The sequence below is a fragment of the Pagrus major genome, chromosome 1 (assembly GCF_040436345.1).
Source record: "Pagrus major chromosome 1, Pma_NU_1.0".
NCBI lineage: Eukaryota > Metazoa > Chordata > Actinopteri > Spariformes > Sparidae > Pagrus > Pagrus major.
In genome coordinates, this window is record NC_133215.1 from 31367256 (window position 1) to 31439051 (window position 71796).

Genomic DNA, 71796 nt, shown 5'->3' on the forward strand with positions numbered 1-71796 from the left:
TTCAGTTTTCTCCTGTTTTTGACTAGGTTAGGGAGTTAGGTTCAGTAATTGTCTTTTTGTTTCTTTCCTTTGTTATAGGGCTTAGATAGATTCGGACCCGGAGTTTAGATCTGTGTTTTGTTTGTTGTTTTAGGCCTGAGCTCACCCTGAAGCCACGCTTCATCACTTGTATATAGAGCACCTATTCACTGTACATAAATTGCACTTATACCCTTGTTGTAAATAAATTGTTGTGTCACATAACTCGCCTTGTTTGGGTGTCGGCTATTTATGTTAGGCTCGGCTCCCTAGGTCGAGCGTAACAACATGAAATCTAGAGCTGTCTTGTTCAAAGTCAGCCCCCTAACTATAATATGAAAAAGGTGCTAGGTTATTTATGTAAACATGTTGTTGGGTTGCATGGTAAACACACATGCTGGGTTAAGTGGGTTGTAAGGGGATTATGTTATTTGAACCCAGCTGTTGGTTCATTTATTTTCCTGTTTACCCTTTGTGTCATACTTTCTGAAACTTTCTCTTCTCTTTGTCAGAGGTTCGCATAACACACTGTGTTCAGGCTAACTCATTTGTGCATGTGCATGTGGTGCCTGTGTCAGGGTTAGGGTTAGGGGGCGTTAGTGCCTTTTATTCTGTGACATTTATTAACCAGCTAACTAGCTAGCTCTTTTCTTTTTTTACTAGACTCTAGCCAGCTAACTTTAACAATGGCTATCCAGTAAGCTCTTATATGTAGCCATGTCTACCCAAGCATCATCTATTGGGCATCTGAGCATGCTGTTGTGTGATAAAATTGATGTAGGGGTGATGTAATCCCAGGCGGAAATTGTTGGTGTCTTTCTTTCTTATTTTTGGTCAGACTGGACCACACCAGAGAGAGGCAGCGGGCAGGCTGGCAGCAACACCTCAAGCAACCCTGAGAAAGAACAGTGAGGCGACGATGTTGTGGTCAAACAGTGTTAAATGCAATTCAGTGCTTGCACATTATTTCAGACAGTTTTGACTTCCTAATTTAAGGTGCTAATACCAGCAAATAGGCATCTGCTAGCTTTTAGTCAGCCTAACGTTAGGTAACTGAATAGAAAGCTAATTTAGCTAGCATTAATAATCAATTGACAACTCCGTGTTTCTTATATGAGATTTCATATTACTTTCGGTTTGCATTAGCTGCTCACAGGAATGTAGCAGGTAACAACAAGGATTACTGCTAATGCTAACTGCTAAATACTAACTGCTTGTGTGAAACATGAAAAGCTTTTTCTTTTTCTTTCCACTACAGACAGTTCTCGGCCTAAGAGTGCCATGAATTATTAAGGTAAGTATTTTTCTTGGTTTGATCCCCACATAATACAGTGGGCTACATTTTCAAATACAGGCTATAATAATAATAATAATAAACTTTATTTATAAAGCACCTTTCAAAACCAGAGTTATAAGGTACCTCACAGGCAGACATTGAAATACACTGGTAAAGGCAGGTAAAAGACAAGTATATTAAGTTTAAATTAAAATAACTGTAATAAAAACAAAAGTAAAATAAATAGACTAAAAAGCACACCCTTTGTGTCTTGCAAATATCCTACAAATACTAAAACTTCCTGCACAGTGTAATAGAGTGCTGTAAGGGATGACATATTATTGAAGGCTAACCTGGAAGTTAGCATTGCCATAGTTCCCTTGACAAAAAGCCTATGGGATTTTTGAATATCACCGAAAATAAGCTCTGTGGCAAATACAAGTTAGTGATTACTTACACGTATTGTTCAGAAAGATAATCTTCATCTGAACACCCCTTTTTTGACTTTTGAAGTGCGGAGGAAAAAGCTAATGTTAGGCTACAAACAAACTACTATGTATTTCAGTTTTACACATAAACCACAAAATTACACAGTATTTTTATTATACATTAAATCAGACATACACCTGTGTTGTCTTTGTCGATGCTTTATTAGCAAGAAAGAAGCAGAAGAAAAGGAGGATTAACACCATTAACACATATTTGGATTAAACTTGATAAATTGAGGATACATGTGATTATATTTGAAAAACAAAAGGCAAACTATAAAATTCAAAGTTCAAAAGATGCTATTAGCCACATTCAAGATCATCATCAAATCAAATCCTTATCGGGACCTTATCTCATATCACCAGCTGACCTTAGCCTGACTGACTGACTGGTTCAGCACACTGCTCACCAGTTTCCCCAAGGAGGACACCATTTCTGGTATAGAAGGCCTCAGCCAAAGAGGAACTCATAGGGGTGGGTATGTACTCTTGACATCGGTCACCACCGAGACTTGGTGCGCACTCTACTTTGTAGGAGAAAAACAAGGTGCCATGATTTAACATGCAGCTGTCCACCACATTTCCTTGGCGCAGATCAACTGAACACTCACCAAGCAGATCACTGTCCCAGTAAGAATCCTCATCATAAACACTGAACTTAAGTTTGTTTATCATGTTAAGTTTGATGGGACCAAATTCAAATGTCTCTGACCATCTAGGATTGTCATCGTTACTTATGATGGCAGTGCGCTTACTCTGACCATCGTATGTCACCTCAACTGAACCATCAGTCTGAGTCCACACATCACCATACAAGTCATTTGCATAAAGCCCGAAGACCTTCAGTGTTGCCAGACCTTTCCCAGCAGGACAGCAGTTAGATGCAATATTCTGATTGCTGTTGCAAACACAAGCACAAGGGTCCCTTGTTTTGGATCTGTGCCCAATCTGACAGGTCTCGGAGCATTTTCTCAACACAGCATTTTTCTTGATGTACTGCTCTACCTCCTTCTTCAGTCCAGCCTGAGCAGGATGACCACCTGGCAGAATGGTGTGCAGGGGCTTAAGGTTGTATTGGACCACATCAGGAGTGGTTTTCAGAGAGTTGAGCCAGTTGTTATAGATGGAGGGGTCTGATTGCCCATCAAAGAGAATATCAGCACCGTTAATATTTCCACCAATGACCTCTGTGTTACGCTCATTAAATGCACTGCTGAAACTTTGGCCTGAGCCTAACTTCTTCTTCTCTTTCTGACAGTGTTCATACATGGCCTTAATACTCGCAGAACTTGCAAAGCTAGCTGAGGCCTCAACTGACAAACAGTCATTGATCTCTGTCTCGGACAGTCCATTCATGGTTGCCTGACAGGTCTTGACGGAAGTGATTGCTTTTATTTCTCCTCCTAGAGACACTTGTGTGATGAAATGTGTACCATATGTGTCGATCAGACTGCGATATGATTGTGCGGTATTACATGAATATGAAGGAAGGGAGTCCACAGCTGATTGAAGCTCATGACTCAGTGGAGGTTTTGTTGCCAGTCTGTAGCTGTGAAGCACATGAAGTATACAAATTAGTTACAGTCTATCACAGTCCCATTTCATTCAAATGTCACTGTTAGTGCTCTCTTTGTCTTAAGCAAATTTGCTGTCATTTTTTGCATACTGTCAAGAACACTGTAAAATAAAGCATTTCTCAGTGAATTGACCAAATACATTCAGAGTTATTTATGAAAAGACAACAGATATCTGTCCACATACTCACCGGTAGAAGTTACAGTAGACAGAATGGCGAAAGAAGTTGTAGTGGTCTCCTTTTGACTTCTGCATGCCAAAGATAGCGTCTCTGGAGTGGGAACCTCCAAAACCAACCCCAAGAGTGACAGAGGGGTCGACAGGGATTTCAAGGCCAAGTTTCCAATTATTGGACACGGATGATGTGGAATCATTGACAAGAGATTCGACCGACTCATAGCGAACACTGGAGACCTTTAAACTGCACTTGGGGAAGCTTCTCCAGTCCACCACAGCAACTGGGACCTTCTGCTTCTCTCCACCCATGTAGGTGTTTTCATACAGCCTGCAGGTGCCATCGGGAAGTTTCCATGTTTCAGTGTCGATGACATAGGCACCTTTCCGCTGCATTGTGACGATGTCGAAGCCTTCTCCACCCAGATTGTAACCAGGAACAAAGCCAGCCTTTTCACACTGGTCTGGTGTACCAATGACACTTACACTGGAGGGCAGACACGGAGGACTCCATACCCAACACAGGAGCATGAAAAGCCACAGTCTTGCCATCTGTATGAAAGGGTTAAACAATGAGAGGATATAAAAGGGCGTTGACAGAATCACGTAAACAATGCAAATTTTGAATATAAAATATCAATATAAATTGGATTGCACTAAGCTAATTAAAAATTGAATGTGAATGATAAGTCAAAAGGAACTATTAGTTTCAGATAGATAACTCAGGGGTCTTACCGTGACTGCTGACAGCAAGCTCTGCTCAGTAGCTTGCAGTATCTGACCCATGTTATAGTGTTGCTTTGGAGGTGGAGTCTAATTGCCTCTTTGATTCTCACACATTTTACATTTAACCAGTAGGCCACTGTGTTAAACTTGCTGTAAAATTAAGTGACGTTTGTACTTCCTTCACACCCACTTACAATGAGAGATCAGACTTAAATGGCCACAAGGGAAAACTGGCATTTTGCGTTAACAGCAAGTGAATGAAAAAAAAAACAAATTAAGCATATAACAAGAGAAGTCAAGTTTTAAAAAGTTACAATGATCACATCTGCATTTCAAATGTAAAAATGTAAAATATTTCACTTTATTGTGAATAAGATAAGATAATCCTTTGTAACTTGGCCAGAGGGAAAATTCAGGTCCATACAGCAGCCCATGGAGAGAACAAGTAAAGAGATAGATACACTTTATAATAGAGATAGAGATAGAGATAGAGTTGTGGTCAAAAGTTTACATACTTGTAATCCTTACAAATATATCATGGCAGTCTTGATTTCCAATTATTTCTACAGCTCTCACGTTTTCTTTGATGGAATGACTGGAACACAAACTACTTTATCACAAAAACATTAATGAAGTTTGGTTCTGAAAATATGACCGAATCTGCCGGTTCAAAATATACATATAGCAACTTGAACGATCAATTGGTGATTATAGAAAGTTGTGTCAATCAAATCAGTCAAGTCCACAGTTGTGTGTTATGCATCAACATGGGCTGAGAGGCTTAAAGCTCAATTTGCTGCTGATCACATGGACAAAGAAAAAACCTTCTGGAGGAAAACTCTGTGGTCAGATGAAACAAAGATTCAGTTTTTTGGCCACAATGAGCAGCGATATGTTTGGAGGAGAGAAGGTGAGGCCTTTAACCCCAAGAACACCATACCTACTATCAAGCATGGTGCTGGTAGTATTATGCTGTGGGGCTGTTTTGCTGCCAGTGGATCTGGTCACTAAAGAAAGTAAATGGAATAATGAAGGAGGATTATCTCCAAATTCTTCAGGAAAACCTAAAATCATCAGCAGAAGATTGGGTCTTGGGTGCAGTTGGGTGTTCCAACAGGACAATGATCCCAAACTCACATCAAAAGTAGTAAAGGAATGGATCAATCAGGCTAGAATTGAGGTCCTGGAATGGCCTTCCCGAGTCCTGACTTGAACCCCATCGAGAACATGTGGACTGTGCTGAAGAATCAAGTCTGTGCCAGGAAGCCAACAGATTTAGTTGAACTTCACTGATTCTGTAGTTAATTGGACACAGGTGAGCAGGGAAAACAGCCACAAAAACAGACAAAGAGGGGAGGACAATGCATGGAGCAAATACAAATGAGGCTAATCAGGCATAGGTGAAACTAATCAGGACAATCCCATGGGAGGGAAAACAAGACAAAGGGTAGGAAGTAACACAAAGTGACACATTAGGATGAACCTCACAAAATAAAACAGGAAACTAACTAACCCAAAAACCCAAACAATAACACACATAACACCATAACACACATAGGTCGGACCACTGTGTTACACTTTATGTATATCACTACACATTACAGATACAGCTGATACTGACAACAGAAAATAATGAGTTTGCTAATTTCACAATCTTCTTCACAATGTCAATCAATTGCTACTTTTCTACTCGCAAGTGAATGTTGTTGGTAGCACGCCATCGCAGTGATTCAGTGAGTCTGTAATGACCAGAACTTTTTTTTGCAGAACATTATGATGTCACAGTGAAGTTGACCTTTGACCTTTTGGATGTTAAATGAAGTCACTTAATCATTTTTTCCTATTAGACATTCGTGTATAATACATGAATTGTTGAGTTAGGGTCAAAAATGTGTTTTGTGACAGTGACCTTTGACCACCAAACTCTAAGTGGCTCCTCATTCATCCATCCCCTACACATCCATTCATCTTCAACTGTCCTCTCATCATCCCTCCATCAGGTATGTGTATACCTATCCAATGTGTCGTCTCATCTCCAGGTACCATCAGGCGTTACAGTAGATCTGGATGCACAATACTTATCTAGCCCATATGGCAGCCTAACAACTTCTCTCTACAACTAAATGCTTCCTTCAATTATTCAAAACTTTAATCGCTGAGATGTGATTTAACAAGTTAAGAAGGAAATTCACTAACCAGCAAATGGAACTTACAGATCACTTTTCACCTTGATTACACACAGGTGACCTCATTTCAAAATTGACTTCTTAAAACAGTTGTCTGCACTAGTGACAATATGTGTGTATGATTAGACTGGTTTTGTCTTTTACTGTTTTTCTAAAAAAATATAAAAAATAAATCTAACCTCACCCACTGTGATTCAGTGCAAAGTAACAAAACATGAAAAAGGACTTTAAGTTCTTAAACATGCAGTAGAAACAGGGATTATAAAGAACAAAACAGTCATCTCCAGAGATGTACACAAGACTTCCTGTGTCACACAGTAGAACTGTGCTCTCTGCAAGTCTGCAGATGCATTCCACTTTAAAACACTACTTACCAATCTGTAAATATGCTATAATCTGTATACACTGTATAATGTGTGCAACAATTAACAAGGCCTACAAAAAGCATCACAAGAAGGAAAATGTGGTATGCGTAAACTGAATATCTGTGTTAGCTGCAACCCTTCAGCAGAAGAAGACGTGAGAAGCGTACACGCTCTTTATTTTTTACTTTATATGGTGCCCCACCACAGCAACAGTAGTGCCCTGTTTCCTAACCACAAGAACCAAAATGTCACATATTTGGCCTTCGCTCAGTCTACGTTCACAGTTCTCACTGTGTCTTATGTGGTCAAGCTCATTTACTAGAATGAGGAACTTCATTTTGCAGTGCATTTATTGTAGTCTATATTAGGAATTTAAAACATTTTTCAGTCACACCATTTCAACCCACTTCATGTTTGTAATAAGGTTCCTTTGATCAAGAATCCATACTGTTTATTCGTATTTACAGTATATAATGTAAAGACTTTGCACTTGTATATACTTTTAAGGCCACTCTGCATGTGCCTCATTTTGATCTGTGTCATTGTTATGTGGAACTTTAGCTTAAAGTAAGAAGAAAAGTTGCACAATATGTTGAATAAGTGTATTTAATTAAATAACTCATTGCTTAGTGAACTATAAAGAACTATAATGCTAAAGCACCACTGCCTTTGATGGTTTATCTAGCATGTATACTTGCTGGGGTTAGGGTTGCTGTTAGAAAATCATGTTGTACCTTCGAGATAAAGTGCAGGTTTTGTTATAACACAGGTGATCTCCATTCCAGTTAATATGTGACTTCAAAAAGACTTGTTACACCAGTGATGATTTACATGCAGTACTGGGTGAATATGTAATTATCTCACATTTTATGTTTGCTTTTTTTATTATAACGGAGTGTCAAATAATTAGAGATCAAAAATATAGGAGTAACTGTAAATACGCTGGTTGAACAAATGGCACACTGAAACACAGTTCTTACAGTATTTCAAGATATGTATACAAGACTTCCGCTCTAACATGATGGAAGCGTGCTCCCTGTCAGCGCTGCAAGTTTGCAGATGCATCCCACCTTAAAACACAACAAAACAGTCTCTATAAGTATGAATCACATGATGTGTGAAATAATCAAGCAAATGTCACACGTTTGGTCTTTGCTCATCTGACATGTTTCACACTTTGTCTCATGCAGTCGACCTCTTTCACTGGAATGAGGAAGTTTAATTTTCCTGTAAATGCTTAATTAATACATCCTTATTATATTTAGACATTTATTTTGTGTGATTAAGCACCAGTCTGAAATTATTCAAACAATTGTAATTATTTTCTAGTGGCATGTGAATATGAGTAGAGTATAGAGTACTTTTTCATAGAAAACCCTTTAATCTAAAAGTTCCATATTTTTTATGTTGTTGTTATGAACTTTGAATGAAAAATAACATAATATAATACAGAGAATAATTAGTCATCTAAAGTACAGTAACTGTGTTAATTGAATACCCCTACAGTGCCACAGTACTGCTTTAAGTTGAATTTAGAGGGAAACTATTGCAATTTTTGACATAACAATAAAATCTATCTCTCATTCCTTTAATGTTTGAATGAATCTTATTGTGAGTCACTTTGGACAATGTTGTCTGCCAAATAAATGTACTGTTATGAAAGGAAAGTTACATTTGTGAGGGAAACCTCAACCTTAATTACATTCAGGCAGCACTATAATGCCATAGTTGTTTGTGTCTGTGAATGTATACTGTATACTGTTTGACAGTAGGACTAGAGAAGCCATCATAGGCCGACATTGCTTTTATGTTCCATTGAGCTGAAATTACACTGACAGCTCCACTGGCAGTTTTGTGTAAATGTCATCTGAAGTACTTTATTGCAGTCAGTGCTGAACATGACTACTTGTTACAGATGCAGCAGTGAAGTCCCGCCTCTTCACCTGCACAAAAGGCACCAGGCAACAAAGCCAGCGAGCTAACTGTTAACTATATAGTGAACCCTGTCGTGAACATGCTGAGTTTGTGCAATATGCAGAAAAACATCAATTCACCATGATGTAAAATGGTGATATGTAATGTAAAAAAAGATTCACCACCAAGTACTATCGCACATTGAACTAAGGCAGACTGAGGGATACCGAATCCCTTGCTCAATGTTGAAAAAAAGAGCATCCACTTTTTCCTCTAAATTTTGTCTTTTTAAACACTTATAGTCCTGCTTTAGATTTTGAAATGGCCATTTTCAGACTAAGGTTAAGCATACATTTAATAAGAAATTTAACCTGCAGGTTACTATTTCATGATTGTCACAACACCATCAAGTATGAACAACATTTTTTATTTAATTTTAGGAAATATTCTTGAAAGGATGTAACTGTAACAGGCAGAAATGTTACGTATAATAAACACATGTTTAACATACATGTAACAGACACACTAAGTATGTGCATTTGTCTAATAATGATGAAGAATGTTGTCAGTATTGTACTCTGCAAGTAAAGAGGTACTTGTAGTTTGTACAGACAAGGTTTCATTCCTCTGCATCTGTGTTTATAATATGAAGACGTTCACCCTCTGCTGCTGCTTCTTCTGTACAACAGGCAGCCTTCTATCTCAACTCAAATGTTCTAGGACCTCCAAAAAGTTGCAATTCATATTGTGACCACAGAGGGGAAGTAGTTCCATTGAAAAATGATTGCAATTGTGAGCCTGTCTTACTCACTTAATACATAAACACTTCCAAAAAAATTGTTTTGATTATTTGTATGATTAAATTATGATATATGTCAGACACCCTCTGTGTTTCTCTATGAACACATCATTATTAATATTTAGTGTTGATAAAATAATTTGGGAAAAATAATTCTAAGTGACAGGGTGGCTGTCAACAAAGGAGATCAGCCATTACTAGGAAACTGTTTCCACAATGTAGTTTTAAGTTTTATGTATTTTTATTTTTTGCACAGTTGAGTACATCTGTAATAAAAGGAATACATGAATAGGAATGCATCATATTTTAATATGAGATGATTTAAATAAAGTGCACAACTGAGCCTGTATCATGGTAAATTGATTGGTTTTATCTTAACTTTCATTAATACATACACACATCACAGCCATGATTGTGTAGTAGCAGGTTGCCTTGTTTACCAGCTATCGTCTGTCTTGGTGCAGTTTGTCTTCTTCCCTTCTGTCAAAACAGATCTTTGTGAACTTGAGCTGTGTGACACAAGGGAATTGATGTATCCACCATCTATTTATAACACAGAGAGCAGGTGTGCCGATACACAGAGGCAAAGTGATTGGCTGGGATCCTCAGAGGACTCAGTACTTGTTTAAATACACACGCATTCGCACACAGGAAACATAGTTGCATGTGTTATATGCAATCATGCTCACAAACATACAGGCATGCATTGATCCAACATAGGAAACCTTTTCAGAGTGTAGGCGCATGCATGCACGCCCATATGTATACAGGACAAAGGGGTTCCCATGCATGTATACATTCAGACAGTAAAAGATTTACAGCTCGCTGCTGGCTCCCACACAGATATCCAAACAACACTCGTTTTCATCCAGGCAACTCAAAGACATTTCCAAGTGTTGTCAAATGATGAGGTAGACATGTTCTTCACAATATCAGCTTCTTCTCCCCTGAGGGTTGAGCAGATCCACACCCACAACCAGATCCTCTGCAACACCTCACTCAAATGATCCACAGCACTCAATAAATCAACAGACCTTGTCCCAACACTCCACAGTCAGCTTCAAACCTGTTAACAACTATCTGTGACCATATTTTATGCCGCCAACAGTGAGGTCAAAGTGATTGAGAAGATGCAGGTAGGTGGTGGTAAAGTAACGCCTGTTGAGTCAGAAGAACCTGTAACCACTATATTTCAATACCCCAGAAAAAGGAAGAGCATTTCATGAGAATTGAGGGTGGGAGGAAGATAGCTTTGTTTGCATATAGTTTTATTGTGGTCCTTTGCACCTACCTCCAGTGAGACTGAAAGCACTGCAGCAACCTCAAAAAGGAAGTAGGCGAGGCCTCTCTTGACAGCAACGGTGCTGCAAAGTATATTCCAAGAGATAGTAAGTTTTACTGAGCATGTAAACAGGATGGAGCACTGGTGAACAGAACAGAAAGAAGGCATGTCTTTTTGATTAAACCTGATGGTTCAAGAGAAGGTTTGTTTGAGGTGACTATTTCCATGGACTGCACTGGACTATTCGTCATCGTATTGTTGGATATACTTGTTGACAAAGCTTTTAAATCACTGGATTTTAAAAAGAAAAACAAATCTAGAGGAACTGAGACTGAAATATTGTTTGACGCACCCAAGTATATCTTGTCTTCAAGGATACTAGATCGCTCACATTGCGAAGATGCCTGTGATTGTCCTAGAGGCCAGAGACTTCACCAGTCCCCTCTTTTTGGTAAGGACATGGGAAGTCTTATCCAGCTGTACCACCTTCAGTCTTGTTGCCTCGCTGGGACATTCGGAGTTAAACCTTGAACACCTCAACACCACGTTCAGGATCTTCTGCATGTTCACCTGGTGCTTCTTCTTCACCCTGACACTCCTTATCCACATTCTAAGTGTCATCCAGTTTCACAGCCTCATCCCAATATCCTGGAAGAACCTGACTATGACCGTGGCAGTCTTAGGCGCACTGATGTGTTTAAGTGCCTCTGTGGTTTTCCCTTGGATCATCATGAATCATCGAAGTCCGTCGACGCACTCTGTGGCGGCTGCTGTGGCCTCCTGTCTCACCTTCCTTGCCTACATCTCGGAGTCCTACGTTCTTTGCAGCCAAGCTCACGAGCAAAGAGGCTACATGGGTAGCATGCCTGGTCTCCTCAAGATTCTCCAACTCTGGGGAGGCTGTCAGATGGTACCCCTGTTTGTGGAGGCGGTCTGTATACCATCTAATGGAGTACACAAGTGGCAGCTGTGGGTCTCTAGCGTGTCATACGGTGTGTGTGTCCTCATGTCTCTCGTCACAATGGTGGTAATATTGGGTGACTTTGCTGGTCAATGTCTTCTACCGTTTGACAGATTTTTGGCTGCCTTCAGTCTGATCGGGGTGTTGCTCTACATGGTGGCCACAGTGATTTGTTTTACCAAGATACTGCAGCTGAGAGAACTCGGACAATCAGACAACAACAAAAGTGAAGAACTGGTCATCATGGAAACAGTGGTTGCCAGTATTACACTGTTAGCTTATACCGTGGACCTTGCCTTCTCCATCAAACTGTTGTGTGACAGGAATCACACATGAAATAACACAATAAATGTATTGTCTGTGAAGTTTATCATGTATTGCCCTGAAAAAAAGAAAATCATGTCTGGTGTCAAACTGAAAACATATTTTTGCTGTTAAGCATTGCTGTGTAATCAAACTCTCTATCTAGACCTATAGATTGCTGACTTATAGCTATAGCTAACTTGTTATATTAAACTTAAAACGTGATCATCATGATTGCGCCGTATCATTCTGGTGAGTTCTATAAATGGGATTGGTTTAACTGACATGTGAACGAGTAATGTGACATTTATGATGATACACATAAAATACAACCACTAAACCTGGGTTTTGTGACAGGTACACTGACTCATAAGCATCCTTTATGGACATACTAACATGGTGTTTGTTCTTTTAGCTGAACAGTAACCAGGACTGACTGAGACATTTATGTACTAAAATATGAACTGTTAACTTTCATATACTATCATTTAGAATATGGGGCTAAGAAAATGAGTGGAAACTGATGCCAAATAGTGCAGATTAATAATAAAAATGTTTCTGTCTTATCACTGATAAATCTTGAACATTTCAAGTCTAATGTTTTCTTCCGATCACTTCACCTCAGCCTATTCACGATTTTCATACATTGACCACAATATAATGAGAACAGTTGCAATTCAATAACACTAGGTGGCAACACTCTATTAGCATGTACGCCTATTTTAAATCACAGGATTTGACTTTAAGTGCAGAAAATATAAATGTTTCCTACAGCATAAATGCATATGGATCAACATTGTTTTATTTCGAAGGTTTTTGATCAGACAAATCATATAAAACTTTACTGTTATATAGTTAAGTAAGACTAAATAGCCGTAGTTTCTATTCACACAAAGAAGCTACGCAGCACATTACATTGATCCGCCTATAGAAGAAACACGTAAAAAGACAACATGGTAAAAACCGGAAAAATAACTTGTAATTAATGTTGAATGATTGGTATTTTAGGGCAAGCTTTAGATTTAACCAAGGCTCATAAACTCGTGGAGGTCCTGAAGATTTGGTAATATTATCAAACTCTTTTATATTGTTCTTATTTCCTGCATTGATAAGCCAGAAAGCAGTGGGCAACACTGTAACAGCCGAACTTATTTACATTTTACAGTGTTTACCTTCTCACATCTGCCTCATCTGCTCTCCAGGCGTGTAAAGAGGCTCTGTCGAGAAATCGATCAACAATCCTCGACCACGCCGCAAACCAGTTACCCCGCTGCTCGGTATCGATTACTCCGGCCTTGATAGACTGACTACGTTTTTTCTTTAAGGAACTGAGTCCAGTTAGTCAGTTGTCAACAGGCTGAGCGAGAAATCGAGCCGTCGATTCAACTTGGTACGTGGAGCTGATAACACAAACGTTACCGTACCTTATAGTGTCGAGAAAAGCCTTTTGACTCGTTGTGGGAGATTAATTTTGTTCCATGTATCGAGACAGAAATGAAGTCCCGAGGACACGGTAAGCTATTCCTGACATGCCTTTTTTTCTCAAAACATTGTGCGAGTTTGGTGAAATGACCTCGTCAGCAGGGACTTTAAAACAAATTCAGTGTGTAGCTAAATAGTTTAGTTTTCTTTTATATCAGTTTTCTATACAGTTTCATACAAATTCATATGTAAAATAATAATGGCAGAGAAAGTGTCAGTTGACGCTGTTGTTAGCTTGTTATCTTACCACATCACAAGACGGGCTGGTTTCACTAGTCGTTGCTAGGTTTTTGCTAATGAAGCTTGAAATAAAGTCCCTGTTTAGACCACGTTAGCACATGTAGGCTATTATTATCCTTCCAGCAACATCCATGTGGTAAATGCTACTTCAAACGCTTGTTATTCTTTGCCATATGTTAAGTCACAGTCTACAAACATTGTACCCAAAGGCCACCAATGTAACTAATTTATCTTCAAGAAGCAAATATATATATATATATGTGGATTTGTGTTTTTACACCTGTAATGATTTTGCATTTCTCTTGCTGGTGATGTATTTCTCAGCAGCCTCCTGAGCATCTTGGACATGTGAAACCTGACTCTCCAGTAGGCAGATGCAAGTCCCAGGCTGGATTGAATGGCACTGAAGATACTAGGTAAGCACTTTGCCAGTAAATTTGAACTCATTATTGATCCATTTCCTGAGCTACAAATGACCTCAGCGAGGGCAAAGTCTAGATAGACAGAGAGAGAAGGGAGAGCTGAGGAACAAATATAGCTCAGGAGAATAAATATCAAAGGCCGAAATATAGAAAAATCTGTGTGCACAAATGCTTTCAGGGATCCAAGCAATGTTTATAGCAAATGATGTTCTTAACCTGAGGGAAAACAGACATGTGGGAGATCACAAAATATTTGGTTTGTCTTTGCAAAGAGCAGGATTGCCATCTTTGTCAATCACCTGCAGTGATGCTGGTGAGCTCTTCCTGACATGCCAAAACAAGAGAGAGACTTGTTTTGTATTCAAACAGTTTCCAGATGAAGGCCAAGGCTTCCCTCTGAAATGTGGGACTACAGTTACACATCACGGCCTACAAGTAAAAGCCCTGAAGTATGGATGGTTAAAGTCAATAGCAGCAAGGTGTTCTACAGGTTTCTTTGCACACATTGACCTCAAGGTATGTTTAAAATGTTAAGTAACTTGCTATGCAAGGTTTCTGAGCCTAATGACCTCTTCCCATTTAACTGGTTTACAGTGGCCTTGCTAGTTTTTCCTCTCACAGTTTTAATTTTTTGGCATGAAACTGTTGCTCTTATATAAAAAAGAGAATGCATCATGGAGGAACACTGGTTAGAGTTCAGTGTCTGCTAAGGGAATTTCAACATATCATATTAGTGTTACAGGGGATAAGGCTCTAGCTGCTGCACCAGAGACTGTGTATATTGTTTTGGACCAATAAACATGCTTTGATATCTTGGGGCCAATGTCATGTAATGATGATATATTGGTCATAAACTCTGCAGACAGGATCTACACCCCTTTACCTCCAGTCCTACACACCAGGCCATGCTTTTTGATGATATTGACTTTCTAAAGTTCCCTTTGTCCCTCTCCTTATCCACGTAATGTTTTATCACAGGATCATTTGCAGGTCTCAGGTATATTGCTATTGCCTGACCCTTGCACTTCTGCAGTATATTTCCTTTCCTAATGTATTTGTTCAGGCAAATGATAGTCCAGAAAACCATTGCTGAGTTGTTTAGTCAATAACAACAGTAAATGGTGATTCGACTTTCAGGTTTGCATAAAGCACGAGTTACCACATCTTGTGTAATGTGAATAGACTACTGTCCATATTGAAAATTTTCACACACAATACCATCATTACTTTTTTAACTATTCTAAACCTCATTCTGTGTGGTTGAGATGTATGACATGCTGGTGATGCTGTGAACATTAAGGAGAAGAGACTTTAACACAGTGGATATCCTACAACACTTGGTGTTTCTCTTTTGGATAGAGGTATTTAGGGCTGCCGTGAATTGTAGATATTAAGGCTGACATCATAAAAGTCCAACAACATTTTAATCTAATTTGTAAGCTGACGTTTACAGTCACTACATGTGCTGTAATGTAATGATTGTTTTATCTTTTATCTATTTATGTTAAAATAACTGCTTCCATGTAAGATGTGACTAAACACCAGCAAAATCAGACCGGAAAGTTTTTGTTTTTTGAACAAAAAAAGTTTATACATGAAATTGGAACACATCATTGCATTGAACATCAGTTTGGTTATTTTATGTGATTTAAAAAAATATATGTTTGCCATATTTTCCAGACATGATATTGATTTTAACCACTTGGTCTTGCCCTACATACACCCAAACTAATATTCTGGATTTGTGGTGTTCAGAAACATAGTGATGCTGTCAAAGGGGTCGTATTAAACCCACAAGGATAATATTTCATATATTATGTGAAAATACATTCATATGACAGCTGACATGGAAATGACAAAAATTCAGATGTCTAATAGGGCCAGGCAATATATCACTATTAATTGATATTGTATTGTGAGGCTGCATTACAGTAAAGTGATGTCATTTTCTAAACTTACCAGACTGTTCTACTTGTTCTAATAATTAACCCACTTAGTTATTATATCCACATTACTGATGATTATTTATCCAAAAAAATGTCATTGTGTTAATATATTGTCAAAGTACCAACAGCCATCTTTGCAATATTGGCACAATATTGATATCAAGGTGTTTGGTAGAGGGAAAGTTGCCTTTGAGGAGATTTTAAAAAATCAAGATACATCATGCATTGCGATAAAGTCTGAAAATGATTTATTATTATTTTAAGGCCATGTTGCCCAGCTCTAATGTCGAATGTGAAGATAAAAGAAAAAACAGTTAATGGTTGGTTGAAAACAACTTGCATGATACGAAATTGACATGAACACAACAGGAGGGGCTAAAAGTTAAGTTAAAAGATAAGTCTGCAGTTATCATTTTTTCACTATCAACAAATTCCATGACAAGAAAAAACCTAAGAACTACTAACCTACTTTTAACAATTGTCTGTATACACAAAGCCTCATATAGCACATGCCTTCAAACTATTTAAAGCGTTACATGTAATTGGGTTACATATTCTTTATGATCAACACCAAATAATAGTGAGTGCTTTTTTGATCGGTGGAAAGGTGTCGCTCCAGATTGAGCTGACGTCATTACACATGAGTCGTCCATCCAGTTTACACTGATTTACAAGAGTTTTTTTATACTGATGATAATTAGCTGCTAAATTTTTTGACAAAGAGTGTGTCACGCTCTTATCAGTATGTCTCAGCATAGGGTTGGTTTTGGTGGCATTGCCCAAAATATTCATCCAAATGCTACTTTTTAAATTATTTTTTTAATTCATAGTTTTCACACAAAAATTTATTTATATAATAATAATAATAATAATAATAATAATAATAATACATTTTATTTCATAGGCCCCTTTCTGTCACTCAAGGACACCTTACAGTAAATAAGAGACAATGCACAATACACAATAGAATAAAATAAGTTAAAAATAAAAATAAAAAAATAAATTTAAAAAACCCCACTTATTGGTTGGATAAATGCATTGTTTTGTGTTGATAATAAAGCACAAATTTATAGGACTTGTTGATGATCAAAAAATTAAATAATCCTTTACCTGACACCTGGTAAACATGGTATCAGTACACTGTGTGTGCTTAGCTGTCATGTTAGAAAGGGTAGGAAGGGTGTGAGTTTCTTAGAAAAAGCGAAAACAAAAACAGGATTTTAACACCTGTGACAAACAGACGGAGGCTCAGAGAGCAACAGGCGTGGTGACCTTTCACCGGTGTTATTTTCCTCAAATGTGTGTGTCATATTAATCTTTCACACTGAGACAGGGAACATGTGCTGCTTATCATATTATGCGTAGGATTTGGCCTACACCCCTGTTGACTGTACACCTGTTCATAGCTTTGACTCACTTTGTGGCCTTCCAAGTTCTCACCAGGTCGAACCTATTTATATAAAATTGAAGTTTTCTCATTTTTGATCAAGGCTCAGTCAAATCATTGACCGACTGAAATGTAGATAGTGTAATATATTTGTTTTCAAGTTTAAAAAAAAGCTTCTTGCTATCTGTTTAGCCCTGATAGGGACAGCTGATACTGAATTAACATGACAATTGAACCAACTTGTTCTGACAGTATGAAATTGAAGTGAAATTGATCTCTTCCCCTCATAACTGCCCAATAAAATACAGTTCAGTGACACTTTACAATAGAGTATATTTTCAGTGAACCATCTGAGACCATTTGTCTACGTAAACTGGCAAAAGACAGGTTTTTTGTTTCAATTTAAAGTTCTGAAGTAAATGTCGATTGCACAATGTAAAGGCTATAAAATAATGACAACATCGGTGTTTATATTTGTTCCCTATAAATCCTGCTTTCACAATTCTATTTTGTCTGGTCACCGGGCAGGAAATCTCCCACAAAAACTACGACTGACTGGTGATGCAGCGCCATTTCTACTTGCGTCAAGTCTCCATTATACACTTAAAGAATGAATAAACTCATGTTTTGTCCTTTGTTGTTGGTAGTTGATATTCTGAGGAAAAAAGAAAGCGTTCTGGTTTTCTTTGCGATGGCAACAGTAATACCACTTACAATTTTAAATGATATTTTCCCACTGTTTTACCTGTGATCGAGACCTACAAGAAACGTGGTTGCCTGTCATATGCTAACCTTATCTGGCTTTTGACTCTTGAACATGTCACAGTTTTCTGGCTCCTGACTTGAGGCTTGTTTGGACTAAAATTAATTCAATACAGCCTTTTGATTTAATTATATGGGGGGGTTGGTGACCTGCTTCAGGGTTACTTCCGCACTGCTTATTCAACCATCTTGTCACGCTTACTAAGATAAGTTTCCTAGTCTACATTTGGACAGATTTGTTTGATTAAGAAAATTCATCCTTCACATTTTTTATTGAATAGATGGTGTATGTCTTTGTCCATAAAAGCTGTCCCTGCTTGACACAGTTAGCAATCCTGACAACAATGCAAAGGCGATAAGCTTTGCCTATTGTCACATGAGTGTGTGCTTGTTGAGGCAACTTTTTATCAGAGCAATGTCCACGGCTTTGTTGGACATGTGATCTTACGAGAATTCCTTGTAGGGGTGTGTCTGTGGATTTCTATAGACAGTTATGTTGTCTGTCAATAAGATATTGGTTGTGCACAGGCCAGTGCAGCATATTAAAAGCCACGATATGTATGTTTGTTTTAATTACTGGGAAGGCTTTTATCATGTTTCTTAGCATTTCTTTTCCTGAGCTCATTTATGCAGGTGCCAGCAAGCCTCACTGTTGATGCAGACAGGTGCTTCTGCTCCCCCACCTCTCCACCCACTAAAATAATGACCATTACCGAGACATCAGGAGAATGTGTCAGCCAGCAGTGTTTACAGGCCTCTTTCAGGTGCTGTCTCCATTGCGCGCTGACATTACCATTCATCTGGCTCCCGTCATAATAATCCCTACCAGAGGAAAGAGACAGAAGCGAGGTGGAAGGTGGAAGATGTATAAATATAGCCTGTCTAAAAATATAACTTTAGAGTTTCTCACTTGAAACTGAGACATTATTCATAAAGCTGCACTATGTTCACAAGCAGCATTTTGTGTGAGAGCGAAAATGCTGGGAAAAAAAGACGTCTAAGCATCAGTGGATTCATTTGCAGTGCTAATTTGAGCCCTGAGGAAAAGTGCAGCTCTCGTTTCATAAGATAAAAGCTTCTCCTTTAAGATTTCAAACAGTCATTCATGATCTTCCAGGTATAACACGGACCATTTCAGTCTCCAGTGTCCTGCTCTCACACTTGATAACAATTGGCTGAGAACTGCTTTCCTCCAATTCTTTTCATGTAGTCCAACACAGATAACAATAAATGTACGATTACTGCATTAAATTCTCTCAAGTTTCTGGTTGGTGTATTGTTGGCCAGGAGTGCACAATTTTTGCTAAATGAGAATCCAGATTATTTGGAGAGATACATCTGATACATTCTGTCAAGAGGGACAAATTCTATTAAACAACATTCTACTTTTTATTTGGAGCACTACAATCTTTTATTCTCATCTCATCAAACCCTGCTGTTGTGAAACTGTTGGGTGGCGTGAAAATATAATTACTCCAGACAGCTAAGGCAGCCAGCTAAAGGTGTGGTGAATGTCTTGAGAGACAGAAAAAATCAACAAACCCAATCCTCCAGAGAAAAGGTTCATTCTGAGACAATCACATAAACTGTGGTGGTTTGTGTCATCGTCTTATTTTCATTTGCTATTTGTGGAAATAAATGAATTAAGTATGTCGACATTTGGCTTGTCTTGGGGAAACAAAACAGTCTTTTTGGAAACAATGCAGAAAGTTGGTCCCGGCCCTATCCTGGGTTCCACCAGATGTGGCCAGCTGTGCAGATGACAGCCCCAAGGTCTGGATGCAGACTGTGGTTTGACTTACTGCACCATTCACATGTTCTTGTGTTGACTTGAAGGTTTTAGTTTCACTGGGACTTGTTTTTGGAGGAATCTTTTAGTCTCTATTTGTATGCTTTTTTAACAGTTCAGACTTGTGCTAAGTGCTGGTAAGATGCAGTGTAGCTGCTGACATTATTTTTCTCAGATATATAAACCATAACTAAACCAAGCACCCAGCTGGGGCCTTATAAAAAGAGCCATGGTTTGTCTTGATAGCCATCTGCAAAACATAATTACATGCTTGACCTCTTGCAGGCAATAAAAACACTGTCTTGTTTTTAATGGCTGACTTGTTTTTAAGAACTGTACATGTGACTAGCTGCTCCAAGGTTATTGAATAGTAATGAAAGTGTAGCGGAAATAGCAATGGAGGAACTTTGTAAAAGTAGATGTGTGTCCTGTGGGAGCCAGCATTTGGGCTGACTGAGTCACTATCTGTAACTAGAGCAGAGGCAGATCTCTAATCTCTGTCACAGTTTTGTCACCACTGCAGCCGAGGAGTTCATTTAAAAGTAATGAGGGCTTGTTGACAGGGTTAAGCAGTTAAGTGAGGAGTGCATTATTTAACATGAACAACATCTGGGCCAGTGAACTGACATGGTTTGAGATGGGCTGAACCTTAAAGAGTATTAACTGCATTCTGAAATGTTTATGGTCTGGGTAGTTGTGGTTGCGTAAAGCTAGGCTCACTGTGCTATGAAAGCCGACTGTTACGGTCCTTTTTCCTCTCTGTTTTGTAATACAGGATTCTTTTTTACTTCCTCACTCTGTCACATGCTCCCCACAAGCCACTGTGTTCTCACAATTGTGATCCAACAGCTGAGCCATTGCAGACAATAAATGAGCAATTCAACAATCCTGATGGCCATTTGAGAACAAGGGTTAACTCATCCAAATCTGTCATAGCCTTGTCTTCTGATTGTTTGAATATTAGCAAATAGAAAAAAACACTTTTATTCAACAAGTTGCTTGAATTCAATACTTGTTTGTTTTTTTTGTTTTTTTTTGTTTTATAATTTTCTTATATTTTAAAAGATAGAAAAGATAGTTGTCCTTTAAATAATCTATTAAACCCCACATGGATGTGTTTCAACACTTGGTTTGCATTTTGATTTTGTCAGGGTAGAATCTTATTATACACCTGATTATTTTGATAATCACTTTTCAAAGCAACAAAACAAACATTCTCTAGTCTAGCTGCTTAAATGTGATGATTTGCTGTTTTTCTTTGAGGAGTATTAGAAAAAGCTTTTATTCATAGTACTATATGATGGCCATACGGATATCTTTGGACTGAATGGTTAGTTGCTGGCAGCTGACTTGCTCTAACACAGCACTGTCATAGGACAGGCACCTTTTAGTTCTAAAAAATCATGTGTTGGGAATTTAGGATGGCAATATTTTTTTAAATCATACACTGCACCTTGCTCAATTCAAGGGGGGCAGTAGCAGTACAAAAGGGGCAGTGAGGTTTGATTGCATTGATTATTTTTGAGGCCAGTGCAATATAGAGTACTTCAGGTTTGTGTTCTAGCTGTGGCCTTGCAGGATAACAGTGTGCTCTATTTGGCAGAGGAGAGTTTGTACCCATAATGATCTCACCGCCTGACAATTCAATCCCCACCTGTCTCACCAGTTTGTCAGCATTCTTGAGAACAGTTTCAGTTCTGTTGGGCTTCTATTGTTTATTTGTCTCCAGAACGTGGAATCTGAAAGGACACTGAAAAGCATTTAGCAGTTTACCATGGCCTCTTAGTCACTCAGACATGCCCATACACAAATACTCACACACACATCTTTGTTTCAGCTAATGCTATTAGACTCATTACGCGCCACCATACGGCTCTGCTTACTCATCTATAAGGTATTAGAGCTGCAACGATTAGTTGATTAATCACTTGTCAACGATGACATTTATCGGCAACTATTTTGGCAAATGACTAATCTACCAAATATCTTTGGGTTGTGGACAAAACAAGACGTCATCTAGGGCTTTTTTCTGATATTTTATGGTCCAAACAACTAATTGAAAAAAGAGAGTGAGACAATAATCAGATGAATCGATTATGAAAATAATGATTAGTTGTAGCCCTACACTGTATTATTTCTATGGTTACAGAATCAAAGAGTGAGCAGAAGAATGAGAAACATGGAGGCACATTACAGACCAGACTTGCATAACTGGGGAAGATTATTGTTATTTTTTATATTTGTCGTCTAGTTAAAGCACAAAATAGAGCTTGGAGTGTTCACATAATGAGAGAAAGCTCAACTGCGCACAAAGAGCCATTCTACAGAAATATCTGTAGTCATGTTTTTGCTTTGTCCCACAGGCACATTTAATTTTGAATTACACCCCCAAACAAAAGTTCATATAATCCTTGTGCAGATATTAGGTATTTGTAGATTTTCATTCCCTTCAGGGGTGTGAACTTTTAGCTACTATAATGTTGGCACTAGCATTAATGTGAGCACTGAGCTGTGAGACAAGTCATTAGCTAAACTGTCAGTGTAAGCACAGGGAAAGCCATTACTACTGCAAATAAACAGCAGGATTTAAAGTGTGACTTCTTCCAATCCCTTCCTAGGCAACCTGGAGAAGGTATAGTGCTCTGGGATTTGATTATGTCCTCCACTGGGGAATGTGTGAGGCAGGTTTTTGCAAGGATTTTATCTAAGGTCTTTTTCTCTTGTGGTTTAATATCTGTCCCTTAAGCATCCTCTTAATGCCACTGATGTCATCTGAAGAAGTGGTGTATGACATTTGAAATGCTCTGAGCAGGCTGCATGTGGTGTTGTATTGGCAGAAAGTTACAGGCATGATGACTTGCAAAAATACCCCCACAGTGTGGTTACTGAGCTGCGAACACCGGAAACACTGTCAGCCAGTTCTGTGGATATTCCAAGGGCATGTACAGTAAGAGATGGAACAGTAATGGGAGGAGGTTGACATCAAAATACATGCTTATACGTGCATATTAACTAAGGGTTATTTTCATTGTAGACTGGACTTTCGACTATTTTCTGGATGAATACATTAATTATTTGCTCTATAAAATTTCAGAAATTTGTGAAAAATATTCTCAAACATTTTCTTAAAACTAACTCAAACCAAGTAGATGAAGGTTCTCAGTCATCCAGGTCATGGTAATACTAAGTGCTGTATTGTAGGCGACTGGACTTTTCAGTTTCTTGAAGAAGTTTCACCTCTCATCCAAGAGGCTTCTTCAGTTCTAACTAACTGGAGGGGAGTTGCAGGAGCTTAAACTCTGTGTGGGTGTGACCTTACAGAGTCGTTAACTAACTTGAGTTTCAGAGTCTTTGGGGCCACTTGTGTGTCGTTGACCCAACTGGCCTTTATGTGGGTTGTTGGGCTAGGTGAGCCCAGGTGTGAATGGTTGTTAAGCTGTCTGGGGAGCATTGTAGGTGGGTGATAAGTAATGTCGTAGGCCACCTCCTCTGTTCAAGATGGTCATTCCAGTTTGACATAGATGGATTCTTCTACTCCTCTTTCAGACCATCTGTCCTCTCTGGCCAAGATGTTTCATCGTTGTCCCCAAAGGAATGATTTTCCCCTTCAACTCCTCCTAACTCAAACCAAATTATCAAAATAGTTGACAACATATAAATAATGGATGAATTGTTTCAGCTTTAATGTAAACATTTCCATAATGAAGCCAGGAATCAGAAAGCTTAACAGGAATACTACCTAGTCTCTACACAGACACACTGTCTTCCTTCTGGAAACAGGACACAATATGTGTGATGATTGACCATTGTTGTTGACTGTGAAGAGTACTGGTGTTTCTCAGGTGGCATGTCTTTTCCCATAATCACATAGCAGCAATTAACATAACAGTTGGGTTTATTATGACACAGGGTCACTCCTAAGTGAGCTGCAAAGAGTTGTTGACTGATATTTGCTTCCTAACTGATCCAAGGCTCTAGTGTAGTTTGTTGTGCGGAGTGGATTCGGTTATGGCTTGAGCACACTCTATTACTTTCATAGTCACTCGGTTGCTGTCCTGCTCACACTACACAACCTTCTGCCTTATAGTTAGGAGTCTTACTGTCATTGTGTTTTACATACTATATGACTGGTCAGTGACAGGGGATCACACACTTAAAGATCACACACGTGAGCTTCTTTCTCACTGGGTTATTAAAGAGACAATTTGGTTTCAAAATGGTGTACTTACTCTAAATGTAATAAAGAACAAACTTTAAAAGGGTGCATTCCACAGTGTCGCAAGTCCTTGGGAAACAAGAGTTGTGAAGATTTTAAAAGGGAGCTTGAAAGAGAAGTTCAAACCCAGCGTACTCTTTCACTTTCTTACACTTCTCCAATCACTGTGTGAAGTAGGTCTGTTTCTCAGGCCCAGCCATCCCAACAGTGGAAAGGTATGGGGATGACTTTCATTTGAAGCATACTTCTTTAGTGCCCTAGCTGCCTGGGGCACTGGACACAGCTTCCACCAGAGTCTAATTGGCCTCTGTTTCATGGGGTATCCAGTCAGAAAAATCGCACAGCTATGGTGGTTCTAGCCTATACCTTTAGTAGGTTCAATATAGGTTCAATCTTAAAGCAGAAATAGACAATGTTGCCTTAGTGTTTCCTTTGACATTACTTTTTGTGCCGTTGTTGCAAAGACAGCAATAGCAACATGGCTACTGCTAGCAGCCTGGCTACTGTCCAAAACAAAAAACAACTGTAATGTTCCCTTTTTGACCTAAGAATCCAAATCTCTGTGTTATGAAAACACCCATTTCTGTAATAAGTAGCCAGGTTTTGTTACTTTATGATCGCGTAGAAAGAATTTTTTTAAAAGAAACAGTTTTTAACCATCTCATGTCCTGTTGGTCAGAGGAAACGCATATCAACAGTGGAACAGACTTTGACATACTATTTGTGCTCTCCATCTAATGAATGTCAGCCTGTTCACTCTTGTTTTATCTTGTCTTCTTTCACTCTCCCTCATTGCTTTTTTTGCCTCCTCCATCAGCGGGGTTCTTTTTCTTTTACAGTGAGGACAAAGCCTCTCCCTGTCTTTGCTGCACAATGGCAGATGTGCTCGCTTTTGTGCCATACTTTGACCTTCGTCAACTTTTTCATTTATCTATGATATAAATACCTGTTTCCTCTTTTGGTGGATCCACTTTTCCTCATCCGACTACATTTAGCTGTTTCTGCCTCAGTAAGGGACTTCCCACATTTCCCATTATGGCATTGTGAAATCTGTAGAGAATTGTTGTGAACTTATATTTAACTCTGTGGTTATTGGTAGAGAGAACAGTAAAGTCACAAGAGCAAGAGGTCACCTAGTCAAGAAAAACTGACAGTTGCACCACTCACTAATAAGGCAACATGTCCTGTGGCTGCATTGATCGTTGTGTCCTTTGGCACTGTTAAAAGTCCACCCACAAATAATTTCTTCCAGCATTGTTGAACAGTGTAGACAACAACTCCCATGATCACATGCTACTAACATGTTTGTTTTGATTGAGAAACCTTTAATGGCAGAAATTACATACTGTATGTTTAAATCACCAATAGAAGAACACTAACCTTTTTCTCAAACTACTCTTAAAATGAAAGCATGTCAGCCTTCTCTGTGATGAAATAGACAAAATGCGAGACTAGGACCAAGTTTATCATACTATGATGTATAATTGTTGTAGATGTTCTTGGTTGAAACTTTGACCATTTTTAAACTTTTCTCTGCTTTAAGTATTTATTTTTGGCCCAATATAGGAGAGAATACCAAGAAACTGTAATACTGTAATTGCAATTGAAGAGTAAATGCCTGCCTTTCAAAAAATTGTTGGATTTTTCATTTAATCACAGATTGTCAGTTACCAGCTATCTGATTTTCCTAATTCTTTGTTTCATGTCTGTGTGGTCATGCTATTATTATCTCTTAATTGTGACAACTATTCTGGTAATAGCCTTGTGTGTACATTCTGAGATGTGTTTTGTTGGCTAGACAATAGAGGTCAGGGGTGTTGTTCTTGGAAAACTGTGAGAACAAAGGGAACAGTAGTTGCTCTCAAAGCAACTCATTAGTTTCAGCATGGCAGACAGGAAGCCTAGCCATGTCAATTGGGACCACCATTTACACTGTACAGGTTATGTTGTGCTATTTTTTATGACATTCTTGTTTAAACAATGCATAATATGGTTAAATAAATAAATGAACAATAATAATAATAATAATAATAAAAATAATAATAAATGCAATTATTTTGACAGAAATTACCATTTTCATTAGGATGATACATTTTGCATCACAATTTTCATTTTCTCTCAAAATACTACTAAAACAACGATGATGTGACATTTGATAAGGTTTTGCAGCATTACAGCACATTTTACTTTTATCAAAAACTTCTGTGATTGTGCATTGCACTTGATCATATTATGTATTTTATACTCCTTACTAATTACTAATGTTAAATTTGCTACCAAGTAAAGATTTTAAATTATGTAGACTTTGCAAATGTTTTATGATATATGAAATACATTTAACACAACTGTTAGACTGAAAGGATTCACCTGATGCATTTTTATGGGTAACACTGAATGTAAACATAACTCGTATTTGCTTTTAAGAATTCATACAGGCTAAGTTAAGTTGTGAAAGTTTCAAACCATATGTTTGAGCTGTTCCACTTACATTTCTACTATTGTGTACATGGGTGATACTGGGAGGGCATTTTTTTTCATGTTTACTGAAAATACTGTCATATATCTTGTGAAAAATGTTCACCTTGATTTTACACCCATTATGTTTTCTGCTGAGACATGGCTTATAAGTTTTTAGTTCTTGATTATAACTGTGATGTTCTTATCAGCAAGGCCTTTTCAGTTCACGTGCATTAATATTGTCGGTAAGTGTGATGGCTCTGTGAGCCTCTATGTTCATTACCAGTGTGTGCTGCTTGACACAGAAGTGAGCTGTGAACATGTCTCTAATGACTGCAAAACATTAGGGTTAATGAGGATGGCTCGCTTCTGTAATTAGCTTCAGCAGCTTCATGGCTGGATTTCATTCTGTACTGTCCACTTAGTCTGTTGGCTCAAGTAAAGGCCCTGGGATCATGAGACGAACAGGGACTTCATCGTCAGTGTGTACATACACACATTTGGATGTCAAATGCTTAAACATGGCAACATACATGCCCAGTCTTTTGCTTTGTTTGTTTATCCCATATCCATAGTGTTAAATAGAGGGACAGAATCAGCTTATAGATCACACACACACAAATGCATACATACATACTTGCCCACTTTATCACTAATAGTAATGTGCTGTTGGCAAATACTGCTAGGTTCTTTGAGTCTTTTATGTTAAAATGAAATCCATGTCTAACTGGCAGTCCACTAGAATGGCCTCATTGTGTTGCTGCTGACTGAAGGCTGGCTAGCGAGGGACAGAGGTGGCTGGCAGACTGCCTGGCTGGGTAACAAGCTCACTCGTGACCCATGTGACAATGAGTGGCCAAGTTGAGTCTGTATATGAGTGAGCCAGCATGACCTCATGCCACCTCTGTTGTCCAGACAAGGCACAAGGATGCCATGGCCAAATGTCAACAAGACATTAACATAACTCTATTTTCACTACGGTACGATGTCACATAAAGAGGAATGGAGGCAACAGTTTGATCATGTTCTGTTGCCTGAGACTGTACATCCTGGCATAACTGTCACAACAGTGCAGAAAATTGTATCTGTATTCAGCTAAAGTTAATGTCAAAGATTTTGCACATGCCACATAACTATTGAATGGGAATGGGGAAATATGTTAGCTGAGGATAAGTACAGCTTAAGCATGAATCCCTTTCTATCATAAACACATTGCTTTATTACACTGGGCAGCTTGCAGTAGTAGCAGACCTAATTCATAGCCATAGATGTCCTGTATGCTAAGTTTGAAGATCTGGAAGTCTGAAGGCTGATCCATGATCACGCAAATTCTTACTTTTGCATCAACAATATGAAATTACAAATGGTGCACTCACTTCCTTGTGCCTTACTTTGGCTGAACTGATCTTTTCCGAACAACCCTAAAAGTAGTTCTATCTTCCACTGAAAAGTGTTAGTTTTAGATACATAGATATAATGACTAAGTGGGTAAAGACAAGTATTAGAACAAGTTGAACAGTCAGGTAAGTTCAATTGCTTGATTGTAATGCAGCCTTTAAAACCAGGTAAAAATAAAGCACGATATAATGATATCCAAAAGACAACTTACACTGTCATATCACACTGACAATAATCAATAATAATATTGATATTCTGCCCTGTCCCTATGCAGTAGTCCTCCCCAAGCCCTGTCAACAGACTTGTGAAAATGTGTGGAGTTAAAATGTTATATATCGTATCTACTGTATCTTCTACCTACTTTATTAATCTACCTTCTATAAGGTTTTATCTTTTTTCTCTGTTCTCCATAAATCATTGACCATCTGGAGTGCTTCAGTTGACTTGTTGTGACACCCTATAAACGGCATCATTATTCAATGTTACATCATTCTAACCCTACTTTGTTATCTGGACTTTGGTTGATGCCTGTTGTCTCTGGCCATGTGCCATTGAAGGCTGTGTTGTAATACAGATGTCATATAGTATTAAGTTATAAACGCCTGTCAAGGCTGTGGGAACATTGTGGCAATTGTTGAATGTTTGTTTGCTCAGGTTTAAAATGGGGAAAAGTAAATGGTATGCAAAAGCTAGAGCACGCAACTAAAATTATATCATCCAGAAACTGCAGCACTCTCAGTAATCTTAATACCTCTGTGAAGTCTTTCTTTGAGGTTTGTTTCCAAAAGGTACCTGCCGCATGCATATGCCTAGTAAGTCTTGATTCTTGTTTTAGACCAGCTATCGTGGTTATAATTGCTTCTTTTTTGGGCTCCTTGATTTTGATGCATATTTTAGCAGTTGAGGTAGATATGCAAAGGTGTCAGCAGGCAGTGAGTGGGATTAGGGATTCAAATCATTTGGTGTGTTTGTGTGTCTGTAGTATTTAAGATGCCTGATTGCTTCTGAAATAAAGTCTGATGCAACCGATTTGGTTGAGAGATACAACACTGCATTTGTCAGCACCCACTCAGGCACACATACAACTACATTTTTTTTGTCTGGAAGTAGCATAATTAACATAGTGTACTGTTGTTGCCCTTACTAGATAGATGTTTAGTGACTCAGTAATTTATTGGCACTAAAGGTTGTCTTTTGAGAATTGGATGTATCACCTTCCCAGTTTTATAATTTTAGTTTATTCAACCTTTCACCCCCCAAGTGGTAATGCCAAATTCTTTGCACTTGGGTCTCTTCCTGGAGGTGCCAGCCACTTTATAACCTGCTAGTAGTTCCCCTCTGTGCAGTGACTCAGATCAATCACTGGGGATTTGCTAGTGTATTGATAAGGAGGTGATCCCTCATTGGCTTCCCGCCTGGGAACTCTACCACCCCTGTCCATCATCAGATCATAAAGTTTTGAGTTAAACCAGAGAATCTTTGGCACTTTCGTTTGAAAAATGACTGAAAGGATTATCAAAATAATCACTGGTTATTTTTCTGATCATCGAGTTCTCAATTAATTGACTTCATTCCAGCCTCTAATTTAGTGTCATCTCTTTTTCCTTCTTTGCAGACTGCAATTCAGTGGGAGTACTGCAATGACTAGCCGGCATCCTAGCCATGCAGAGAGTGCGCACTCCACAAAAAAACAGCCCCCTGCTGTGTCCCCCAAGCTCCATGTCCAGCGATCGCCATCAAAGGAGACCATCACCATCCACTTCTCAGCTCTTGGGAAGGAGGAGGAGGAGGAGGAAGAAGAGCTGTGCATGACAACTACCTCAGCTACTCAGGATGACTCAAACATTGTGACAGCCTTAGAAGCAAGTGAGGAGATGTTCAATGGGGTGCCATTGGACTCTGCAGCTGAGGTTGCTGTCATTCCTGAATCATCCAGACTTTCTCCAATTTCTAGACAACACGCTAACAGTTCTCCCACACAAAGTCCGTCATCACGTTTGGCTGAGCAAAAAGGCTCAACTTCCAGTTCCCATCCGACTAAATCTTTGAGCTTTCCCTCCAGTGAAAAACCCTTCCTCAGCTTAGTGAAGTCTCTCTCCTCTGACATGGAGTCTCGTGATAGTATCCCTTCTGTTACAGTAAGGCATAGGCATCTGATGAAAACGCTTGTCAAATCTTTATCTTCAGATACATCCCAGGACTCATCCACCACCTCCTCCTCCACCACATCCTACCGTCTTCCAGAGCCCCGCCTTAACCTGCAACTCTTCAAGCAATTTACACAATCCCGGATGCCTTCCGCTACCATATCGTCAGCTGGTGATTCTAAAACTGCCCCTTCATCTCCATTAACCTCACCAGATAACCGCAGCTTTTTCAAAGTTTCAGAAGTTGAGGCAAAATTTGAAGACACTAAGCGCCGCCTGTCTGAGGTGATTGCTGAACCGCTCCAACTGCTGAGTAAGATCATGGATGAAAAGAGTAACAGCTTGGTAAGCAGCAGCATTTATCGGCCCAAGCCCCTCTCTGCCAGTGCCACAGAACTTTCCACTATCACTGCTATCAATGGGCACCTGGAGAGCAACAACAATTACTGCATCAAGGAGGAAGAAGGAAGTGACTGGGAGGCTGAGAGCCCCAACAGTGGGGCCTCTGGTACCGCTGAATCACCTGTTCTTCTCTCTGTTGACACAAAGAGCCCCAACAAATCATCTTCTCATCTACTTTCCATGTCAACGGACAAATACTCTATGTCTGCTCTTGCTAAACAAGATGATGAGGACTACTGCATCCTGGACAGTGAGGACTTTGAGACTGGTACTGACACAGAAGGTGATGGCGCTGATAGAACTGATTACACCGGTACTGGGAGTGAAACTAAAGTGCCACTAAGTGGTAGTACTGAACCTTGCAGTGAAGATGAATCTGAAAGTATTGAGCCGGCACCTAGTGTTCCCCACTATACTCTCATGGTCCTTACTGTCCTGGTCTATGGGTATTTTGTATTACCTCTGCCCAGTTACATAGGAGGAATGCTGCTTGGGATTGGACTGGGATTCCTTTTAGCCATTGGTGTTGTGTGGCTAACTGGACCAAAATCTTCTGGCAGTAGTTTCAGACATTCTAGAAACCATCGGAAGCTGTGGAATCTCACCAAGTTGGACATTAAGGAGCCAGATATCTATAAGGTCAGTGATCTTTCGGACTTCCTCAAATTGATTTCGTCATGCTGCAATAGTCTTCAGGATGTCACGATTTTGATTCTAAATGAAAAAATCAATCGAAATGAGCTTTCAATCTTAATCATCTGAAAAAAAAATCAGCATTGAGATTCTGCTAGTATTTTTTTCTTTCCACCCCTGCGCCTTCGCATGCATCTGCAGGGGAAAAAAAAAACATTTCAAAGAAGACACAGCTAGCTCAGTAGCCTGCACACTTACCCTCGATCAACTGTCCTGTACCAGGTGCAACAGCATTTGAGATGTTAGGTTTGTTTTCTATTTCAAGAATCTTTCGTTTTGTTAGAGCAGAGGTCTTAGCTGGGACAGATTTGAGAAACTGAACAAGTAACAAACTGATTTTCTATCTTTTGTTGTGTATTGTTGAATCCTTAAAGGATGTTGCCTAACCCTAACCTGCAAAAATCCACCAGGACAAGGGCAAGCTGTTATTTTAAAATACACCTATAATTTAAAGAAGAATTTGAAAAGTTAGATGACAGGGCATAATACCAACTATTTGTTCAGCTTTACAAATTCAGTAATGCTGTAATCTAGCACTGGAATCATCGGAAAGAAAAAAAAAAGAAAGAAAAGACATTTCAATTGAAAATCGGATCGAGACCTTAATATCAAAATTCAAATGTAATTGTGGATTTGGAGAATTGTGACATCCCTGCCTTGGACAACTTAACAGATTGTTGATGAATTTGGACTACTAAAGTGTTGAAATGCAAATGTATTACTGAAACAATCATTGTAACAGCAAAAGAGATTACATGTTGATTATATGTTGACAGGCATATAATAACACTTACCCAACAAATTTATACATTAAAACAACATACCAAATAATTGTGACATTTTTTACATTTATAAAATCAAGTAAAAAAATGCAATACATGAATTTTTCAAATAAAGAGAATTTGAATTTGTCAGTGCACTGTGCATAGCTGTATATATATTGTATAATAATGTGAATAAAGGCAAACATGCTATTTAAAAGTTTTTGCATTGAAGTGACAACACAGCAAACAAACTAGATGTGGATCCTGGGCTGAATTCAGCCAGAGGAACTTCAAAGTCTTTCACAGAAAGCAAATGACAGCAAACTGTTTATGTCTCCACTTGAAAAGGCAGTGGTTTACAAGACACTCTCTTATCAGCATGAAGTTCCTAGAGACGGGTAATATTTTCTATCACGAAGAAAAATGATATGTGGGTAACAACACACTGTGAGCAGATATTGACTGTGTCCTCATTTTCCAGGCACAATTTTGGATTGTTATCTTTTTTGTTTGTAGTTGTTCAAAATGATTTCTGATACAGATGCTGAAAAGCACACACAGCACATACAAATTGTATTTTTAAAGACAGGCTCATCTAAATAGGAAAATGTATTAATTTGAATTTCAAATTCAAACAGTTGTCTCATATGATTGTTTTGCATCTTAATCCTTGAAATGTAACCTACATTATGTAATGGTAGATTGTAATGTTATTTCTCTTTCCCAGGGCTGGATGAATGAGATTTCAAACTATGACCCAGAGACATACCATGCCACACTAACACACTCTGTGTTCGTCCGGTTGGAAGGTTCCATTATTCGTCTGTCTAAACCCAACCACAACATTGCGCGCCGTGCTGCACATAATGAACCAAAACCTGATGTCAACTTCATCAGTCAGAAGATCTATGACCTCACCAACAGCAAAGTATGTTGTTAGTATCATTAAATTTGTTGAATTTGTTGAAAGTTGAATTGTTGAAAATTGTTTCCCAAATGTTCCTCTAACTCTGTGAAAGGTCAGCTGTAGTTACCTGTGAAACTATGAAATCCTGTGAAGGATAACACAAGTAAATTGACACATATTTAAGTATAGCCCAAGGCTTGTTCATTAGAATATGCTTTTCATAAAACAATGCCACATTGTAACATAGATAACACTACAGCATGGAAACAATTGTGTGTGTCTTTAAGAGATAAAACATGGTGGAAATTTGTTGAAAAAAAACTTTGTGTCTACCATAATCCTCCCCCAGGTATATGTAATGCCTCAGAGCCTGGCTAGGAAGCGTTTATGGAACAAAAAATACCCCATCTGCATTGAACTTGGCAAACAGGATGACTTCATGTCGAAGGCCGAGGGTGACAGGTTGGAGGCCATTGAGAGCTTCAATACAAAGGACAGAGGAGAGTTGATCGGAGAAGCACAAGAGCGAGGGTCATCTTCGTCCAGTAGAGACCTGACCCTCTATTTGTTTGGAAGGACGGGAAGGGAGAAAGAGGAGTGGTTCCAGCGGTTTCTATCAGCTTCTGCACTCAAGGCGGACTTGAAGAAAGCGTCAAGTGCTGCAGGGACTAAGAGTGGTGAGCAGAACTAATGACAATTTAAAAAAACAGATTTTTCTTTGGTAATACTTGATTTGAAGGGTTGTGCATAATGCTGACATGATTACATCATCACCATGACATGACAACGGTCTTGAACATGAAGGAGTCTTCGTGAATGTTAATCACTGTTGTCATTAAGTGTCATTTGGTCAATAATCTCACTTACAATGGAAAGTTGACATTGTTAGATATCTATTTTATAACAGTTAACCAAGACAGCATACCCTGCCGTAAAGATATAATAGCAGGCCTAATTATCAAACTCTATTATAACTGTGTCATGAATATATTTTTTTACTTCAATTAAAGTGTTATAATAGCTATCCACCGTTACCTAGTTAGTCTTAGAGTGTTAGACTCTCAAACAATGTCTGCTTTGCATTGTAAGTGATATAATTGACAGAATGACACTGACAGCAGTCATAAATAATAATAATATCAGTCTTATACACGCCCCTTCAAATAAAGTGTCACCTTTTTTCTTTTGTTGTTTATTTTTTCCTTTTTTCAAGGCTAAAATTGTCAAATAGTTAATTAGTAAGTTAGGCTCAAAGATCAAGGTTAGCTTTAGGCCCTATATAGATTAGCTTATAGCTGGTAAGAAAAACAAAGAAAGAGAGAAAGATAATAGTTATAAGATTTAGAGATGAAATGTAAAGATAAACTATTGTAAAATAAAGATAAGATATTATCATGTATGCTTGCTATACTATATACATAACACATACACTGCAAATATATACATAAAACAAACTATAAACAAATACTAATACAAATAGTAGAAAGTGGCAGAGTATATTATATGATTACAGTACGTAGTTAAATAGGAAAATATTCATACACTATACAGCTGGAGAAATGGCAATCTGAAGTTTCAGGAGTTTAGAAACAGCAAGAACTGTGAGTGCAGCATCTAATTCCTCACCTTCCTCTGATTTTTACTGTGGCCCACAGCTCTGAGCTCTCACAGTCGCAGCAGCAGCCGCAGCAGTCTGGATGAAGCACTGGCATCTCAGCCCAGGTCAAAGGACTCTGCAGCCTCCTCAACAACAGCAGGCAGTGCCAAAACCAAGCCACTGTTGGAATACAGTGTATACATTGCCTCCATACTGCCAAAACCATTGGCAGTCAGCCCTGCAGCTGCCAGCCCTGCTCTCCAGAGCCCTCAGAGCAGCCCCGGGGCTGATAAGAAGGTAGTGTATAACACCTTATCCTTTCTAATTTCCTTCCTCAGGACACAAACCACTGATATGTTGCATATTCTTGTAAAGATATAGAATTTTTTAGAATCCTGATGTGAGATTTATTTTGTTTTCTCCGAATGTTTATGTTAATTTTCTTGCCTGTGTCTTTAGCTTCAGAGCAACACTGTAGCTCAGGTGCAGCCCACTGGGGAGGAGGATGGGGAGGATACTGTTGCCTGGCTGAATGCAGCACTTGGTCGGGTCGTCTGGGACTTCCTGAGTGAGCCCTACTGGGCTGAACTGGTCTCCAAGAAGATTCAGATGAAGCTCAGCAAGATTCGGGTGAGTAGAGCACACTAAAGTGCTGGAAATTTAAACAGGCAGACAAGAGAAAAAATTAAGTGTAGTGATGACGTAAAAACACAAGATAACAGATAAGCTCTCCAAATGTCAGTTTGTATCTCTGTGCAGCTCTGCAAGAGGGTTCAGAAGCAGAGAAAGAAAGACCTCTATCCCTTCATCCTACCGTCTTTCTCTGGTCCTGTCTGCCAACCAAACCCGTTTTGCTTGACGGCATAATGTGCTTTGGTCTGTGTGACTGTGGGTAATATTGTAGTCTCAGTAAAATGGTGGAACAAAAACTCAGCACAGTTCAGTCCACAAGGGACTGGCACGTAGAGACAGCTGATTATAAGGTGTGGTGGAGTGCAGACTAGAGTGTGTCATCCATGCTTAAGTGTGTATGTGCATGAGCTTTATTTATTTTGTGATTTGTGTGTCCATTCTCCAATTGGGTTATATCATAATTTACAAGTGAATTATTCACACACAGTGTGCTCAGCTCAGCTGTTTGCTTTTGTCTTTTTCAGTTGCCTTACTTCATGAATGAGCTAACCCTGACAGAACTGGACATGGGCTCGGCCACTCCCAGAATCGTTGGGGCATCCAAACCCTCCATTGACTACCGAGGCAAGAGAGAGATCCATTTCAATCATAACATACACACACACACACACACACACACATACACACACACACTCGGTGGTTTCTGTAAAGAGATACTGGCATGTCTGGCCAGTAACACTAACTGGGTGGTATGTGGAGCTCTGTGCACTATATTCTGGGAAGTCTCCTGTCAATCTAGTATTCGCTCATCACAGAGCATGCTTGAGGGTTTGAAAGCAAAACAATCCTGCACTGATTGTCAGTCAGTTAGCTATGTCCATATGAGAGATAACGAAGGTAAACGTGTGTTAATGCTAGCGAGGTGTCCATCATAATAACTTTAATATTGAGTTTACCAGGGGCGATATGAAAACATGACGATGTTTCTCGTCGAGGTGATAAGCTATCTCGCGATATCAGTACATAACAGTCAGAGCAGGAGTCATGATGGAGTCTGACGTTGAAATCAAAATTAGCATAGAAGATCCCCCTATACTTTTAAATCATTTGTGTGGCAGCATTTTGGGTACCCAGACGGCGACAGACTGACAGCCAAGACACAAGCAATATGTAAGCACTGTAAGAAAAATAGTGCCGCGGCTAACACAACCATTATGCAAACTCACCTACAGAACCACCACAGCTCTCTACTAAAATCAACCACGCCTGTGAATAAAACACTGAAAGGCCAGACAAGGGTGACAAATATGCCTTTGCTTCTCAACTTCCACAGTCAAGTGCTAGAGCCACGGCAGTAAAGATCAGCATTTTCATTGCAGCTGATATGAGGCCATCATCGACTCCTCCACACATTAGAACCGAAGTACACCATCCCATCTCACGCACATGTTACTCGCACAGTGGTGCCGGACCACTACAAAGATAGCATGCCTTTCCATCCCTGCTACCTCTGTTCCAAGTGAGCGTGTCTTTTCAACTGCAGGAGACATAGTTAGTGCCCAAAGGTCTCAACTACTGCCAGAAAAATTAGACATGCTTATATTCTTGAAAAAGAACATGACCATACCTTAGGCTGGGCAGTGTAGTTGTAGCCAGCTCTCAGCTCTGTATCATGCTTGAAGAGCAGTTAGAATGTAAATCTGAAGTGACATTCGTTAAAAGATGATTACTAGTTTAAACATTTCAAAATAAACCTGCATTGTTTTGCATTTTGTGACTTTTCAATCAAATACAATTTTTAAGAAGTATTTTTAAAACTAGTGTTAAAATCTCATCTCGTCTCGTTCTCTTGAACCCAGTATCGTGCATCGTCTCAGCTTGTGAGCTAAGTGTATCGTGACACCCCTCGAGTTTACACATTAAGTAGTTGCAGTATCATGTTTTCCCCAGGAAATTGGTTAGAGGAGGTCGTAAGCTTGCACCCTGGCCTGGTTCTAGCTGTGGACAAAGTAACACAGGAGGAAGTGGCTAATGACATCAAGTGGAATGTACAGTATATGTGAAGTAAACAAGACAAAGCTTCTTAAAAGCAAGAATTATGTCACATTTCACAATTTCCATCACTCAGTGCGCAAACTGCTTAATGTCCTGCTCAGAGGTGTAAACAAAGACCAGAAAAAGAGTTGAATTCATTTGCTTGACTGAGTGCAAATAGGTATCAAATCAGAGCTTTGTCACAATCCTTCCAAATATCCGAATCATTCAATTCTAACAAACTTGGCGTACAAGAAGTAGTGTAAAATGTCAGATGGGATGAATACTTTCGTAATCCACTTCATGTATCCACACATGGACAGCAGTGACGTTTTGTCTCATGACCGGCCTCTGCGCCCATTCTTTCTCTAGCCTTCTCACTGTGACTAATAAGATCACAGTACAGAGGCTGTGTCTCAATGACTCTGACACACTCTCCAAAAAACAAAAAAAACAGCGGTGTCCTAACTCCATTGAAGGAAACAAAAAATTGTCCAGACTGAGATGCTTAAAATATTAACAATACGACATTGCTATCGACCAATTGGAATGCTGATAATAATATAGCAGAGCAGCAAGGCTCACATCATCATCTTGTTCACGTGTCAGTCAACACCAGCATCAGCATTACGTACTGTAACTCCATACATTTTTAAAATGCCAGAAATGGAAATCCATTAGGTAAAAATACACACAAACATTGATCATCATAGTAATGGTAAACTAAAAACATGTGCTTGATCAGATCGTATAATTGAGCAATAGTAAACTAGAGCCAATTCAAAACAATAAGATTTCATTCAGTCAGCTCATATTCAAGAGGTTTACTGTGAATCACACTGAAGCGTAACATGCACTTACACCCACTCAGCTCGTCAGGCAGTGGTGCCCTTGAGGTTAGGAAGCCATGCTCATTACTTGTAGGCTCTCAGCTTGCTTAATATAGTCAACGTTTCCCTTCCTCTCCAGCTCCTGCCAGACTGTGTGACCAAAAGTAACAACACTCACAGTTCAGTTTCATGTACTACAGATGCTGGGAAACACTTCATTCCTGAAAGCTGTGTTTACAGAAGTGTAATAGAATTTGATTGGTTAGTGAGCTCTTAGCTGAGTACAATACAGCCAAGCCCTAAGCACTTTAGCAGGTCTTATGGTTATCTGTGGAATGGATAAATTGAGGCTTAGCTTTGTGAGGTCTTAGCTTTGTGAGCAACTGTAGATTTGCCTGCTGCCTTGCACAACTATGTGGGCTCAAAAAGTGCTGAAAACTTCAGTGCTTTTTGGCTCACTGTGCTCTAGTTTTTGATCAGAAGGAGCTTTGTATGTCCTTTTTAGAGGAATCCTTCTATGATCATTCAGACGTGCATCAGCATTGAGTTTTCCATCCCTTTGTTCCACATTGCCTTTCTCATTCTTTGTTCCATTCTGCCACATATCTCTCTTCTTCCATTTCATATGTACAGTCTCCAACTGTCTTCCTCTTCCTCTTGCATTCCCTTTCATTTCATCTTCCTCTTTGTGTCCTCACTCACGCTTTACTCTCAGTATCTCACTCTCTTCCTCCCTCCTGTGCTATGAGTCACTGCCTCATTTTTATCACTGCAGCACTCACATAACCCTATAATCAGAGCCACAATTTATTGCATCTCCAACTGAGACGGCAACGGCATTTATTGGAACGGTTCAGAGCAAAACACACCTCAACAACCACTCCAAACAAAATCAGTGTACACAGACCACCATTTTGTTCTTGTTGTGGATAGGTCATCAGCTTTAATTGCACTTTAATCCAGAAACTGCAATATGGTGCCAAATGTTTTGATTTCTTTCTAACAGATTGCAAATGAATAGAACCAGATCACCCACTGTCAGTCCAACACAGTGCTTTATTTTATCAGACACATTTCTTGGAAGTGAAAGGAAGCAGGAAACAATAGGTATAAGCTCCAAACAAAAGACTTATTATCTTGGCCTCATACTTGGCTAAAGTTAATGCATTTAGCTGTAAATGTTTGTGTACATGTTTCTACGCAATGTTTCAGTTTTACCTTGAAGTGGTAGTTTGAAGACTTCAAATGGAAATGGCCAGTTTAGTGTTCCTTCTGAATCTTCCACTGATTTTAGTGGCTGTATCCTTTAGGCATCGCAAGTTCTGCCTTTGCCTCATCTCACCTCGCTCCTTCCTGGAACAAGCATGCTGAGTGTAATGGATCAATGGACCTCGCCAGCTGTGTATGTGTGCCTATCTCCACCAGGAATTGTCCCTGAATGCTTGTATGTTTGTGTTTAGGAACATTTGTTGTGCATGCACGTCTGCCTCTGCTCTTTCTCTAATGTCCACTTCTGGATGCAAACATGCAGTCACCCTGCAAGTGTGAAGGCATTTCTTTGCTGCATGTTCAATACATTGTCCTAACAACATGGCCTCACCCCAATTAAAGAAGCACTGCCCCGGTCCTGCAGCTTGCTCTGAGGCTCTCCTCTCCTCTCCCAAACTAACAAACCTCAGTGCCCTACATAAACCCCAACCCAGCCAGACATAGTCCTCCATGCACCCCAGGGCGGGTAGAGCTAAGCCCACTGGGTTCAGCAGAACCAGCATGTTCACCCTGTCTGACTGCAATCTATTTTTACTTGGTGCTTTCTCAAACCCTCTCTGACTTTCTAACCGTCTGTTTGTTTTGCTTTAAGATCCTTTTTTTCGGTTTTCATTTCTCTCCCACTTTGTTTCTCTCTGACTCGCTCTCATTCTGACTGTTTTTCTCTCTGGCATACCAGACTCATGCATTATCATGTCATTTAGTCCAACCAGCTGGTGTTCAGGTCTCAACAGAGCAGTGAGTAGAGGGCACCCAGTCTCAGTGCTGTTAGTCCTTGCTGTTAGGTCGCTGAAAAGATGTAGGCACAACAGTCTCTGATTTCCAGTCCCATTTGTTCATTTTGTTTTCCTGCGGACATTAGGCATTTTATCATAATTCTTATCCCAGTTCTCTTCCTTCCTTGGGCAGTCCAGCTGGTCAGAATGGTCGAAAGATGCCATGGGCAGGGATCGTTTCAAAATCTGCTGCTTTTAATCCAAACCTTTGATTTCTTCTCTGATGCTGATGAATGCTGCCATAGGCAGTACGTGTTTCAGCAATAAGCCAAAAAAATAACAGTTAAAAAAATACATTGACGCATGCGCCGCCATTGCCATAATTATTCATGCACCAGTATGCTGTTTCTAGGTAATCTTTTAAAATCTCACTATGAGGACTGATAACTGTGCAGTTGCTTCATGTGTTTGTAGACACTTCATTGACTTTTGCCTGGCGTACATGCACATATGTCTTAGTTGCAGCAGAGTACGATCTATTTTGTTTAACAACTCCTTCATGACTTCCATCCTTCTACCATCTTTCCAGCATCATCTGTCATGCTCTGCTGCCTCCCAGTGTTGTAAAGAGAGACCACACCCAATTTATGATCTGTGAGCTGAGGCTCTTTGTACACAGGAACATGTGATCCTGTGATCTTGTGCATAAAGAGAGAGGGGAAAAAAAGAAACACATAGCTTGCCCCATGGAAATCAGGCTTTAGATTGAGGCTTTTGAGGAGTTTGCATAACCCAGATTACAGCAGGTTTGGGAGGGCAGAGCTAAAATGAATAGAGGGAGAGAGGGAGAGTGCTGTTTATGCAGCCAGCCCCCCCCTGCTGATATCAAACAACGGCTGAGGGGGAAGATTGCCTGCCCACCCCCACAACTGTTTCTCCCCTGTTCAAAGGACCTTGTGATCTTTCCTTCTCTCTCCCCCCTCCCGTCGCCAAGTCTTTCACTGAGTCTTTCTCGTCTAAGAGGAGAGATCAAGAAAATAGAATCTGTCGGGGTCCCCACTTCTGTGATGCTTGGGCGAAAGAGCACTGCCACAGAAAGGGCAGAACGGTGGAGGAAGGCTCTGAGAAGTGGGGAAACAAAGGAGTGAGGGAGAGCTGGACGATTTAACCAGCAGGGAGAAGGACATACAATATACAATCGTATATAGGGTTGGACAATATGATGATATTTAAGATGAGATGGTAGAGATTTGTGTAATGGTGCTGCATAATGCCTGTGACAGTGGAGTACCTGTTTTGCTGCATGTTTAGCTCGTATCCCTAAAATCCTCCCCTCTACACATTCACTTCCTTTATTTTGTCTCAGATCAACATTTCTCTTGTGTTCCTGTAGGTCTGTGGTTTGACCTGGAGATCTCCTACAGCGGTTCCTTCCTGATGACCCTGGAAACTAAGATGAACCTCATTCGCCTGGGCAAGGAGGGAGAGAGCGTCCGCTTAGGAGAATTTGGCAAAGATGGGTAAGAAATTAAAATAAACCACACAGACATTCTAGAAAAGTCTCAAGGGTTTCCTGGGTTGGATTAGATGCCCGTTTCCCCTCGATGTGACACTAAAAAGTATACGTGTCTCTGTCAGGTGTTTGTCAAGCTCTTATTCAGTGTTCTGTATCTTTGATATCTTCTCCATTCTTTTCTCTGCTGTTCCCTCTCTGCCCTCTGGATTGTACCTTTATGCGGCTGGTAATCGGGTGTATTTCTGCTCTTGGTGAGTGCTGCTTGACTTCCAACAGTGATCTCTGCTGCTCATCTCTCATTCTCTAGTTTTGTACGTCTGTAGTTTTGGGGTCTCATTCCCTCAATGCTTCATCTTCTTAATAAACTGTCATCAGTGTTTCTGGTTGTTCACATCCCCCGAATCCATTCCCAACATGCATTAATCAAACTCTTTCCCTCACGATACCAATACCTCAGTGTAGGTTTGGGCAATCTAAGATGACGATTTTAGATTGTGATCTACCTTGAAGACTTCCACAATCTACTTTTCAGTCGAATCTTAGAGATTATGGTATTTATTGTCATCTTACTTCTGTTTACATACTTCACATAACCTGATTGACTAGCCAGTCCACACGACATTAAAGAGGTCATATTATGCTTTTTGGGTTTTTGCCTTTCCTTTATTGTGTTATGTAGCATTTTTCTGCATGTAAAAGGTCTACAAAGTGAAAGATTCCAAAGTCCACGCCAAAGGGAGTTACTTTCTCCCACAAAAAACACTACATCTGCACTGCCTGAAACACCTGGTTTGGAGTCGAGCCTTTACTTCCGTAACTTATGAGCGTCACTATGTAACAGGCATTATATAAATGTATATTTATATATATATATATATTATAAAATATATACACTCCAGTCAGACAGTAGACATACAGTTGCTACTGTGATGTAGAGAAATTGCAAAGTTGAAATGTTATATTTGAAGTAAAAGACAAAATAATAACTTACCACTTTGAAACATCCTGCTCCAGTCTTAGTTGCGAAGGTGGTTTGGTGTTCTGCCTGTGTTTCGGTATCAGAATTGGGCTTGGAACATGTAAGGCTGTACCGCAGCCATGGTTACCAGCTGTAGCAGCGTTATTTTGGATCACACTACCTTGGTCTGCATGACCCACCCTACTCTATCTCTGATTGGCTACATCCTGCCCATTAAGTAATGCGCATGTGCAACTCTCACCAAAGATTGAACAGAGGCGAGATGTCTCACTCCGTAGCTACAACAGAGTGTTCAAGACGCAGTGTGAAAAGGGATGCTGCAGCAGTGCACCATATGAGAAAAATAATAATAATATGACCTCTTCAATATACCAGTAGAGTGATGCAGCCAACTAAATAGTGATGTTGATTAGATGAATGACTTCATGCAGCTCTTCCTTGGGTAACATATCTCAAACAATGCAACATAAGTTATAGTAAGCAGCTCGGCAGATAAAGAGCTTGTGCCACAAAATAACTATCTTTCATGCAGTGCGTGTTGTAATAATGCAAATGGAGAAATTCATGGGCCATTTGAAGTCTGTATATAGTTTGATGAGGCATTTCAAAACTTGGTAAAAAAGATTGCAATTTAGATAGTCGCTCTTCCCTCAGTGTATGTTATGTAATACTGTGGCACTAAACCTTAGTCATTGGCCCTCTGTGATTACATGAATGTAACTGATCCACTTAATATGGTCTGTGCCCTCACCAATCTACCATGTTGGATTGGTGCATTCATAAATTACAGTGAGTACCTCTCAAGGCCAGACTGTTGAGAAATGAGTTAATTTCTTCCAGTCCTCATAAAGAAACAAGTTAAATTCAGTTTCACATCAGATAACATCTGAAAGTTGAATCACTGCAGAAGACATGGTGTTTAGTTTTTGTGTTTAGTGCTTGTGCATGTAAGCAGTCATGGGTTTGCACACTCTGACTTTTGCCACACCTCATTTGTGCGTTGTTTTGTTGGTACAGTACCATAGAATTCAGAAACACAGCAGAACCGTGTGCATGTATGTAGGTGTGTGTGTTTGTGTGTGCTCACCCTAATTCATTTTTGGTTGTTTATGCGTGTTCAGATACAGGCCGCGCACTTACTGCCTGGCTGATAGTGATGAAGAGTCCTCCAGTGCAGGCTCATCAGATGAAGAAGACTCCTCAGAGCTCTCAAATGACTGCGCTGGAGCTGAGGGGTGAGAATGACTTTATATACATTATCTGTGCTCAACCCATTTCCATTATTACAGGATTATGGAATGTTTAAAAAAAAGTGACAAACGAGAAAGAGGATTTATTATTATGAATATGTAACCTTCTGGTGGAGACAATATGTTGGCAGACATAGCTAGAAATTCACTATTAAATCATTTCACTCTCCATTTTTAAATAAAAGAAAAATGTATCGTTAGATTTCATGGCTGTAACTCTGCTTTTATTGAATAAAGTTGGGCTGGAGGCCACAAACCCAGCAAGATCATGCGCTTCGTGGACAAGATCACCAAGTCCAAATACTTCCAGAAGGCTACAGAAACAGAGTTCATCAAAAAGAAGATGGAGGAAGTGTCCAACACACCCCTTCTGCTCACAGTGGAGGTGCAGGAACTTCAAGGAACGCTGGCTGTCAACATACCCCCTCCACCCACTGACAGGATATGGTACGTGAATGACGTGTTGTTTCTCTGCTGTATAATTTGTGGAATGCTGTGCTAAGTGAATTTCATTGTCTTTTGGAGTGGCAAATAATCATATCCTTCTGATGGAGAGATGGAAAACACAGCCAACTCTATTGATGGCCATGGCTTTCAGATGACTCTTAATTATCCAATTTCCTGTCTTGTGTCAACAGTTGCTTAGTAACAAGGGACATACTTTTATTTCTAATAAAGTTGGATAATGTATGAGGAACACACAATAAGGATATTTGTACTCAGAACTCCACTTCATTCTCCCCTGCAACTGCCTGTTTTATTGAAAAACATTTTACGTGACACTGTTTAATACATCACTGCCCTCTACTGGTGGTGACCACACGCTGATGCTACAATGTGTTCATTTGTCAACTCTTAATATTGTTTTTGTTAGTAAATCCTGACATGTTTCAACCTTTTCCGTTGCAGGTACGGCTTCAGGACACCGCCTCACCTGGAACTGAAGGCACGACCTAAACTGGGAGAAAGAGAAGTCACTCTGGCTCATGTTACAGACTGGATAGAGAAAAAACTGGACCAGGAATTCCAGGTATTGATAGACATTTCTATTTTTTACTTGTTTGTCTTTTATTCAGAGACACAGTGATGGTCAAACCAGAAAGTTCACCAAACTTGTTGAGACATAAATAGCGCTGCAATGATTAATCGATCAGTCAGTCAAAAGAGTATTTTGGTAATTGATTGACTATTTCAGTCATTTTCCAGCAAAAATGTCAAACATTTGCACACAAAGAAAGAAATTTGAAGGCATCCCTTTAGGGAAATTGTGATGAGCATTTTATTAACAATGTTTTGACATTTTATAGACAAAATGATTACTCAATAATTTGTGAAAAATTGGCATATTGCCAGATAATGAAAATGATTGTTTGTTACAGCCCTACATATAAACAAACACAATATACTTAAAGGACAAAAGTAAAATTCAAACTTTCAATCGAAGTTAAAATCACCACATGATATAATTCCATTGAAATTAATTGCACTTAGGCCATAATTTAATGTTATAAAAGATGGTATGAGTGTGCCCTCATACATTCAAATGATGAATTATATTACGCTCCTGGTTCAGCAATATTACATGCTAAACACATTAAGAATTTCAAAGTCCTTGGTCATCTTTATGATATTACTATGATCCTAGAATGATCTTATAAGAGACTTAAAACATGTTAGATAAATATAAGTTGTACACTACCTATTATTATGTGCTTCCTGTTCATGTGTCTAATTACAAGACATAGCGTGTGTCAAGAATACTAAAGATAGACAGAGACCACTCACTGTCCAATCATTCTCTCTCCTCTTTTAGAAAATCTTTGTAATGCCAAACATGGACGATATATGGCTGACTATCATGCATTCTGCCATGGACCAACGCACAGCTGGTGGACCATTGGTTAGCTCAGCAGTGGACCCAGAGCCTCTCTAGCCAGAGAGGAACAGCACCAGCCAGCCATGAAGATTGTTTACAGTATTCCTTAGAGCTTATGAAGTCTCATAATGGGAAATGGAGCCAAAGTTGATAGGTCAGACGCTACTGTAATACAAATACATTCCCTGAGTGAGTGAGTGAGTTTCTCACTCACCATAGAGGAGACCATATGAATTTTAAAGGAAGAAGGTAGACTCGCCCCAAGGAAACACTAAAGACAAACTGTTGCTTGCTGCTCTGTTCAGATTTTATTTATCTTGCCAGAAGAAAAGGTGATTGTCTTTGAAGGATTTATAAAATGGCACAGACCTTTTGAATAGGCACTGACATGTGAAGAGAGTCATGTTTCACTCAAAACTTTAAATAAATAAGGGGAATCTATGGGGATATATAAGTATGACATGATGTCCTGTGATGTCCATTGATGTGAAAGCATTCACCAGATACCTTACAGCCTGCAGATGACACGTTTCTGCTAAGGCTAGAGAGAGAGATAGAGCATGGTAGCCCATTTATTCCAGTGGAGATTTAGAACATGTTAAAATGGAGGTATTTCATATTGAATGATTAATGTGTGATAGAGAGAGAGAGACTAAAGTGAAAGCAGGATAAAAAGAAGTGTACTGGAAAAGCTCCGATACTTGATGTTAGGTTTATTTACTCTATGAAACATTAAACCTTTAAGTGGCTTTATGTCAGCGGCTTCTGTTCAGGTGTTAACAGTTAACAGTATTCGTTTGTGCTGTGACCACACCCTGAACACCTCCCTTCATTTGCCAAGAGCTCCTTTTTCTTATGCCAATGATGCCCTTATCCATGTCTGTATGGAAATAATGCTTGAGAGTAGACATACATTATCTACAAAAAGCATCATTCATTATGTCAATTCCATACTAATGACAAATACACAAACACATTAAGTGCAATGATAGAAATGCTACGCAGGCTATAGTATGATCTTCTTAGGATATTGTATAAATTGTATGTCTGAGACATACGAGGCCTCTAACACATCTATTGAATGTATGTAAGAATAGTATTTGGTTCCTATTGTTATTGTTTGAGTTTTTACCCAGTCACATTTTGACTGTGGTATGCAAATTATTGCACAAATACCAGTACAAGTTTTCTTTTTGTTTTGTATATGATAAACACTATCTCATCATATCTTTTTCCAGATGTGTCATTCAATTGTTCTGTTTATGGAGTACCAGGTGGTGTATTTATCTATAAATAATTCATACTTCATGGTGTTGATGATAATATCGTTGGAAGTGAATTTAAATGACCAACTTTGATCTGTGACAGTGCTTTAAAGAGACTCTAGCCGCCATACTTTATGTACAAAATTGGATGAAGTTAAGGTACTAACTGTTTAGCAGAGCATCTATTGCCAAGAATGTTAAGCCTTATCTACAAGTTCCCTTCCTGAAAACATCTTTTTAACTGTGTCATGTTTCTAATTTTAACCAAAGTCCTTTGATTAGGCCTATAGTGCCAGATCTCTCTGCTCCAAGGTACACATCCTATAGTGATAAAGCATTGTGAGGTAATATTTACAAATGTGCTACAGTACCTGCATTAACATTGTTTACAGGCATTCTTACTTTGATTTCTCTCGTAGGATACTAAAGCACTGTAACACAAAATTGATTTTTTTCTGAATGATCGTCTTTCCCTTTATGCCTTGGTTAATTTTTTGTTAAGTATTTGTTTTTGAATGACTACATGAGGTGGGTTGTGGTTGTATTTTTGTCTACTTTGGAATAAAAACAGAATGACATGAGATTTTTTGAGGATATATGAAGACATGCCATGATTTGTATCTGTGAATTATTAATGACTTTCTAAAATTATCATGTAATTTTAAGGCCAAATTCGGTGATTGTGTATCTGCCTTATTTATAGAGCAAAATAAATCTCTGTTAATGAAAGCCTCTTTGTTTTTTGCTTCACTTTTTGCATTCTGAATGAAGATGCACATCTTGCATGTGCTCAGTATGTATTGATTTGCTCTACATTGAAATAAAGCTCTGTCAGTGTTTTACTATCATGTATTATTGGAATATGATTTCTAATGCATGATATAGTGTTAGGTGGATAAAACAATAATGACAGACAAAATTAGCTAACAAAATTGGCAATGTTACAAGTAACTGTACCTGTCAATTACACTACTTATAGTAGTAACAGTACAAACCTGCCTACTAGCACCATCTGAAATGCTTTATTTCCAGTTAAACAACAACCCAAACTTGTTTGTTGCATTAGACTCAACCAGGGACGTTAATATGTGATCATACAATTGCAATAAAGTTAAAGTATGTGGCCTTAACAGCATTACAGTCATGTCAATAACTACTGGTAATTATTGTATTATTTCCCCACCAGTAAGAAAACGGGCACCACACGCACATTACTAGTATTTGTACAAGCAGCAGTCACACAATCCGCTCTGCCATGATGAGCCCAAGTCACGTCCCTTCCGGTTTGCCTCATCGGACCGTATTTCATAGAAAATATGTATGGTAGTGAATGGAGAGAGACAAATCATGTTTTGATCCCGCTTGAATTGTGCCATGACTTACACATAATATGATGTTTGTCAATTTAAAGAGAATTGTTCAACATGAGAAAGTCTCAGTTTGACATAAAACTAATGAAGGAGAAGACTGAAAATACGTAACTATAAAGACCACACGGCCGGCAGTCGCGTTAGTGACATATACATTGTAGAACTGGTCGTGTACATTAGCTTGCTCGCAGAACTGACGAATTATCTTTTAAACTGACGAACATCATATGTGTAATTCATGGCACAAGTCAAACCGGATCAGAACGGTATTTGTCTCCCCTCCATTGATTACAGTACATCATTCTTAAGGTCCCGTTGAGTCCGAGGGGAAGGGGCGTGACCTCGGCTCTCCTCCGCCTCCCTAAACGGAAGTTGATGGTTGCCTAGTAACGCTAGGGCGCGTACCATTCACTGACTATTCTCCGGTGGTCCGTAAATTATATGTGTGTTGTCGATATAAAGTAAGTTATTATTCATGTTTTAGTCAGTACTGTAGTTTTTTTTTTCTTTCACATTTGTTCAATAGCAAAGGTTTGCTTCCCACTGTAGTGTCCCATCAGTAGTGTGGGTAAAGGCTTTCCTCTCTGTCCGTGCTCCTTTACCCGCTACGTTAACTAGCTGAACCTGGTCAACAGCCAAGTTACCGTTAGTTAGCTATGCTAGTTTGATGTTAGCGTTAATGTTTGCTTCGAGAGATTCGTGTTTTTTCTGTCAACCATATACGGGCGGCCTAGTTTGCCTAGTGTTCAAGTGAAAAATAACAAAAATAGCATGTGCTGGAAGAAATACAATGTTTTCCTTATCAGTTGTTCCGTTACTTTAACCGTAAGCGTTTTTGTTTTTTTTGTTAGAGAAGAGACATGTCAGAAGTAAGCAAACGCGCAATGCAGAGCGCTGAAGGTGAGGGGGGTGAGGAGGAGGGAAAGGAGGAGAAGCCCAGCCAAGAGGAGAGCGACACAGAGCTGCAGGATGGAGGTGACGAGACAGCTGAGGACGGTGGAGCGAATGTCCCACCTGCTCAGGTACAGTATGTTATCCGAGGGCTAGTTTTGCTTTAGTGTTTTTATTCCTTTATCAACTCCATATGGACATATGGGGATATTAACTCCATCTTTTGCCCACTTGTGGTGATGTTGTGCTAGTCTGGAGTTCATGATTATTAAACTGCTGCATATATTGTCAGTCCAATGCAAGAACAACTGCCTGCACCTGTAAAAGTCTAAAATTTGGATATATAAGGTGTGTCTAACATTACATACTGTCTGAACCATAATCATGTCATTCATACATGCGTTCTGTCTTTGTGCCTCTGTGGTTCACAGGATCAGTCAGGAACAGAGGATGGTGATCCGACGCCACAGCTTAACCATGAGTACAGTGGTGCGGATGAATACTCTGTTGCTGCCATAAATAGATGGATGGATGAATAGATGGATGAATAGATGGATAGACAGACAGACAGACAGACAGACAGACAGATAGAATAACAAAGGCAGACATCAACATATGGAGGAAAACACAAATATATCCATCTACAAGACTTAGACAGGCAGAGATAGACCAAAATACTTCCAAGTGCATGTTAACAATGCATGTTCTACATCACTCCACCATATTTGTAAGTATACAGGTGAATTTGCTGATTGGTTAAATCGACATCTTTTACTTTCTGTGTTTCAGAGCAAGAAGATGTTGCTCAGCTGCCATTGATACCTTACCTCTCAAACCTTGACACATCAGATGATATGGAGGATCAGGAGCCACTGCCAGAGGGGGAGGAGGAGGAAGAGTTAATTGTTCTTGACTCTGAACATGTCTGTAGCTTCTCCTTTAATATTTATGCAATAATGGTTAATTAAGTGACTAGATTTTGTCTTACAGCTCCTCAAAGAGAACAATGCTATCACTGTCTTATCTATGTGTCTAGTGCATTAGTGTATTAGGTGCACCAGTAACACTTAGCTAAAGGTTACCTTGTGCTGTCCAAGCTATTTTGAAAGGACAGTTCACCCTGTAGTGATATTTATCCATCTAGATTGTTTTCGTGTGAGTGTCCAAATTTTGGAGATATCGGCCATAGAAATGTGTGCCTTCTCTTGAATGTAATGGAAGTAGATGGCACGCAGCTTGTGGTGCTCAAAGCACCAAAATGATACATTCAAAAAAACTCAACAACTTAGGAGGAAGCCATTAATGTTTACATCCTGCTTTCATAAACACAAGCATCTCATCCATGAGTTGATGTATGCTTCCTTCTGGGCGGTGATACGGGTGGTAGGTGTTGTTAGGTAGAAAGAAAATAGTCCTGACATGAAACTGCTTATAGCAAGGTCCGTGGATTATCTTGAGTAACCCGCACATGAGTGCCATCTATTTCCATTATATTCAAGAGAAGGCAGACATCTCTATATATCTCCAAAACCCAGCAACTTACATCAAAACAATCTAGATGGCAAGTAGAATTTCGATTAAATATGTATTTTGTTTTTTAAGAGAACTGTCCCTTTAATGCTACACAGAAATGTATTTGCTTCTAGTCATAGACATCTGTAGCACAGTGAGTTTATAAACATTATATTATGTCATTGATGCCATGTTTGATCTGTTGACAGCCTCTGGTAAGAAGGCACCAAGCTGCTCTGAACAGCCAGCTCAAAAAGCAGCTGGAGAGGATCAACCTTGCCCTGAAGGAAAAGGTGGGCAGCTTTTCTTCCAACAACTAATATCCATCTCTGCATTTTTTTTCTCCGTTGTTTTATTTTGTTTGTTTGGTTGATTTAAAACATTTGCTCTTTTAGTACTTGCATACACAAAAACAAACAACATGTAGTTCACATAACCATACTGGTAAACATGTCCTCACTTTACACCTATAGGGTCTCAGTATGTCCAGAAGATGGTGCTGTTGAATTGTATATATTTACTATTTTTGCACTTCTTTATTTTGTATCCAGCATAAAAAATATAACAATAACAAACCAAACTTCTGTAACTGGCACAAAATGTGTATGACAAATAATGTGTGTAGGTATCAGGAAATCAGAATCAAACAGACTGTCTGATATAATTATAGACTCTTGAGGATTTGTTCTCTGATTTTTACCTGTGCTCTCTCTTTCTCACTGCCTCAGCGGGCACTGGAGAAGGCAGATGCCAGCCATTTACAGGAGATGAAAACAGAGAATTTTAGGGTTCAAAAGCAGTTGTCCAGACTTCGGACCAAGCTGGAGGACCGTCGTCAAACCAAGGAACAGGCCGAAGCCAAACATCGCAAGGCACAGGATCAGCTGCAGGAAATGAAGAGCCAGTTCACTAGTTTGACCAGTCAGGACAGCAAAGCCAAAGCTTATGGTGAGACTGGCCTCCGATTTGGTGTTCAACTGTGTTGAACCATTTACTTTAAACTCTTATCAACAGTGTAAGGTTGTTGATTTTACCCATGATGATTCTTATGTTTAAGAATATGTTTGGAAATATGAGCAAAATATTGCAAATATGAGCAAAGAATTTGGCTTCTGAAATTGTATTGTAAATATTATACAATTTTAAGCTTCGCATAGAGCTACACACATTTGTCTGTGCAGCCAAAGAGGTATAGACACACCCAAGAGTGTAATGTATAAGGGTTATCAGAAATTGGAGCAGATTACCTCAAAGATTGGAGTTTTTCAGCCTATTGTGACTTTTCTTGTTCTGCTTCTGATGATAAGTAAATCTCTGTAAAGTCACACAGCTGCAGACATTGATTGTCTTTGTAGAAGCCATTTGGATTGAAACACAGGTCCAGATTTTGGTGCAACACAATTAAACTATCTCAGTTCAAATTGCAATGTAAAGTTTATTGAATTTAATTAAAATGAATTATACGTAGATCTTAGGATCAAATTTTTGTGTGAAGGATTGAATAGTTAAGCCTAAGATGTAAACGATTTGCAGCTGTAGTTTTGTCCATTGGATATACAGTACTGATTCAGCAACAACAAGACAGCACCTGTCAGTCCATGTTTCCAAGCTACAGGTTTGAGCGGTGTTAACTCCCGTGTACCTTTCTTTATAGTGTCCCAGCTGCAGGCTGAGGCCGACAACCTGAACCTGCATCTCGAGTTCACACAAGGACTCAGTGAAGATCTGCGCTCTAATGTGAAAGCCATGAAGAACGTCAGACACAAAGTGGGAGCCGAGAAGATCCAGGCCGAAGAGCAAAAGTTGAAGCAGGTGGACAGGCTCAAGTCTAGCACATTGAAAACATCAGATTTCTCAATTCTTTGACTGTTTCAGGCTGATTAATTCATTGGGATTGATTGGAAATACTCCTGTGTCGACAGGATTTGTATGTAGCGCGTCTGACAAAGGATAAGGAGAGGCTGACGCAGCAGATAGCCATGTATGACGCCCAGACCAGCGCTCAAGCAGAGGAGACACAGGCAGCCAAAGAGGCTCTCTTTGAGGTAACTACATATATTATGGCACGAGACAGTATATAGTACGTCTGTAAGTTGAAAGTGCCTTTAATAACCAAGCAAATGCTATAAATTAGTGCTTCTGTTAAAAGTGGTGTTGATAATCCTTGGCTAAAGACTGATGATTGTTGAGTCTCATAACCACATACCCCTTATTTGACAACCTGGGAAACAGACTCAACAATCTATCTTTCTCCAAAATCTTCCAGCCCATCTATAACCATTTGCATTTATGGGCAGGAATCTGTAAAGATTAAAGCTGCATTAATATATTATTCGATCACTTGGGGACCACTAGTTGTAAAGAAAACATTGGCAAATAATCACCCTTTGATGTTGTTATGGCTAACGTGTTAGCACACAGTCTATTTACACACACACACCCTGTGGATAAGCATGAATTTTGAGTTGTATTTTTGGCCAGATAAAATCTCACATCCTAAGATAAAACTCTGCCTCATTAGCTGCTAAGTGCTGCTTTTTTTCAGCAGCTAGTCACAAACTTCGTTGGCTGTTAGCTGCTGGCCCGGTAGAATTCAGTCAGTCCAGGCTAATGTTGTTATTTTACATGTCTGACAATGTTACAGAAACGATTCTTACAGAGACAGACCAGAAACAAAAGCCTTGCTCAAGAAGAAGTCTCGTTCTGGAACCTTGCAAGATGTGAGTTGTTGCAGGAAGACAATGGTGGAAACATTAGTCAGAGTTGGAGACTGGAGTTTAGAGTTTGCCTAGAGTAACTGCCAACAAGACTTTATTTCCAGAGTCATGGCTGAAACTGATTTTGACAATCTAGATGAGGCAACAACTGTAACAACTCAGCTCTCAGCAAGATTTCAGAGTGAGACTTCTCCTTGAGCGAGACTTGTGTCTCTGGTTACAAAAAGGATCATATTTTATTGTTTTCCTGTTTTTGAAAAAGGTCTATCTCTGTAAGAATCGTTTCTGTAATGTTGTTAGAATAACGCATTCCAAAATCTTTAGTAGTATTAATCATTCACACACCCAAACATTTAGATGTATGGCCCAGGTTTAAAAGTACCAGTATACCTCTTTAAGATATCGGTTAGCGTGTTTTTTTTAACATTCATCAAACAATGATTAAAAATTTCCAGTACAGTACAGTTACAGTCAGTAACTGACAACAGACAGCAAAGATAATATAGCATTTGTGATTATAATGACATTATATACCATTATTATCATTATAATCACAAATGCTGTATTATCTTTGTTGTCTGTTGTCAGTTACTGTTTGATGGACCTAAATTTAAGCAAAAAAAAAAGGGTATCCTGTTGTGACCATACATTGATTCCCTTCAAAACAGCATATTTTTCATTCGCTGAACCAAATCTAAGCCTCTTATATACTGTGCATATTGTCTTATTCTATGAGTGTTGGTGAAGAATGAATACAACATCCGTTCTCCTGACACATGTCCACTCATGTCTGTGTGCAGGCTGAGATGGAAATGGAGTCTCTGGTAATGGCACGTAAACAGCTGCTGCAGCAGTGGAGCAGCAGTCTGATGGGACTGGGGAGACGAGATGAGGCCTTCAGCGCCATGCAGGAGGCCATGCGGTGAGAACGATGGATGGTGTCTCTCTAAATTGACAGATTGTTTTCTCTGCGATTCAGGCTGAAGCACAAAGGGGAAATGAAAGTATAAATTACTGCCACTGTAATAAAATGCGAATCATGTGTCCAATATGCAGATGTGTGTAGAAAATATGTAGAAAACACAACACAATATTTGTAGGATGTTTAAACAGAAAGGTAACAAATCAAAATAGAAGCATCCATCAATTCATTCTTTACTGCTGTCTTTGTGTACCTCAGCACTGTCGAGGACCAGTTGATCTCGCTGGACAGAGCGATTGAAAGCTACAAGAAACCCACCGCTGAAGAACAGGAGCAAAATGAGACATTAACGATGCAGTTGAAAAGGTCCCAGATGGACTGTGCCTCTTATAAAAAGCTGATCAGTGAGAAGCAGGCCCAGCAAGAGGCCATGCAGGCCCATTATAGCACCTGCCTCCGCACTCTGAAGGAGACAGAGCGCACCCTCACCAGGCTCTCTAAGGTAGCCAGAACTTCTGTTTTGACAGCTCTGCTCCTAATTTATCCAGAGAGGTGTACTGTTACAATGTCCTTCTGCCTTCTCTTTCCCACTGTAACCATTCTACTCTCCAATTTCCTTCCTTTATTGTTCTAGGAAGCAAGCACCCACCAGGCTGAAGTGAACGATCAGAGGAGGCAGTTGGATAAAGAGAGTGCTAGGCGTTTGGAGTTGGAGGACAAGATCATGACCTACATGCAGCAGAAGCTCATCCACAACAGGCCTGCCAAGTACTACCAAAAGCTCACCAGCAAGACAGCCACACTCAAGACGGAGAAGGTAAAGATGGGATTTAGTAAGTTAAACAAAGCATTCAATGTTTTTCAATGAAAGTTTCAGGCTGTTGGAAAGCCCTGTGAGAAGGTTAACCGCCATTCAGTCAGAAGGTGCAAGGTACATTATCAAATGATTTAATACGTACCTTAAGTTTTAAAATGTCCGGTCTTATTTAAAGTAGTATTTCACTGATTTATTAATACACTTCTATAAACATGGGGAACTCCAAAGAAACAGAAACAGAAGATATCCAAAGTTGTATTCTCTGTTATAGATCAGATTCAAAAAGCTGGATCCTACATTCCCCATTATGCAACTCAATGGAATCTTTAATTAGACCTCTGCCTGTTAAATACCCACTTTTTTAAAATTCCCCTCCTATAGTTTGTTACTCAGCCTTTCTGTTTAAAATTTTACATGTCAAACCGAGATAACCCTGATGACATCACCAGGGTTATTTTAATGCCTCTGCGCCAAGGACGTTTAATTATATCTGGACAAAGCCATGGAGACGGAGGCCAGTTCATTCCTATGAAAGCTGCTCATTTGTCGCATGAAGCCAAAATGGCTCAATACCAGAGTGCTCCTTGTGACGAGTTAACTCAACTTCATGTGTTCTGATTCTTCTAATCAGAGGACAGCGCACGATTATGTAACAGAACATGGAGAGCAGTGTTGATGGAGCAGTGAAGAAAGCAGAAGTATAATATGCTGAAGATAGAACACTGAAAAACAGCACAAGCAACACATGTAGGATATGCTATTGATAGGATACACAAAGACATGACATTTTTGTCCTGCTCATCGTCTCTCCTTCCCCTTTAGATCTCTCAGTTGCGGCAGCTGGAGAACGATGTAGCCGCGATGACACTGGAGAGCAGTGAGGTCGGCCAGCATCTGGACAGCCTAGCCATCACCCAGGAGGCCCTCGATGAGGAGATTGCAAACTACAACAAGTTACTGACGTCCAAACAGGCTAAGATTTCTTCCTTTAATATCCTCATCCAGCAGAAGCAGTCCACTATCACCGACTACAACAGACGGATCAATCAGATCGCAGCCAGCACTGGGGTGAGAGAATCTGGGGAAGCAGTAATTCCTGGTTGTCTCTTTTGTATGTGGAATATAAATAAATTAGAAACTATCTTTGGAATTGGACATAAAAGTCACACCCTTCCTTTGCAATGTGTGCTTCCATTCCCAGCATGAGGATCTGAGTCCTCAGCAAATCAAGGCACAGGCGTTAATGGCTCAAAATACAGAGCTGGCAGCGAATATCAAGAGCAACCAGAGGTTCTGGATGAAACGACTGGAGACTCAAGTAGGACTCACCCACGAGTTAGAAGCCAACCGCAAGGACATGCTCAAACTGCAGACAGAGTACACTGCCATGCAGCAAAAGAAAATACGCCTGGACAGTACGTAATGTAGTTATAAAGAAGCACGCATATGCACAAATAGGTCATTCAGTTGCCAGTTAGTTATAAGCAGGCCACTTGTGAGCATGAACTAGTAGACAACGTGTCTAATGATGTAACTGTGTGTGAAGTATTTAAATGAATTATTTTTCAGTCTGACATCTCTAAATAAGCTGTTTTTTGAGTAAAACTAGTCAAACATGCTGAAGTGAAATCTGACCACACTCATACACAAGCTACTATTAAACTAACTCCAACCCCACCAGGTCAGATTGAAGCAGAGCAACGTGAGAATGCAGAGCTAGAAAAGAATGGGAAGATGCTGAAAGGAGACCTGCTGAAGCTCAACACCCTGCTGAGCAAGAACGGACAGCTCAGTGTGGCACTAGAGCAGGAAAACGCCATGATGGAGACAGATTTCCTTCACAGACTGAAGGCATTACATGATTCTATTTTTAATATTCTATTTTTTGCAGTTTTAATAGTAAGTGATTATTAAACATGATATCACGTTTTCAGGAAGCAGAGCGGGAGTCAATCGAGATGCAGATGAAACATGAGAAGAAGCAGAAGGAGAAAGAGATGCTCCTCAACTGTCTGGTGGAGGCTGAGTCAGTCGCATTTTCGTTTTTTTCCTCCTTTCTGTTTCTATGACAGTATGGCAATCATACATACTCATGTAAAATATTGATGACGCTTTTAATTAAAACATATATATTAGAATGAAAACAGGCCTCAGGTATTGACAGCTCATGTCAGTCTGGTTTCATGATTTCTTCCATCCTACATAAACAGCTCATTCCTTTGTTGTGTGTGTGTGGCCAACAGGCAGCAGATCATGCTGTGGCAGAAGAAGACCCAGCTTATAAAAGAGACACGTTCAGTTGTGGACACAGAGGTGAAGGGAGACATCCAGATGATGAAGGCTGAGATACACCGTATGGAGGTGAACACACTGCACACAATATGAGTATAGCTGTCGTCCAATTGTTTGCCTTTGTATGTGCATACATGTATGTACACAGAGGCAGTAAAATAAAAGCACCTCACGTTTACATTGAACTCTGTTCATATTGCCAGTGGACGAGTTTGCCTTTCTGTTTCTTTCCCCCCTTGTGTGTCCCCTTTGTCATCATGACTGTGCTGGAGGAACAGGGAACAGAAAAAAGCAGCAAATCATATAGAATACATCCAGAGGACGTTAAACTTGTTTTAAAAAGTCTTAAGCAATAATGTTTTAAATTAGACATGTGTTTTTTTCTGGAGTTGATAACAGACGTTGCTAAGGAGTGGGACATCTTGCTTCTTTCTCATCTCTGTTGAGAGAGTTGCACATGCGCAGTACTGATCAGGCAGCTGACTAGGCTCAGACCACATGGAAGCCACTTGCAACGGTTACTTTTTTAATATCTTTTACAGTCTCACTTTCAAACTCAGCGACAACTGAACAATGTTCAAGTGCTGCTTGACAGAGACGGATGGAAAGATATGAGTAAAAGCCAACAGCCTTAACTTCAACACACGTCATAGCATCGCACCTGAAAAGGAGAGTAGATTAGCATGTTCACTCAGATGTTGTGGTCACATCACCAAGCTGGAGGCAATAAATAACCAGGACTACTGCAGGGGTAATTGACCGAGGACTAAAACCCAAGAATATAAATTCACATTGCTCACAAAAGCCAGAAAGGGGTCAGAAAGTGGTATTGGAGATCCATTGTTAACCTGTCACCTCACATTTTATTTAAAAGAAAGAGAGAGAGAGCCAGTCACAATGTTTGTTTACACAACCACTGCCTCATGTAACTTACATACAATTACATTTTTGTTTATGTGATGTTATTTCAAAATGTGTACATCTCATTCATCTAAAATATATGCATGATGATTTCATATAATAACAACACTTTCACTAAGATTACATTCGGACCTAATTTACCTGTTGGGCTACAGCCTAAAGAAAATGTCAGCTTGACTTTACTCAAGACTAGCAGCCAAACTGGCGGTGAGATGTCGCTATTTGGTAGATTTGGTTTATCAAAGACGCTAGCAAAGCAACACAGTACATAAAACAAGTACAGCAGAAACATCAGAAAGGTCGGACCACAGAACAACAGAAATGAACAGGTTTACCGATTCGACATATCAATCTGCAATGCAAATCAATCGCCAATTGTCTCTGGAAGTGACTGTTTGCGCAACATCACTGTGATTTGGTCTGTAATAGTTGTCTTTTTAGCTGCAGTACATATTTTAAATCATTTAATGACTGTCGAATCAAAAGCATACCATATATTTTAATATGCAGCTTGTTAGAAGCTCAGACGTTCATCTTTTTCAAGCACTATTTTGGTACATTTCATCTAAGGTACAAAAAGGCCTATTAGATAGAATAGCATCTAAAAAACAATATCATAGTGGGTAAGGTAAAGCAAACATTTAAAGTGGGCTAAAAGGAATAGCTGGGCCTCTAAAGTAATTTTAAAAGGTAAATCAATAAGGCTTCCTAGCCTAGTTATTTTGCATGCCTTTACTCATGTTTTCTCAGCTTGTTTTAGTAAGTTTGGACTCCATGTGTGTCTTCGCAGGTGCGACTAAACCGGATAATGAAGCAGTCGGAGCAGCTGCAGAGAGAGAGTGAAGCAACAGTCGCCAGACGGGAGACCCTCGTCCTGCGCAGGGAGGCCATGCTCCACAGCTCCCGCAAAAAGGTTACAAAGGGTGGGCTGAACCTCAAATTAGAGGGCCTGAAGCGCAAGATTAAGGACGCAAACAAGGTAAGAGACTTTGATTAACCGTGTCTGCATATGTCCCTGAAGCATGTTCCACAATTATCTTATATGCAGTATGTATGTCTTCAGCATGTGGTAAAGTGTGAGCAGATGATCAGGGAACTACAGGAGAGCAAGGTTAGTCTGAGCGACAGGCTGGCGCAGCAGAAGCAGCACCTAATAGAACTGTGTGGCACCAGCGACAACCTTGACCATGACATCATAAATCTCCAGGAGACCAAACACAGGGTGAGGAGCAAATACTATACAGTGTAGTGCATGACAACATATTAAATGCCAATTTCTACCAATGTTTTGTATATATACATATATTGCAATATGAGTCTTGATTGTAGTGGAAATGGTAATTTTTGCATTTTATTCCCATTGAAAAAAATCTATAATAATGATGTGATTTTTGCTGGGGTTTGTACTAAATAAGCATGTTGGAGCATGTGATTTGCAGGCCACAGCATCTCTGAAGCACCACAATGCCTTATTTATAATGGTATGCTCTGACATATAATACCTTTATCAAAAAAATGCAGCTCCGGAGATTTGGATATTGCATTTGTCCACATTGTGATTTTGTTCATATTTTGATTAATTGTTCAGCCCTAGCTGTGTGTGTTACTGACTCTTTGCTGTCTTTAAATATAATACAAGTGCACCGCCTTAATTGTTGAAGCTACCAAAGTAATAAATGATAATTGGTATGTGTCAATCCAGTCTCTATTCACAATAGAAATATGCACCCTCAGTCTTCTGCCAGTAACTCTGACTTGAGCGTCACAGTTTCCACTCATGAAAACCACTCCCCCATGACAACAATACCAGAAATAACTACTCGCCACCTCCACCCCGTGTATGTTTTTTAACATGTGAAAGCACAAAGCATATCCACACTCATTCTTTATCCTTCCCTCCCTCTAGAACTTTAACCACCTAGTGACTCTACAGAACCGGTCCAAGAAGCTGCAGGAGGTGCGTCAGGGCAGCTACCGAGCCTTGTCCACCAGTAAATCCATCGGAGCTGCTCTGCAGCGCCAGACGGAGCGTGTGCACGCTACCAGCACCATCTTGCACCGTGTGTGTGAGGAGTTCCCCCAGCATCAGGGGGCTCTCCGCAGGGTGTCACAAACACTGGCAGCACGCACACAGGCCCTGGAGCAGGAGACGCCCCAAGAGTGAAGGGAGGATACAGGAGGGAAAGATTAGTTAAGTGTTGACCTGAGGTTATTTATTTTAATGTTATTGTAATGTTTAATGTTAATGTTCTGAATGAAATATTCGTTGTGAAACAGTGTGATGAATAAATATCAATTAAAAATAACTAAATTCCTCCAAGTGTTTGACTTTTTCAATCCAGTTTTCAGTATGGAAACTTTAAAAAGGTAAAAGGTTAGTTGAACACGTGAAGGGTTGCTAGTGACGTTGTCCCAGCCATTAGTGCAGCAATGACAAGAAAATTGGATAACTGAAACTTTTCAGTATTATTGTGTGTTGAGCTCATAAACATTTTATTTGTTCACTTGCTAAATAAAGGGAAGACAGCAGCACGTTTTAGCTCTTTAAATCCTATGCCAGGCCAATATGATTATATTTCATAGATGTTTACTGTCTTCATGATGTTTTTAAAAACTATTTTGACAGATCTGGATGGTTGATTGGAAATTTGGGGACTCTGAGGTTTCACTCCCATCCCAGAATATGTTGAGAAAGGGTGTTTGGGATATTCTGTATTACTTTCTCCCTACCCTTTACAATGACGTGATTATGTGATCAAATGATTTGCTTCGACCCGGTGTTGGTCCACAGAGAGCTGGAGTGGACACAGCACATTCCACACATTTTGGGGAGCCTGTCAATGGTCCCAAGGTCTTATGTTCCCAGGGTCCTAAATTTCCAAGATCCTATGTTCCTCAGGCTCTTCGTTTTCAAGGTCCTATGTTCCAAAGGCTCTAAATGTATGTTCCCAGGCTCCTACGTTTCTAGGGTCCTAAGTTCCCAAGCCTAAGTTACCCAGAGTCTTATGTTCTCAGGGTCCAATGTTCCCAGTTCAATATTCTGCTTAAGCACATTCACCTTCCTATTGTGTTCAGGCCAGATAACCTTGGTGGGGAACATAGTACCCTGGACACATAGGGCCCTGGGAGACCACACATGTAACTGGGGAACATAGAACCCTGGGAATAGAATGTTCCTGTTATGTGCCATATAAATCTGGGAACATAGGGCCCTAGGAACAAAGGACTCTGGGTACATGGAAATTTATTTAACATACAGTAAGCTAAAGCTGACTAGATAGGGCGATATTATTCTGTTTAATGACTTGAAATCAATTAGAGCTGGAATCTGTAATATGATTGAGTTACTATGGTGTTATTTATCTGTGTGGGAGTGCATTATAAAACACAGCATCTGCACATTTACCATGGGTGGAGATTATTTCGTACCCTGCTTTGGAACCAAAGTAATTACACCTATCATGATTGACACTGGAAATTACGTCTATTTAAGTCGTGTAAACTTGTATGACACCATGTCTGCCCTGAACTTAATAACATATGCCAATTATGCAGCAATATCTGGCAGTTTTACAGAGCTGACCCAAGAAGCTGCAGGCTGTCCTTGACGGCATCACATACGTCAAGTGATTTCAACTCTTACAAATAAGATGCTACTGTAAGGGTGGCCACCAAACCTTGTCCATGCAATGCTGTGGAACCGGCTCCATCTCATTCTGTGACTGTCGTGCTGGGTTTTCCACAACACCCGGGGGAGCATGGCTTAACAGGCAGCTAATACAAAGAACTCCGGCTCCTTTTACTCCTTCTCACGCTTTTCTCACATAAATATCTGACATACATGTAAACTCTGACAGTACACTGTATCTTTAGGCAAAGTACGGATCCATTGTTTTATCATCTTAGCCTACAGTATGCTAATGCAAAAGAAAAGCACATGCTTTGTTAATGTAAATACTGGCCATTTTGAATTGTTAACCTGTGCTGTCCAATATTTCAACTTTTTTGTCATATTTTCAGGATACTTGTGAACCATCGTAGTCAAATAATTATGCCCAACTGCTTCTTGGATCGAAACCATGTCCAGCCCAGAGACGGGTTCATTTGTGGTGATTGGATTACAAATTGAAACAGATTGAAAGAAGAAATAACAACTTCTTCATGTCAAAAATTAAAAAGTTGCGTTCATGAGCAATAAAATACACCTTATTTTGCTCTATTGTGACCAGTAGCTTGTTGTGACTGAGATTAGCAAACTTTAGATGGGCTGCTGATGTATCTGACATTACTGAGTCAATTCACTGACTTTGGGATTATGCCTTTGTTACTGTTACAGTACTTTTCAGATGATTTTTGTTATTGCTATTTTTGGTTACAATGGCTGCCTTTCAGGAAAAGTTACATAGACTCACTTTAAGGAGCTACACTGCAAAAACTCAAAATCTCAAATCTCAAAAGTGTAGTTGTAGTTTTTGGGGAAGAAATTTTAATCAGAAGAGAAAGATCTTCATTGAGTGATTTTTTTAATGCCTAAACAGGCAAAATAAACTCTCATTTTCATGGCTGAATAAACAAACTGATATAAAGGACAACATCATTTCATACTGTTTTACTTTGTTTCTATTTGACGTGCCCTGCCACCTGTCAGGCTTCAAACAGTGTTCTGGGGACCAGAACAGCTTGTTTATTCATTGTTTTACCTCATTAATGTTGTAAATATTCAAATTCTGAGTTTGAATTACTTACGCCAAAACTACACCCCTTCAACTGGTAAGCTTGTCTAATTTCTAGTCAAAATATCTTATCACTCTTACCATAAGACACAATCACCAAGAAAACAACATTTCAGTGGGTTTCACCTGTTTTAGACATTTTCACTTGTTCCATTGTCCAATTTGTTTTCACTTTTTACAAGCAAGAAACATCATATTCTTTGTTTGTGTTTTTTTTAAGTGTTTTTTTCCCCTGTGAAGACAATAAGAATATTCTCCACTTTATGCAAAAAACCTTAGTCAGTACATAAACTGTAACTGTTTGTTAAGCTTTTTTCGTAGAGAGAATGTTTGTGCTCATCTTGAAGTCAAGTGGCTTGTTCACACTCAAAGACTTAACTACGCCGGTGTGTTTTCCTTCCAGCCATGTCAGTCACACTCTCATAGTTGACCTCTCTGTAGAAAGCTTTGGTATTCATGACATTGGCAAACCAGTATGTGTAGTGTATTCCCGTGGAGAGAGTTCATGTATTTGTGGAGGAGAACTTTGTGGTGAAATTACCAATTTGTTATTTCCTTCTTCTTCAGAATCAGAAACAGAAATAATTTATTATCCCCGAGGGGAAATTGTTTATGTTACAGCTGCTCCCATTCAAAGTTCAGAATATGCAGAAATAATTATAGTAACAATATTAATAATAATAACAACGATATCTATATATAAACAATATTGTGCAGTTAAATATCTGAGGAAGTAATTATAAAGATGTTTTCCGGATACAAGTTCTGTTGTTCCACCTGTTCATATTTTATTATGGCACTTTTTCCTTGTATGTTATCGTAGATGTTCTATGGGGAAATCCCTGGTAGGATTCAATTGGCCGCGCTCTATGAAATGATATGATGGAGATAGATAAGCAGGCTCTGTGCTGTTGACAGGCTGGTCGGGTTACAGAATACTAGATTGTGTCTGATTGTGACTTTAGGCAGCAGCTCTTTTCAAGAGGATCATATTTTCTTAATCCTCTTTGTTGTTGATACAAAATTGTTAGGTGATGCGCTGCCGTGCTGAGCAGTAGAGTTATGATATAATGTAAGTTTTATGTCATTTTTGTGTCCTTGGATGTTTCAAGCACTATTCATTATCCTTTAATTAATTTCAACAGTTAAATATGTATTGGTTTTAATTTCCATAGTTCCTGTAGCTGGTGAGCGCACTAGATTTCCTCTATCCTCCAAAGTCTTTATGGTACATCATTTACAGTAAGGTTGCCTTGTTAATTTCCATTTGTTTGCATACAATCTTTACAATACCATAAACAGTGACTTCACACTCAAAGATGGTAAGTTAGCCAACAGTGTGTGGAACCCTCTGACCTTGTGCTGACAAAGCATGTCGGCTACGCCCCCGCCCTTACTTCCTTTTTTTAACATAGGACTTTGCACTTCATAGCTCAGTGTTTGCTCCCGTTAGCAGTGTGGTGTGTGTGTTTGCTCAACTGTGATTAGGGATTATTAAGGCGATCTCTCGTGTCGTCGGATGTGTCTGTGTCAGTGATCATCTTTGTTCATTTTAGGCTGTGGGTTGACTCCATTCAACAAACAAATCTGGCTGCACTCGGTAATAATAAAACGAGACAGAGTTATGATGTAATTAGGTTCTGAATGAGCTGTTGAAGGCAAACAAACATTACAAAGAGTGTGAATGAAAGACCAATATGTGTGGCTCACTGACTAATGTTTTTTGAGTGTGTGTGTATGCATGTGTGTGTCTGAAATGTGTGTGAAAGCCTGTTTTTCAGCTCTGTTTGCCACCAGCGTGTGTTTACACCGACCTCACCCGCCCCTTGTTGCTCTGCTTCATAGAGGTCTTGTCTTACAGGTTTGTCCACACGCCCACACGTAAACACACACACATGCTTTGAAACAAACACCCACGTGGGGCGTGGAAAGAGCCCGGCCCTTTTATACTGCTTCTCTGCCTCTGGTCAGCCTGTTGCTCTCTCCTCTTCCAGGAATGAGTGTGTGACAGGTGTCTCTGCAGCGAAGGCAGCAGGCAACCATCTCTCTATCAAACACACACAGCACACTCAGGATGGCAGGGGAGTGTGTTCCTGAGGGTCGGGACCTGAAAGAGATGGGCGAGGAGGAACTGTGGGAACTGATTAACGACAACCGCCACCGGATCTCATTGGGGGTGCGGCCGTGCATCTTGATCCCGTACCTGAGGCAGGCCAGGGTGCTCACAGAGATGGACGAGGACGAGATTGTGTCTTGCCACAACCTCACCAACCGCAGCATGAGAACAAGTGAGACTTCTGACTGAACTTGTTGCTCTTTAGATTGAAAGCCTCTCCATGGAATGTTTAAGTACCGCAGTCTGACCCAGTTTGTAGTGTTGGAGTGGAGACTGTTTTGTTATCTTTTACTGCACCTGATTTGTTTGCGCTGACTGTTGAGTACATTGCCAAGAGAAAGAGCAAATTCCGGCAACTCTTCAGTACGGAGAACAACTTTTTATTAGTAAAACCAACATGTTATGTCACTTGACAGAGTTTGAGAGTGTGATTCTCCTGTTTATTAAGATGGTTTTTCAAATTGCCAAGAACTATTGTTAGTGTGAAATGAAAAGTTCGTGCTTTAACTTCTGAAATACGAGGAAACTTTTTTTTCCTTGCTGATTTGGTCAATAATTTAAAGGGCAACCCATCAATTCTACACAAAGTGTGTTTACAGCTCTTGAGGAGTGTTATTGCGAAATGTAATTAAAAAAAATGTAAGTTGCATTGTGGGTAATGTAGGCGCCAGGTTCTGAAAAACAGTCAAGTGGTCTAGCATTACTTTCCTGTAAGACTTGTATTCATTATGGACAGTTTAAAAAACAAATTATCAAAATCGATACAGCAGAGCCAGAGATATCACCTTTTTATTCCACACATCCTTCTTTTTTAAATCTTGCCGCCTACATTACCCACTATGCAATTTAACGACTAAGTGGCATCACTGGAGGCAATTTGTCAGATTACATGCAGATTCCTCTGGTGCCACATAAGTCTTTATACTACTTTTTGACATATGCAGTAGTACTCCCCAAGACCTGTAAAGACACTTGAATGTCTAAAATTGCCGGAGTTACCCTTTAATGATCATCATATCTTTAGGTGAAGTCTGTTGATTGAAAGGTTAGCGTTGGAGTTCCAATTTTTCTCTACTGTTTCCAGGCTATATGTTGGATCTGCTGAGGACCCAGGGAAGGAACGGTGCTGTGGCCTTGCTGGAGAGCCTGATGATCCACTACCCAACCCTGTACACCCAAGTCACCGGACGCAAACCCAGCACCGAGCCTTCAAGATTCAGTGGTCAGTGGCTTTTAGGTCTTCTCACATTTTAAGATTTGTCTCTTTGTTTCTCTTGGTGTGTGTGTGACTTGTGTTGCTCTCCCCACAGGCCTGATAAAGTACTCCGAGCTGACGGAGTATCTGATCAGAGCAGTAACAGGGATGCAGAAGGAGCTCCAGGAGGCGCGTTGCGAGGCCAACAGAATGAGTACACGCTGTGCCTCCCTGGAGTCCGAGATTAGGCAGTTAATTGAGCAGGAGGAGAAGTCCAGACGCCTTCAGTCGGAGAATGAACGCATGCGGAGACACTTGTGTTCTTTGCAGCACGAGGTCACCAAGCTGAAGGATGAGAAGTGTGACGTGTATATGCGCTACACAGCAGCCATCGAGGAAAAATCTGCTGTGAGCATGCGCCTCCATGACCTCAACCTGCAGGTCAGTGATCCTTACTAAAGTTTAAAGTCAGAAATACGTTGAATGAGTCTCTCCTCCCTGAAACACAAAACTGTGATCTCAGGGGAAAGTCCTCAAAAGGTCAGGGTTAGAGAAGTGAAATGTGAGCTTTGTATCTGGATGTAGATTGAGAAGATTATCCCATGTATGCCTCGGGAGGCTCTGTGAATACAGCCTCTGTAAAGATTTGCATAATGTCTTCTGTGGCTCTGGACGAGCTTTCGGTGATATCATTTGTGTAACCTCAGCTTGGGCTTGCAGACTATACTATAGCAGACGTCCTACTGTTTCAGTTCAATCAGGGGGCACAGAGTTTGAAAGATTTCTACCCATCACGGAGGGTCTAATAAATAGTTAAAATAAACTCTTTGGAGCATAACGTCCACTAGAGTGGAGAGATGTATTTTCAGTCACAGACAAAAGATGTACAAGAAAAATATAATTACAATCTGGATAAAAGTATTTCAAACATCTCTTATGTAGTAAAAATGTAGTTATTACCAATCTGGTTATCTGAGAATAAAAGGAGGCAACATCTATTCCAGAAATCACGTTTTATACCGTTGATGCAGATGGACAAAAAAAGATTTTTTTGGCATGACTTTTAAGAGTTTTTTGTGATTTAATAATTCATGCATGAAAGGGTTCATCACTGGAGTACTCCTTCAGTCAGGTGGCTCAGTATGCAGTGAAAGAGCAAAGATCCTTTTGAGGTGATACTGAACATCTGATGCTCTGTTCGAGTCACAACTGTAACATTTTATTTCCAGACCACAGATGACTTTAATGTAAAGCATAGCAACTTTTTTGTTGAAACAATTATTTGATGATTCAGTTAGTTGATTGACAAGAAATTAATCAACAATAATTTTGATAATCTATTCATCGTCAAGTAATTTAAAGAAAATGATTAGCCAGACCCAGCTTCTCCAGTGTGTGGTGCTTTCCTCTTTTATATTGAATATCTTTGACGACTGTGGGACTGCGGTAAGATAATACACACAATTTCAGGCCGTCACCTTGGCTCCTGGTCACATTTTTTAAATACATTATATAGACCATAATGTATTCATTAATTAATGAATTAAAATAAAGATAGATAGTGGGATTAATCATATTTGCAGCCCCATCAGTATTGTTGTTCTTGGCAGGTGTATCAGCTGCAGACTGAGCTGCAGAAGACACAGACAGAGAATGAGTTCCAGAAGCGACGCTCCCTCAGGTGTGTTTCTCATACTGCGACGCCACAACTGCAAGAGGAAGTCAGGAGTCTGCCCTGCCAGCAGGTGAAGGTGGAAAAACTGGACCCGGTGAGACTAGTCATTTAATTCTCTTGTTATCTGATAATCTACAGACAGTAAATGATTCAACAGCCACTTGTGTCTTTACGTTTGTGTCTCATCTCCTGTCACTGCTGTCTTCATCAGGCTCGTCAGGACATCCTGGCCCAGGACCTGGCTGAGGCCATAGACAGCCAGGTGGAGCTTGCAGAGCATCTCAGGTGTTACAGAGAGGAGAATGAAAAGCTGCTCACTGAGAAGCAAGGGGTGTGTATGTGTGTGTGTTTTTCTGTGCTTCACTCGTCATGGATCGGGAAACACCATGCAAATTCAGCAAAACATCTATGATGGAAAGTGCCATTTGAAGATCCCACTGCTACACAGTATCATGACGTGCAAAGGCCTTTCCCCAGAGGGATTTTTTCAAATTAAAGCTACTTTCTGAGCATTCTATCACCTGAGAGAGAACAGTGTCCGTGTGTGCCTTAGCGGTGCATTCACTTGCTCAACAAATCCTGTACATGTCTAATACTGTCTTGAAAACACTTGAGGCCACATTGGTGTAATGTGTGTGTATTTGCATTCAGCTCTTGGATCAGAAGGAGTGCCTGAGCCTGCAGGTGCAGCAGCTGACCCTGGACTGTAACATGCACCAGCAGAAGAATACTGTGATCCAGAACCAGATGAGAGAGCTGCAGGCAGAGAGAGACCAGGTAAGAAACTGATGACAATCCCATCACTTAAACTTTCCAAGTAGTATTTTCTGCTTTTGATGTATTTATATGTCTTGCCTGGAACATATCTTCCATGTGTATTCCATGTGTGTATTCTGTTGACATGTAAATCAGACAGGTGTCAGCAGTGTTGTTGTGGAAACTATCAAATATCAACCAGCTTTCTTGACTCCCCTTCTGGAAATATAGTACGCTACTGTTATGCTTAAATAAACATGTTGTATTCCAGTTGCTCTTTTAAACATTACTGAGGCTTGTCTTCCAAGAATAATGATACAAAATATCCACCCACTCCCTAACAACTGTCAGGTCTCCATGAGCAAATCACATACTGTAGGTGCCAGCTGCTCCACTGGAGCTGTGCTGTAACCCACAATACAGAACCAATACTACTTGACAGCTCCTGTATGTAATTAGTGGATCATGCTTGCTGAATGATGTGTGACACACAGGATCTGCATGAAGCAGTTGTGATGTTGGCGCACCTTGCTCTTTCATTTTAAAAAAGGACTGGCAGAGTCACAGAGTAAAGCTTTTGCACACCTGTGCTTTGACAGGCGCGTGGGAGAAGAACAAGGGCCGACAAAATCTGAACAAAATACTTCTGCACACTGTTCACCTCATTTCCAATCAAGAATTAATTATAAAAACAACATTTCAGTACTCCCTCTGTAGATACATAGGGCTCATTCTGAGGTGACTCAAACACAATTCTTAGTCTCAGGTGATTATACACAACTGAAAACATTATCATGAATATTTTATTCAATTTCTGCCAATATATCCCCCTAAATCCTACACACTGGACCTTTAAGAATTAAGATTAAGAAAGCAGCTCCATATGTACCACTACCACTTGTCCTTAAAAGACATATGCAGCAATCTTTCTTGAAAGTCTTATTGCATGATTGCAGTATGAGGGTTTCTATCACGTATTATAAAGAGAGAGAGAAGTATATGACTCAAACATCATTCATGTATTGTTACTGAGCTGTCGTGTTCAGAAGAATGTGTCAAAAGATAGAAGGCTGCCAGCCACAGGCGCCACACTGACAACATCCTGCATACCAACACCTCCTTGTTGGAGGCATGTGCATTGATACTTATTCTTTCAAACAATGAATGACTGAGACATGTGGATATCCACGTTTTGAGTTACAGCTGGTGCCTTACAAGTTAAGCAATAATGGTTATCATGGTGGTTTGGTTTCTACACACAACGCCTTGTTTAACATGAATTCCAAACAAGGAGTGCCTGTGCGCAGTGGATTCTTTGTAAAATGAAGTACGGTGTAGCATAAATATGAACTTTTGCTTCTAGGCATACCTGTCCAGAGATGAGGCCCAGGCTATGATCGCCCGCGTCCTGGCTGAGAAGGACACCCTGAGGTGTCAGCTGATGGAAGTCCAAGAGCGAGTCTTCAGCCTGCAGACCAAACACAGCCCCATAGAACAACTGGAGACTTGTGATGTAATTTCTGACACAAACACAAACTGTATCAGCTCTAATGAACACACAACACATACAGAGCTAATAATGTTAATGCAGTGCAATGTGTTTGTTTCAAAGGACATGGACTGGGGGAGCCCAACATCCAGCTGTGAGGACTCCGAGTTCCCATCTCGTCCTAGACTACGCCGCATGGATGCACTCAATCCCATGTCTCTCAGTCCCTGCCATCCAGAGGTCAGCCACAATTATTTTACTAGCTTCTGGGTATTGAGCAATACTTTTTTTTAACTCTGACCAAGTACAGTAAACTAAAGCCACCACTGAATTGATCCTACCAACAAATATTATCTTTGTATTGGAAGTCTCATGTGTCTGATACATGTATTCCTTTGTGCCACAGATCTCGAAAAAAAACACATAAATGAGCAATACCTTTGCACTGGGTGACATGTTCCTTCATTGTGATGAACAGTCAAACCCACATATACCAAAGCTACTGTAAATACCCACAGACTATCATGAAGATAGATCCCAACGAATACACCATTTACTCCTTTTTGAGTAACATTTGCTGACATCTGCAGTGACCAACTGTTTTGGGAAATGAGTTCGGCTCTTAAAGGTGTTATTGATAACATTCAGACACTAAATGTGGCTTTCCGTCTCGCCCCTACCATTGCATTCATGTCAGAACTCTGCTGCTGTTCAAACCATCTGCCCCCTCAAGTGGTTGCCAGTTTGTTGCTTGCTAACGTTATGCTGGCCGCAGATTGTAGAACTCAGCCATCTTTAAGTTTTTTCCACAAACTAGCAACTAACCAGACTCTAGATTGCTACCAAAACACAGATACCACATGATTCTAACGCTGTTATACTGTTGGCTCACAAACCTTGTTAGGAGCTGGAACCAGCTGACAGAATTCTAACACAGAGATAAACAAAACAATCATTTTGGACCCGACATACATTTTTAAATTACTGATTCACAATCATAGTAATGTTTAATTAAGGGGCATTATGCAATTTTGGAGAAGATATTCAAACTCGGAATTGTAATATTTATAATATTAATGAGGTAATAATACAAACTTCTAAAAAATATTGATTTTATCCATAACTGAATAAACAAGCTGTTCTCAGGGGAAAATTTGGTCCCCAGAGAACTGTTTGAAGCTACGAAAGTGGCGGGGTCCGCCAAATATAAACAAAGTGAAACAGTATGAAATTTAACGTCAGTTTGTTTATTCATTTTATTCAGTCGTGAAAACGAAGAGTTTGTTTATTTAGTTTGTTTAGGCTTAAAAAATCAGTCAAAAGTCATCTTTCTCCTCTGATTAAAA

The 71796-nt window shown here is 39.7% G+C and overlaps 5 protein-coding genes across 7 annotated transcripts in view; 4 read left to right on the plus strand and 1 right to left on the minus strand.

Moving 5' to 3' along the window:
- Positions 1 to 1925: 1925 nt before the first annotated feature.
- Positions 1926 to 5479, minus strand: LOC140995126 (perforin-1-like). Of its 2 annotated transcripts, XM_073465070.1 has the most exons (4): positions 5395 to 5479; positions 5198 to 5264; positions 3548 to 4083; positions 1926 to 3331 (listed from the first exon to the last, which is right to left on the minus strand). In XM_073465070.1, exons 3-4 carry the CDS (start codon positions 4081 to 4083, stop codon positions 2155 to 2157), a joined length of 1713 nt encoding a protein of 570 aa, XP_073321171.1. In that variant the 5' UTR covers positions 5198 to 5264; positions 5395 to 5479; the 3' UTR covers positions 1926 to 2154. The 2 variants fall into 2 exon arrangements, with proteins under 2 accessions (XP_073321171.1, XP_073321163.1); XM_073465062.1 differs by lacking the exon at positions 5198 to 5264.
- A 5495-nt stretch (positions 5480 to 10974) lies between these two features.
- LOC141002004 (myeloid-associated differentiation marker homolog) lies at positions 10975 to 12644 on the plus strand. Its single transcript, XM_073473173.1, has one exon. The coding sequence runs from the start codon at positions 11204 to 11206 to the stop codon at positions 12098 to 12100; it is 897 nt and encodes a 298-aa protein (XP_073329274.1). The 5' UTR covers positions 10975 to 11203; the 3' UTR covers positions 12101 to 12644.
- Positions 12645 to 13430: 786 nt separating this feature from the next.
- On the plus strand, positions 13431 to 47773 carry LOC141003127 (testis-expressed protein 2-like). Of its 2 annotated transcripts, none has more exons than XM_073474414.1 (13): positions 13431 to 13580; positions 14117 to 14205; positions 29782 to 31354; positions 32900 to 33100; positions 33429 to 33756; positions 34735 to 34973; positions 35136 to 35306; positions 35834 to 35933; positions 41552 to 41678; positions 43775 to 43888; positions 44141 to 44350; positions 44813 to 44933; positions 45717 to 47773. In XM_073474414.1, exons 3-13 carry the CDS (start codon positions 29807 to 29809, stop codon positions 45834 to 45836), a joined length of 3279 nt encoding a protein of 1092 aa, XP_073330515.1. In that variant the 5' UTR covers positions 13431 to 13580; positions 14117 to 14205; positions 29782 to 29806; the 3' UTR covers positions 45837 to 47773. The 2 variants fall into 2 exon arrangements, with proteins under 2 accessions (XP_073330515.1, XP_073330507.1); XM_073474406.1 differs by having other exon boundaries at positions 13437 to 13580; positions 14114 to 14205.
- Positions 47774 to 49298: 1525 nt separating this feature from the next.
- Positions 49299 to 60651, plus strand: ccdc40 (coiled-coil domain 40 molecular ruler complex subunit). The gene is made up of 18 exons (XM_073472546.1): positions 49299 to 49436; positions 49737 to 49794; positions 50095 to 50228; positions 51027 to 51110; positions 51546 to 51765; positions 52472 to 52629; positions 52740 to 52862; positions 54335 to 54456; positions 54715 to 54958; positions 55091 to 55273; positions 56096 to 56341; positions 56475 to 56688; positions 56955 to 57124; positions 57208 to 57299; positions 57517 to 57634; positions 59277 to 59465; positions 59550 to 59708; positions 60393 to 60651. The coding sequence occupies exons 1-18, from the start codon at positions 49299 to 49301 to the stop codon at positions 60648 to 60650; spliced, it is 2910 nt and encodes a 969-aa protein (XP_073328647.1). The 3' UTR covers position 60651.
- A 4562-nt stretch (positions 60652 to 65213) lies between these two features.
- Positions 65214 to 71796, plus strand: part of card14 (caspase recruitment domain family, member 14) — a 17382-nt gene continuing 10799 nt past the window's right edge. The window contains exons 1-8 of the mRNA XM_073474426.1: positions 65214 to 65507; positions 66420 to 66557; positions 66646 to 66971; positions 68141 to 68299; positions 68417 to 68536; positions 68857 to 68982; positions 70325 to 70474; positions 70574 to 70690. Coding sequence (XP_073330527.1) covers positions 65294 to 65507; positions 66420 to 66557; positions 66646 to 66971; positions 68141 to 68299; positions 68417 to 68536; positions 68857 to 68982; positions 70325 to 70474; positions 70574 to 70690 — 1350 coding nt within the window. The 5' untranslated portion in view covers positions 65214 to 65293. The remainder of the gene's footprint in view (positions 65508 to 66419; positions 66558 to 66645; positions 66972 to 68140; positions 68300 to 68416; positions 68537 to 68856; positions 68983 to 70324; positions 70475 to 70573; positions 70691 to 71796) is intronic.

Coding starts and splice junctions, on each gene's coding strand:
- LOC141002004 (XM_073473173.1), top strand. CDS start 11,204: ATGCCTGTGATTGTCCTAGAGGCCAGAGACTTCACCAGTCCCCTCTTT.
- LOC140995126 (XM_073465062.1), bottom strand. CDS start 4,083: ATGGCAAGACTGTGGCTTTTCATGCTCCTGTGTTGGGTATGGAGTCCT. Junction 3,332..3,547: donor GTCTACTGTAACTTCTACCG/GTGAGTATGTGG, acceptor TGTGCTTCACAG/CTACAGACTGGCAACAAAAC.
- ccdc40 (XM_073472546.1), top strand. CDS start 49,299: ATGCAGAGCGCTGAAGGTGAGGGGGGTGAGGAGGAGGGAAAGGAGGAG. Junction 55,274..56,095: donor CCACACTCAAGACGGAGAAG/GTAAAGATGGGA, acceptor CTTCCCCTTTAG/ATCTCTCAGTTGCGGCAGCT. Junction 57,125..57,207: donor ATTTCCTTCACAGACTGAAG/GCATTACATGAT, acceptor TCACGTTTTCAG/GAAGCAGAGCGGGAGTCAAT.
- LOC141003127 (XM_073474414.1), top strand. CDS start 29,807: ATGACTAGCCGGCATCCTAGCCATGCAGAGAGTGCGCACTCCACAAAA. Junction 33,757..34,734: donor TGCTGCAGGGACTAAGAGTG/GTGAGCAGAACT, acceptor TGTGGCCCACAG/CTCTGAGCTCTCACAGTCGC. Junction 35,934..41,551: donor ACCCTCCATTGACTACCGAG/GCAAGAGAGAGA, acceptor GTGTTCCTGTAG/GTCTGTGGTTTGACCTGGAG.